Source organism: Nelumbo nucifera, chromosome 1 (genome assembly GCF_055504915.1).
Source record: "Nelumbo nucifera cultivar China Antique chromosome 1, China Antique-T2T, whole genome shotgun sequence".
Lineage (NCBI taxonomy): Eukaryota > Viridiplantae > Streptophyta > Magnoliopsida > Proteales > Nelumbonaceae > Nelumbo > Nelumbo nucifera.
Genome location: NC_142649.1, coordinates 42,304,069 through 42,376,157, shown reverse-complemented (window position 1 = coordinate 42,376,157; position 72,089 = coordinate 42,304,069). Strand labels below are relative to the sequence as shown.

Sequence of the window (72,089 nt, the reverse complement as noted above, 5' to 3'; positions counted from 1 at the left end):
TATTATTAATACTGAAGAAGAAGACAAGTAGCTGGACCGGGGGGGGGGGAGAGAGAGAGAAGGCTAATAAGGATAGGCCATAATTACAGATTGAACGGCAGCTACATGTAAAATCTTATATCCAGGGAACCCTGCAGCATTCAAAAGCTTCTTCCATTCTGCCTCACTCCTCTCTTTTCCTCCAGTGTAGACCATCATGTCCAAATCCAACCTTAATCTAGCCTTTGTTAAGGGATCCTTAGATTCCGGATCTAGTACTATGTCGACGATGATAACTTTTCCACCCTCTCTAGGCACTGATTCCTTGCATCGCTTTAGAATTTCAATACATTCACCATCATCCCAATCATGGAGGATCCACTGAACCACAGTACAAAATATATTAGTTACAAACAGTGAATGCCAAAAATTATAGAAACTTTATACTAGTAGGGCTGCAAGGCCAAACCCAACCCAATCTGACCAGAAAAGGGAAAGGAGGGTTTGGTTGGGATGAAGATTGTCTTAGGATTAGGGCTGAAAAATGCCAATTCAACAAAAAGTTGAGTTGGGTTAGGGTTGAAAATTTGACCAATTAAAGCAACCCAAACCAGATGTGATTACACTTTCGTGTACATCGTGTTTGATTGATTTATCCTGACCATAAAAGAAATTGCTTTCTCTTATAGTTTGTCTGCTTAAGGAATAAAGAAGTTGTGCTACATGGTGAAGAAAAGCTCAAATATCAAATTCTGAGTCAAGAATGATCTGAAGAGATTGAAACAAACTCAACTTTTTTACCTTCAATAAGATGGCATCGGCACTAGGAATGTGTTTGAACATGTCGCCTGCAATCCGGTCGACCTCAGGGTAATCAGGTGAGTCGGCAATGACATGAGGTAGATCATAAATTGTACATTTTAGGTGGGGAAAGGCCTTGGCAATGTCTCTCATGGCAGTTCCAGTGCCTCCACCAACATCCACCACCGACTTTATTCCTTGGAATACATCCTTACAGTCTTGAATCAAGACTGATGTGATGAAACTGGTATCACAAGCCATTACTTCATTGAAGAGTTTATTCTTCTCCGGATGATCAGCCACGTATGCCCATATGCTCTTGCCTAACGCCTTCTCAAAAGCTGTCCCCTCGCCGGCCAAGACATCCTTGAGACAGTGCCAGGGTGCAAAGAAATCCTCGTCAGTGATCGCTAATATGGCTGACGCCATGCTCTTGTCCCACCCTTTTACAAGGAACTTACCGTGTGGAGATAGCCCATATTGTTCTTCGCCACCTAGGGTTTCCTTGGTGAAGATCTTCATGTGCACCATGTAACGCATTAACCTGTGCAAGTGATCGGTGTTGACTGGTTGCACAGGAATTTGAGCCCCCAGTTCAAAGAGCGTCAAGGGTTCTCCCTGCTTATGGATTATGTCTGCAATACCGAACTCAATGGCACATCGGAGGACTAAAGTGTCGGCAAAGTCATATCCGAATTTCCAGATTTCAACCTCGTCAGCTTGAACTTCCTTCGGAATTTCCATTCTCCTCTCTAGGTCCCTCTTGAACTCAGAAGCCGGTAACCTGAACGAGATAAATTACGGAACTTAATTAGAGCTCTCTCTCTCTTTCTCTCACTCAGGGACAAGTGCAAATGCAAGTAGTCAAGACACAGCCTTCCATCTTAATGTTTACAGTTCTGTCTGATGGGAAGTCTCCGATGTAAACTATATCTATTTACATTCCTTCTGACCGCCCACGTGCTCATCATGTTTTGGATGCCGAAGAGCAAAATCCACGTGGGCACTCACCATATTTGCTCGTGAGTGGTTTCAGTTTCACAGTTAAATTGAATAAATTAGATGCACGTGCACTCTGAACTTGGTAAATCTATAATGTGAAAACTAAAAAGTGTTTGTACATGATTGTTCCAAAAGAAATGAAACAAAAGATAAATAAAGTTATAAAGTTATACCGTACATTATTTCTTGGAGCACCAAGAAATAAGGTTATCTCCGAGGAAATCACCAGTGGTTGATTTCCGATCCTCAGGGAACCTTGCCCAATCGGAGTCAGAGTATGCTTGTAGAAGATAAGTAGACGATGGCTTGATGATGAGCCCATAATCTATGGTGTGTTTCGTGTAACGGAGTACTTTCTTAACAGCAGACCAATCCGCCTCCGTTGGGAGATATATGTGTTGACACAGACGATTAACAACAAAGGTGATATTAGGTCGCGTGATGAGAAGATATTGCAATGCTCTTACTATGCTGCGGTATTCTGTAGCATCAGGAAGATAATGCTTAGATGCAGAGGTGGACATGCAAAATGGTGTGGAGATGGGCTTCGAGCCATTCATATGAGCGCGGCGAAGTAAGTCAGCAATGTATTTTCTTTGGCACAAATGAAGACCAGCATCACTATCATGGGCCTCCACACCTAAGAAATAATGGATTGAGCCAAGGTCCTTGAGTGCAAAATGGTGGGAAAGCTCCTCAATGAGAGTTGTGATAGCAGATGTATCATTCCCCATGACAAGAATGTCATTTACATAAACCAATACATACATGATAATGCCATTATAGTTGTAAATGAAGAGAGAGGTATCCATTTTAGAACCCAAAAAGCCCATAAGTGAGAAGCTGATTCTAGAGCCACTAAAACCAGGCCCATGGAGCCTCTTTAAGCCCATAAAGGGATTTGCAAATTAGACAAACATGAGTCGGTAGTTGGAGATTTACAAAGTCGAGAGGTTGTGTCATGTGCACAGCTTCTTCAAGGTGGCCATAAAGAAAGGCATTGGAGATGTCAAGTTGACGAACGGGCCAGCCATTTGACTTGGCAAGAGAAAAAACAACACGGATGGTTGTAGGTTTTACCATTGGACTGAAAATGTCCTTGTAATCAATACCAGCTCTTTGGTGAAATTCTTTGGCTACAAGACGAGTCTTGTATCGTTCAATGGACCCGTCCGGCTTCCTCTTGATTTTGTAAACCCACTTGCAATCAATCACATTTTGAGAAGGATGTTGTGGGACCAACTCCCATGTCCAATTTTTTATGAGGGCATTGTATTCCTCAGTCATGGCATGGCGTCACTCTTCATGTTTAGAAGCCTGAGAATAGGATGTAGGTTCAAGTAGGTTAGGGGAAGGAAGGGGATGTTTGGTAATAGTGTACAATTTGTGCTTCCAAATTCCAGCCTTTGACTGAGTAGTCATAGGGTGGACATTAGTGGATGGAATAACTAGTGAATTACAACTCTATTGTACCACAATTGGTGCATTAGTCTTTGTAACGTTAATGCTTTTTGATGGTTGGTCCATTACCACTTAGCGGGAGAATTGATGACTCCATCTTTGATGCACTACTAGTACTAGTACATTTGAGAATTCTTAATTGGCTAGTTGTAAATAGCCCCACGGCTATGGAACAAAGGATTATCCTGGATCTACACTGAGGTATTGACGGTGATTCCCAAATATCACAAAACAGAATGTGACATGATGAGATAAAATGCAGTAGAAACAAAGACATGGAACAAGTTACCTACATCTAACGGTCAAAGTAAACCCTTTCATTCTGAATTCTTTTAATTCAAAATGAATCAAATCTCCCCAAATAGGATTTGAACCTATGACCAGTCAATTAACAACCGATTGCTCTACCACTGAGCTACTGAGGAACAACAGGAGATTAGATCTCATATAGTTTAATTCCTATTATTAACCCATGACCAATATGAGCCCAAAGCTTCCTTCGTAACTCCTAGAACTTCTTCGTTGTGGCTCCGTACCATTTTCGGACTCTATTATGGAATTCTGACCACATTCTCCATAGGGCCCTCTTATCTCTTCCTTCTCCGAGCTTGGGTTATTGAAGAAGGAATCGAGAAGGAGGTATCAACAACAACTGGTTTTATTACGACAAAGCTCAAGATGTTCATTCTCTCTCTCTCTCTCCCCTACACGTTCTCAATATCCTAAATAATATCCTCTCCTAAAATTTCTCCTAAACTACTTCCCCCACTTTGCCCCACTTTCTCCTAAATTATCTATAATTTTTATTTATCTCCCGAATTATCTCTAATTCCTATTTTTCTCCTTTATTGTCTCTAATTTAATAGAGAATTTATCTCCTAAATAATTTCTAACTCCTATTTATCCTCTCCCACACATTTTATCTATATCTATCTAAAGAAAGTGTGAATTAAAAAAAATCAAAATTTATTTAAATATTCTAACAAAATTACATAATAACTTTAAAATATTTATTAAAAACACAAAAGTAATTATAATAGATTTAGTAATATTCATATTGATGATGTGCAATATGTTGCTCCCTCGTATCCTATGACTTCGCTCGAACAAGGTTCTGATCTGGCAGTACTGAGCTGCACAACCGAGCTGGTATCTGTGTGTTCGAGCTACAAAGAGTTGTAAAGAGAGAAAGGTGAGAGTGCCTGGGTGGTAGGTTTTACCTAGGAGAACACTCCAATGCTTAAGTTAGTATGGGAATCTTGTAGAAATGTGTGAGAGAGCTTAAGTGTTTCAGTGCACATACCTTTTTAGATGGATTTGGGGTCCTTTTATAGTTATCTGGGGTTTAGGTGCTTTGGGCAATGTCTCTGAGTCTTTGGCAGAGTTGTTTCTACAATACAAGTTGTGCTAATATGTCAGTTGCTAGATTCGCACGATGGTTACATGTCACCTGCTTAACTTGTGGCGTACGGTTCGGTGAGCTGTTTCCATGGTCGCAATATTAGCACCCTTGAGGGTGGGCATGCGTAATGGTCTAGCCGATCTCTTCTTACCGGCTCCTGAACGTTTGCCCCAGTTCAGTTGCCCCCTGGCTGAAGTGCCCTCGACTGACCTACCGAGCTGGTATGCTGACTTGGTGTTGCATATTCAATAACGTCTATGTGTCGCTTTTTTGTGTGGGAGGACCAAAATGCCCCTCATTAATTGCCCCCCACTCTCGAGCCGATGTTCAGTTGGCGAAGAGAGTAAGATCTTCTAGGGCATTTTGGTCTACTTGCTTCATCGTGGTTCAGGTCGCCCAGTTTGAGCTCGCGGTCTAAACTGCTCCTTTTGGAATCTTTTGGACTTTGGAGAGAGAGGTGTGATCTCGCCATGCGCGCATGATGCTTGTAGTGGGAGTTTTTGAATTTGAGCGCGCACTCAGATTCAAATTTCAGCGTAAGTACATTTGAAATTTAGAATTTGCACACCCAAGATTTGAACACGTGTGCTACTTTTCTGCTATTGCCAGGCTGTCCCCCACTTGCGCTGTTGGATCTTTACCCAGCGTGCTTCCACCAGCTGTGTCTGCCATCCAGGCTATTGATTTTTTCTCCCGTGAGCTATAAATACGGGGTCTCTTATGAGGTCCCCACTCACTGTTTTTGGATGTTTTTTGGAGAAGGAGGGAGGTCTGCGAGTTGGTGTCCAGAGCTGATCTATCGAGGCGAGCTCTATTTTCCCTTTGGCCCGAGTTCTGTTGTTACCATATCTAGTTTCTTCTCTATTTCTCTGGTGAGTAGTTCTAATTTTTCACCATGTCTTGTTGCTTTACTGAGAATAGGCCGTTTGGCGATAAGTCAAACAATGAATGGAGCTCCTCTAGGGAGGGGTCATACAGGGTCTATTTTGTAGGTGCCTTGGTGAGCAGGAGAGAGGAGGTTAAGGCTATGATGGGCATGTTTGAGCCGACCCAGCTGCCTGGGGCGGAAATAGTTGAGATATGCCAAAGGTATGAGATTCCTGACAAATATCGTTGGATTGAGCCCGCTACCAATCACTATCTTTGGGACCATGACCAAGAGGGGTTGTGCATCTATGAGGAGTCGTTGGCGACTGGTCTTTGTTTCCCTCTCCATCCGTTTATCGCCGCTGTTTTGAGGCGCTACAGAGTATCGTTGTGTCAGTTCGTCCCAAACGGGGTCAGAACATTAGTTGGACTAATTAGTTTATGCCACCACCGAGGCTTCCCCGTGAGTCTTGAGGCCTTCTCAGCTTTAGTTCAGATGAAAAGAATCTCTAGCCCATTCTATTTTTACCATCCCTTCTGCAATGGGAGGAAGATCTACGACTTCCCTAACAAGCTTAGGGGTCGGAAGAAGAGGTTCTTTTTTCTTGAAAAGGATGGAGGTGAAGGGATGAGAGATCCATCCTATGGACGCCCAAAGATTGCGGAATAAGGGACGAATTTCAAAAATTTTTCTCTCCCTTCAACTGGGAATCGTATTCCCCATTTAGAAAATCATATTTTCAAGGATCAATCTTGAACCATAAACTGAACCAGATCTGAACCAAAAGGAGTAGGAGAGAATTATACCTGATACGGAGAAGTAGAATCTCCCAACGAAGGTGTTCACGCCCAAGGAAGGATCCAAAGACTGCTCCCACTGAAGATGGCGCAGTGCAGGTGGAGCAGAATCAGCAGTGTTCTTCTCCAAGAACTCTATCCTTCGCAAGAATTAGCAAGATGGTATGTGAGCACAGCTTCCTTTCAATCCTTTCTCAAAGAACTGATGTCAAGATCCAATCTTGACTTCTCCCACAACTGGAGATCGAACTGGCAAACAGGGCAGCAAGAACAGGGAGGCGGCAAGAGAGTATTTGCAGGGAGCAGAATTCTCTTTTCTTTTTAGCACTAAAGAAAACCTGATAATCTGTGTATATTCACTAAAGGCTGCCGCCCCCTTCTTCTTTTATAATCTTAAAGGGATCAGCTCCTAATCAGATTTAGGAGATGCTAATCCAAATCACATTTGGGTTAGAAGTCCCTTTAAGTGATAAGTGATAAGTGATAAGGGATAATCACATTTGCTAATCTAAATCTTATTTAGATCTTGGACTCTCTAAGTGGATAGGGTTTAAGCCTAATCCTATTAGCTGATCCACTTTAGAATTCGCCCCTTTATTAACTAAATAAACAACCCAGTTCGAATTGGGCTTTAGGCCCATTAAGCTTATGTGCTCACTTAATCCTCTTAACTGCTGCCCAGTTGGGCTTCCTTGTATGGCATGGGACCCAAGCACTGATCTATACATCAGCCACATGGGTTCGGCCCAGCCTTTGTTACAAGGCCAGGCCGAATACACTATTAAAGACAGTGCACCCCCGAAACATATCAAATGGGCTCTACGGACCCAACACTTACCCTAAGAGGTCCCTGGGCCAAGCCACCTTGTAACACCCAGGGACTGTGGGCAGATGCAAGATTAGCCCATCAGGTATTATCCTCAATGGTCTTACACTTAACCTCTCAGCCCATAATGATCATACACTGCCCGACAAGAGAGGACCTCTCCCTCGGCTGCAAGGAACAGTGTTGCACTCTCCACTCATATGGATCCCGGGAATTAAAAGCTTCTTGCAAACATTTTAGAAACCATAAAATATATACTTTTATATCTTATATAAAATATATTTTGCAAAACAAATCTCAACGGTTGAAATCGGCGGCCGGCAGTCTTGGTTTCCATCAGTGAGAGTGCATCCCCGATCATTACCTTTGTCCGACAAAGGGGCTGATCCTGTCACTATGATCACCCACTCAGATGAATTCTCGGACTGTCCCAACATACCCAAGTTTTGACCCCCGCTAAGGATCTCACTGATTGGTACATCAAAGATAGCCCAATCCCACACCTAGTGTAGTATCATAATCGAGTCTAGGGGTTGGGTGCAACTTTCCAGTTTTGCTCATCAATCTCCAAGGTCCAGGGCAATACTGGAAATCTGGTCCAGTTCAAAGATTCAATTAATCCTACACTGTATGTGCCTAGGGTCTCAGCCTGGCAGCTAAGACAGGCCACCCCAACCGACTTGGTGGCACCATAGTGTCAGCCTTGTCAGGATAGGTCTCCCAGACCGACCCACTGGCTGTGAACATTCTAAACTAACACGAGTCTCATTAAGTGTCCAGTTTAAGGGTATTACATAGAAACATACCAAGGGAACATGAATCAAATATGTATCTTTATTCATTTACAATAAACTCATAAAGTACATCATTCTGATTGAAGCTAAGGGCATACAAAACTGTCTAACAGGAGGTTGGGATGTTGAGGCTGCCTAGTATAGTAGTTGCCAGAAGGTTATTGAGTGCAGGGACGCCGAGCTGTAGGTTGTGGTTCAGTAGCTCGTCCAAGAATGTGTTAGGATTAAAGAGTTTCTGGTCGAGCCGATGCTTGTTCAGGCAGGACTGAGCCGTATAGGTGGGTCAATTGTTAGGTCGCACATTGCATATTTTTTCTAGGTCGTATATCTACTTATTTCCTTTTCTTATTAGCTCGGTTGATGACTCTGTTCTTATCCGCAGGTATGGCGAGTTGTCTTCAATGATGTCAGCTGATGAGGAGTTGAGGTCTTCTCGTAAAAAGCACCGAGCTGAACATCGGTCTTCCAGGGGAAAGGTTTCTTCGTTTGGGACCCCTCCCATCGTCGATCTAGAGGGGGAGGAGGACCCGATGTGTACTAAACAACACCCGCCTGAGCCCTAGGTCGCCCAGGAGGAGCGAGAGGCTAGCCCTTTGTTAGACAGTTTTGTATGCCCTTAGCTTCAATCAGAATGATGTACTTTATGAGTTTATTGTAAATGAATAAAAGTGCATATTTGATTCATGTTCCCTTGGTATGTTTTTGTGTAATACCCTTAAACTGGACACTTAATGAGACTCGTGTTAGTTTAGAATGTTCACAGCCAGTGGGTCGGTCTGGGGAGACCTATCCTGACAAGACTAAAACTGTGGTGCCACCAAGTCGGTTGGGGTGGCCTGTCTCAGCTGCCAGGGTGAGACCCTAAGCACAAACAATGTAGGATTAATTGAATCTATGAACTGGACCAGATTTTCAGTATTGCCCTGGACCTTGGAGATTGATGGGCAAAACTGGAAAGTTACACACGACCCCTAGACTCGATTATGATACTGCACTAGGTGTCGGATAAGGCTATCTTTGATGTACCAATCAGTGAGATCCTTAGCGGGGGTCAAAACCTGGGTATGTTGGGAAAGTCTGAGAATTCATCTGAGTGGGTGATCATAGTGACAGGATCAGCCCTTTTGTCGGACAAAGGTAATGATCGGGGATGCACTCTCACTGATGTAAACCAAGACTGCCGGCAGCCGATTTCAACCGTTGAGATTTGTTTTGCAAAGTATATTTTTAATGAGATATAAAAGTATATATATATTATGGTTTCTCAAATGTTTGCAAAAGGGTTTTAATTCCCGGGATCCATATAAGTGGAGAGTGCAACACTATTCCTTGTAGCCGAGGGAGAGGTCCTCTCTTGTCGGGCAGTGTGCGATCATTATGGGCTGAGAGGTTGAGTGTAAGACCATTGAGGATAATACCTGATGGGCTAATCTTGCATCTGCCCACAGTCCCTGGGTGTTACAAGGTGGCTTGGCCCAGAGACCACTTAGGGTAAGTGTTGGAACCATAGAGCCCATTCGATGGGTTTCAGGGGGTGCACTGTTTTTAACAGTGTATTCGGCCAGGCCTTGTAACAAAGGCTGGGCCGAACCCATGTGGCTGATCTGTAGATCAATGCTTGGGTCCCACGCCATACAAGGAAGCCCAACTGGGCAGCAGTTAGGAAGGTTAAGTGAGCACATAAGCTTAATGGGCCTAAAGCCCATTTCGAACTGGGCTATTCATTTAGTTAATTAAAGGGGCGATTTCTTAGATGGATTAGCAGATAGGATGGGGTCTTGACCCTATCCACTCAGAGAGTCCAGATCTGAATGTGATTCAGATTTGGAAACCTCCTAATGAGATTAGGAGAAAGCTAATCTAATCTGCAGATAAGATAAGGGTTTATCCCTATCACCTAAAGAGAAGTCTTATCCAAATATGATTTGGATAAGCTGCTCCTAATTGGATTCGGAGCTGATCCTTTAGGTTAACAAAAAGAAGGGGGCGGCAGCCTAAGAGACGGATCATCAGATTTTCTTTAGTGCTGAAATCAAGAAGAGAGAATTCTGCACCCTGCGAATACTCTCTTGCCGCCTCCCTGTTCTTGCCGCCCTATTTGCCAATTCGATCTCCAGTTGTGGGAGAAGTCAAGATTGGATCTTGACATCAGTTCTTTAAGAAAGGATTGAAAGGAAGTTGTGCTCACTTACCATCCTGCTGATTCTTGCGAAGGATAGAGTTCTTGGAGAAGAACACTGCTGATTTTTCTCCATCCTGCACTCGCCATCTTCAATGGAAGCAGTTTTTGGATCCTTCCTTGGGCATGAACACCTTCGTTGGGAGATACTACTTCTCCGTATCAGGTATAATTCTCTCCTACTCCTTTTGCTTCAAATCTGATTCAGTTTAAGGTTCAAGAGTGATCCTTGTAATTAATGTATTTTCATTATCAATATATTTTCAATAGTTGTGTATTTTTACTATAAATTTTCAATAAGTATTGGAGATTAAAATGTTGTTATTTATTAGAGATTAGACTTTTAATTTAGCTGAAATTAGGAGTGTTCAGAGGTTGGTGTTAGACAGTGTATGCCCTTAGCTCCAATTAGATTGATGTACATTATGACATTTATTGTAAATGAATAAAGTACATATTTGATTCATGTTAGTTTAGAATGTTCACAGCCGTTGAATAAAGTACATTTATTGTGATGTGTTTATGTATAATACCCTTAAACTGGACACTTATGAGACTCATGTTAGTTTAGAATGTTCACAGCCGTTGAATAAGTCTGGGGAGATTTATCCTGCCAAGGCTGACACTGATGTGCCGCCAAGTGTTGGGATAGCCTGTCTGAGCTGCCAGGGTGACACCCGAGGTACATAAAGTGTAGGCTTATTTGAAACCCTGAATCGGACCAGATTTCTAGAATTTTCCTGAACCTTGGAGACTGATGGGCAAAACTGAAAAGTTACACCTGACCCCTAGACTCGATTATGATACTCCACTAGGTGTCGGATTGGGATGTCTTTGATATGTCAATCAGTGAGATCCTTAGAGGGGGTGAAAACCTAGGTATGTTGAGACAGTCTGAGAATTCATCTGAGTGGATGATCATAGTGACAGGATCAGCCCCTTTGTCGGACAAAGGTAATGGTCGGGGATGCACTCTCTCTGATGGAAACCAAGAATGCCAGCAGCCGATTTCAATTGTTGAAATTTATTTTGCGAAATATATTTATATACGGATATACATATATATATATATATGGTTTCGAAATGTTTGCAAAAGGTTTTAATTCCCGGGATCCATGTGAGTAGAGAGTGCAACACTGTTCCTTGCAACCGAGGGAGAGGTCCTCTCTTGTCGGGCAATGTTTGATCGTTATGGGCAGAGTGGTTAAGTGTAAGACCATTGAGGGTAATACCTAATGGGTTAATGTTGCATCTGCCCACAGTCCCTGGGTTTTTATAAGGTGGCTTGGCCTAGGGACCACTTAGTGTAACTGTTGGTCCCACTAAGAGCCCATGTGATGGACTCAAGGGGTTCACTGTCCATAACAGTGTATTCGGCTAGGCCTTGTAATAGAGGCTGTGCTAAACCCATGTGGCTGATGTGTAGATCAATGTTTGGATCCCACGCCATACAAAGAAGCCCAACTGAGTAGTAGTTTGGAAGGCCACTGAGCACATAAGACTTTTTGGGCCTAAAGCCCATTTCAAATTGGTTTAGTTAGACTAATTAAAGAGAGAGGCGGATCTGGGATTGGATCAGCAGATAGGATAGGGAATTATCCCTATCCACTTAGAGAGTCCATATCTGAATTTGGATATGGAAAACATCCTAATGAGTTTAGGAGAGAGCTGATCTATTATGCAGATAAGATAAGGATTTATCCTTATCACTTGAAGAGAGTCTAGATTCAAATAAGGATTTGAATCAGGAAACTTCTAATGGGATTAGGAGCTGATCTCTTTAAGTCTATAAAAGGAGGAGGGGGCAAACCATTCAGTTCACCCCAACATCATCCCAAAATCCCAGAGATCAGATCTCAAATCCCATAGAGAGAAGACAACAACAGTGTGACTCTGTCATCTTCTCCCTGCGTTCTCCTCCAGTTGCCGCCTACTGCCAGTTTGATCTCCAGTTTTGTAGGAGCGATCAATAATAGTTCTTGATATCAGTCTTTGGAGAAAGGCTGATCTGAAGTCGTACTCACAGCCTCCATTGAATTCTTGCTGAAGGATTCGGTTCTTGGGAAGAACATTGTTATTCTGTTCCACCCTACACTGTGTCTTCTTCAGCGAGAGCAGTCTTTGGAGACTTCTTTGGGCGTGAACACCTTCATTGGAGGATATTGTTTCTTCGTATCAGGTATATCCCTCTCTTACCTTTTGGTTTTAGATCTAGTTCGGTTCTTGGTTTAAGATTGATCCTTGAAAATGCAGATTTTCTAAAATAGGGAATGTGATTCCCAGGTGGGAGAGAGAGAAATTTTTGAAATTTCGCCCTACCTTCCTGCAGGGTTCGGCCATCCATATGATGGATCTCTCATCCCTTTAGTGGTATCAGAGCCAGGTTCAAATCTTGAACCGAAATAGACTAGATCTGAACCTGTGCAAATGGGCAGAAGGTGTTCTACCCGATTTCCGTAGATTAGGGTTTTTTCTGGTAAATTGGTTCCCAGTTACAGGGCGAATGATCTGAAATTAATTTTTATAAATATGGAATATATTTGGAATTTTTCTTTATTATTTTCTTGATTTATGGGTTGTTCGTACAAAAGAGATTGAAATCTTTATTGGCACAGAAAATTTGCGATTTTGCAGTTCTATTCATTTTGGTCTGTAATTAATTTTTTTTTTAATTTCTAAACTGAATGTATAGGAATTCAATCTGATGTAATATTAATAAAAAAACTAGGGTTTTCTATTTATTTTATTTTATGATCGAAGTTGGCGGCGCAAAGGAGGAGATTTCACAGATATGAAAATCGCTATCTGTGATTTGCAGTTTATGAAACTGCAAACTGTGTTCTGACAATTGTTTTACAGATTGGAGATGTGCGAACAACTCTGTTACTGATTCTTGTTTATTCTTTAATCAGTAAATTTAATTTCAGATCATTTCTTGAATTAATTCTTTAATTAAAAATCAAACCCTAGACCAATTCGAACCAAATTGGTTCAAACTGGTTGGACCAGGTGCAAGCCTGGAGTACCAAAGCCAGGCTTCTTCTTTCAATGTTGTCGGGAATGCTATACACATGCTTGCATCGTTGGCTCCATGGAGCAGCTTGAGAGCCTGGAAACTATTGGCGTGCTCTGTTGGGTCCGTCTTGCCATTGTAGGACTCCAAGGTTGGGGCCCAGAAGTTCTTTGGTCTTGGGGCTTTAAGGATCTCTGGGAACAATGGGGTTTCTCGAGTCAAGCAGGGTGATTCAGAGAGGGTAACCATCTTACTGGTAGCAAGACTGTTTTCTCCATGTTGGGCTTCGTTGTTTGCGCGAGCAAGCTGAACCTTTTTTCCGGCACGATGCGTGTGCTTTTTGTGCTTCTTCCTGGTACCTTCAGCCGAGTTGGCGGCATCAGTTCCAACAGGAACCTCAGCTCTGCTTTCTGTTGTAACTTGATCATTTTGGTCTGCACCGTTGGCATAGTCTCAGTCGTCACCTTTGTCAGGGACCTAAACTTGGATATGAATCCGTGGGCGATGTGGATCTTCACGATTGGTTTGGTTCAGGCCATTGTTTTGAGGAGGCATCTGCTGGCTATTTCAAGGTACTTCTTGGCTATTGCGTGGTACTTGTTGATCATTGGGTAGCACTTGCTGGTTGTTGAGTGGTTGCTACTGATTGTTTTGCGCTACCTGTGGACTGTTCCGTGGTACCTACTGACTGTTCCACGGCACCTGTTGGAGGGGTACTTGCAGAAATCGCTGCTACTGATGTTGTTGTTACTTCTGTTGTTGCTATTACTATCCGACCATGATGGCAAATTTGTTCTATTAGGACCTGAGTTGTTCAGTCATGGTCTGCCCACATCGTACCAGGTCATTGAACTACTATACGTCAACTGCCGTAGGGCTGTTGCAGGGTCGACAACTGGAGGAGGTACATCCATATTGTCTTGTACTTCAATTGGAGGTAAGGGAACATCAATCTGGCCTATGGTGACAGTGGGGATTTGGCCATTGACGTTGTTGTTAGCATAAGGGTTGTTTGAGGATGCCATGGATGGGTTTTCGAAAAAGAATGAAAGAAGTAAACTCTAGATTTTTGCTACATTTCCCATAAACAATGCCAATTGATGATGCCGGATCTGTTGCTCCCTCGTGTCCTGTGACTGGGCTCAAACAAGCTACATAGCCAAGTTGGTATCTGTGTGTCCGAACTGGAAAGAGTTGTAAAGAGAGAAAGATGAGAGTGCCCAGGTAGGTTTTACCCAGGAGAACACTCCGATGCTTAAGTCAGTATGGGAATCTCGTAGGAATGTGTGAGAGAGCTTAAGTGTTTCAGTGTGCATACCTTTTAAGTGTTTCAGTGCCCTTGAGGGTGGGTGCACGTAACGGTTTAGGCGATCTCATCTTGTCGGCTCCTGATCGTTCACCCCAGCTCAGTTGCCCCCCTGGCTGAGGTGCCCTAGGCTGACCTGCCGAGCTAGTCTGCTGACTTAGCATTGTGTTGTAGATAACATCTACGTGTCGCTATTTTGTGTGGGAGTACCAAAATGCCCCTCATCACATATTATTAATAATTTTATATTTTTACAAAATTCATCATGAAATTATGTACTAACAATATAAATTATGATTTTCCATATTATTCAATTTAAATTTTATTCAAATAATAAAAATTTAACATTAAAAAATAATAAATATTATTTAAATATTTCAATAACTAAATATCTTAAATAACAAAATATTAAAATAAATAAAATTAATAAAAGTAAATAAAATGAAATATTATTTAAATATTTCAATAACTAAATATCTTAATATTATGTACTAACATTAAAATAAATAAAATTCAAATAAAATTTTTTTAAAATATTTTTATATATTATTTCATTAACTAAATATTTTAAATAACAAAATATTTAGCATGACTAGATTTTAAATAGTTAAAGTAACGAACTTATGTAATAAATTTAAAAAATTTCTTGAAAGTAGAAAAATAATTAGGAAATAGTATTCAAATTAATAATAATTTAATGTTTTACAAACTTAATAACGAAATTATGTAATAATATGATAAATTATAATTTTATGGACTATTAAATTCAATAAATAATTTATATTTTAAAGTTTAAATAAAGATATTATATAAATAACTAATTAATATTGTAAATAACTAATTTCAATTATATCAAATGATGATAACTCTAGAAAATAACATTCAAGACAGTTAATATTTATAAATGATAATTTTATAATCTTAATCTATTTTTATTATATATTTATCTATACTAAAATTAATGTTTATTGTATTTTGATTACTTATTTATTATTATTTTGTGATAAATATATTTTCAATAATTATTGGAGATTATACTATTGTTATTTAATTTTTTAAATTTAATTTATTGTACTTATTGTTTTTATTTTATTATTGATTAATATTGATTAGAGATTAAACTATTATTTGAGATTAAACTATTTTTTGACTAATTTAATATTGTTTTAGTTTTTATTGCATTTTGTAATTATTGTATTTTCATTATCAATATACTTTCAATAGTTGTGTATTTTTACTATAAATTTTCAATAAGTATTGGAGATTAAAATGTTGTTATTTATTAGAGATTAGACTTTTAATTTAGCTGAAATTAGGAGTGTTCACAGGTTGGTGTTAGACAGTGTATGCCCTTAGCTCCAATTAGATTGATGTACATTATGGCATTTATTGTAAATGAATAAAGTACATATTTGATTCATGTTATTGTGATGTGTTTATGTATAATACCCTTAAACTGGACACTTATGAGACTCATGTTAGTTTAGAATGTTCACAGCCGTTGAATAAGTCTGGGGAGATTTATCCTGCCAAGGCTGACACTAATGTGCCGCCAAGTGTTGGGATAGCCTGTCTGAGCTACCATGGTGAGACCCGAGGTACATATAGTGTACGCTTATTTGAAACTCTGAACTGGACCAGATTTCCAGTATTGCTCTGAACCATGGAGATTGATGGGCAAAACTGGAAAGTTACACCTGACCCCTAGACTCGATTATGATACTGCACTAGGTGTCGGATTGGGATATCTTTGATATGCCAATCAGTGAGATCCTTAGAGGGGGTCAAAACCTGGGTATGTTGGGACAGTCTGAGAATTCATCTGAGTCGATGATCATAGTGACAGGATCAGCCCCTTTGTCAGACAAAGGTAATGGTCGGGGATGCACTCTCTCTGATGGAAACAAAGACTGCCGGCAGCCGATTTCAATCATTGAAATTCGTTTTACGAAATATATTTATATACGGATTTACATATATACATTATGGTTTCAAAATGTTTGCAAAATGTATTAGTTCCCGGGATCCATGTGAGTAGAGAGTGCAACACTGTTCCTTGCAGCCGAGGGAGAGGTCCTCTCTCTTCGGGCAGTGTTTGATATCCCCAAGAAAAGAATCCGTGATACAATTAATTCCACGTGCCTGGGCATTACCGACTTGACCATATCAGCATTGATCGTATCACAAGGTTGGTAAAGGATGGTCCTTTGGATTTTCTAACTGTAGAAGATCTTCCCACTTGTGAGCCTTGTCTTCAGGGTAAGCTGACGAAACAGCCATTTAACGGTAAGTTTGAAAGATGTACCGGCATGCTTGACCGTATACATATTGATGTGTGTGGTCCCCTGAGTGTTAGGACTCGTAACCAGCACATGTATTTCATTACATTCACCGGGGATTATTCTCGGTATGGTTACGTGTACCTAATGAGACATAAGTCCGAATCCTTCAAAAAGTTCAAGGAGTTCAGACAAGAGGTCTAGAAACAATTAGGGAGTATCTCTTTGATGAATTCAAGGACTACTAGAAGGTCAACGGGATAGTATCACAGTTAGCTCCGCCTGCTACACCACAGCTTAATGGTGTTTCAGAGAGGAGGAATAGGACCTTATTGGATATGGTCCGGTCACTTCTCGTACACTCAGAGTTGCCCACATCCTTTTGGGGTTACGTATTAGAGGCTACGATATACTACTGAATCGGGTTCCAACCAAATCGGTTCCAAGTACTCCATATGAACTTTGGACTAGAAAGAAACCAAGTGTTAGACACTTGAAGATTTGGGGTTGTCCAGTGCACATTAAAAGAACGAGTGCGGACAAATTGGAATCCAAGACCAGTCGTTGCCTATTCGTAGGCTACTCCAAGGGCTCTGTAGGTTACCTATTCTATGATCCGAGAGAACAGAAGGTGTTCTTTAGCCGAAATGCACATTTCTTGGAGGAAGACTATATCTTGAATAATCATCGTCAGGAAGTTGTTCTTGAAGAAGAGAGCTAAGGGTCAGTAGGAGATGTCCCACAAGTTCCAGATAATGACCAACCTAGAAGATCCACCTAGATATCTAGGCCTCCAGTCCATTTTGGCTATGATCAGGATAGTTACCTGGTGGAAGCTATGACTTGTGAGGAGGATCCCGTGACTTATATAGAAGTTATGTTAGACATAGATTCCTTGAAGTGGGTAGATGCCATGAGAGCTGAGATGGACTCAATGGAGACCAATGGAGTCTGGACTCTAGTATATCCGCCCCCCGGGGTAAAAGCAATTGGTTGCAAATGGATCTACAAGAGGAAGAAGGGCCCCGATGGTAAGGTTGAGACCTACAAGGCTTGTCTAGTGGGGAAAGGGTGTACTCAGAAAGAGGGCATCGATTATGAGGAAACCTTTTCGCCCATGGCCATGCTTAAATTCATCCGGATCCTGCTAGCTGTACCAGCATACCATGACTACAAGATTTGGCAAATGGATGTCAAAATTGCGTTCCTGAATGGAGATCTTAGTAAAGATATCTATATGTAGCAACCGCAAGGTTTCATAGTTGCAGGTCAAGAACACATGGTATGTAAATTAAATAGATCAATATATGGACTTAAGCAAGCTTCTAGGAGTTGGAACATCCGGTTTGACTCTACTATTAAAAAAGTTTGACTTTGAGCAGAATCCGGATGAGCCCTGTGTTTACAGGAAGTCCAGTGGGGACAAGATTACGTTCTTGGTTCTGTATGTAGACGACATTCTGCTCATTGGGAATGATGTAGGAATGTTGACCGGTGAAAATATGGCTTTCACAGCAATTCTCCATGAAAGATCTTGGAGAAGCCTCCTATATACTAGGTCTTCGACTCTATAGAGATAGATCAAAGCAGATAATAGGATTATCCCAATCTGCTTACATTGACAAAATAGTCAAGAGATACATCATGGAGAACTCCAAGAAGGGAAATGTTCCTTTCAGGCACGGAGTCACTCTCTCCAAGAAGATGTCTCCCAAGACTTCTGAGGAGATTGAGGGCATGAAGGACGTTCTCTATGCCTCAGCTGTAGGGAGCATCATGTATGCCATGTCGTGCACTCGTCTTGACATTGCTCAGGCAATGAGTGTGGTAAGCAGATTCCAGGCCAACCCATGGCAGGAGCACAGGACTACTGTGAAAAATATACTTAAGTACCTTTGAAGGACAAAAGAGTTTTGTCTGGTATTCGATGGTAGCTCACTACAGATCCAGGGGTATACTAATGTTGATTTCTAGTCGGATCCAAATGATAGAAAGTCTACATTTGGGTATGTTTTCACGATAGGATCGTGTGCTATTTGCTGGAAAAGCAGCAAATAAGGGTCCACGGCAGATTCCACAACTGAAGCCGAATACATTGCCGCAAGTGAAGCTGCCAAAGAAGCCGTGTGGATGAAAAAGTTCATTCATGAATTGGGAGTAGTTCCGTCCAGCACATCACCCATCCCGTTGTTGTATGACAACAATGGAGCTATCGCTCAGGCTAAGGAGCCACGAGCCCACTCGAAGTCGAAGCACATCGAGAGGAAGTACCACGTACTACGGGAGATTGTTGGTAGAGGGGACGTCCTAATTCAGAAGGTAGCATCAACGGAGAATGTAGCAAACCCATTGGCTAAGCCACCTACACAGAAAGTGTTTAAGAAACTCGTGGAAAGCATGGGACTCCGACTTATACCAGAATAGACCTAAGTGCAAGTGGGAGCTGTTAGACAGTGCATGTCCTTAACTCCATCAGATTGATGTACATTATGACATTTATTGTAAATGAATAAAGCACATATTTGATTCATGTTAGTGTGGTGTGTTTCTGTGTAATACCCTTAAACTAGACACTTATGAGACTCATGTTAGTTTAGAATGTTCACAGCCATTGGATAAGTCTGGGGAGATTTATCCTGCCAAGGCCGACACTGATGTGCCACCAAGTGTTGGGGTAGCCTATCTCAGCTACCAGGGTGAGACCCGAGGTACATGCAGTGTATGTTTACTTGAAACCCTGAACCGGACCAGATTTCCAGTATTGCCCTGGACCTTGGAGATTGATGGGCAAAACTGGAAAGTTACACCTAACCCCTAGACTCGATTATGATATTGCACTAGGTGTCGGATTGGGCTGTCTTTGATATGCCAATCAGTGAGATCCTTAGAGGGGGTCAAAACCTGGGTATGTTGGGACAGTTTGAGAATTCATCTGAGTGGGTGATCATAGTGACAAGATCAGCCCCTTTGTCGGACAAAGGTAATGATCGGGGATGCACTCTCTCTGATGGAAACCAAGACTGCTGGCAGCCGATTTCAATCGTTGAAATTTGTTTTGCGAAATATATTTATATACGGATATACATATATATATTATGGTTTCAAAATGTTTGCAAAAAGTTTTATTTCCTGGGATCCATGTGGGTAGAGAGTGCAACACTGTTCCTTGTAGCCGAGGGAGAGGTCCTCTCTTGTCAGGCAATGTTTGATCATTATGGGTTGAGAAGTTCAGTGTAAGACCATTGAGGGTAATACCTGATGGGCTAATCTTGCATATGCCCAGTCCCTGGGTTTTTATAAGGTGGCTTGGCCCAGGGACCACTTAGTGTAAGTGTTGGGCCCATTAAGAGCCCATGTGATGGACTCAAGGGGTTCACTGTCCATAACAGTGTATTCGGCCAAGCCTTGTAACAGAGGCTGGAATGAACCCATGTGGCTGATGTTTTGGTCAATGTTTGGGTCCCACACCATACAAAGAAGCCCAACTGGGCAGCAGTTTAGAAGGCCACTGAGCACATAAGACTTATTAAGCCTAAAGCCCATTTCGAACTGGTTTAGTTAGACTAATTAAAGAGGGGAGCGGATCTGGGATTGGATCAGCAGATAGGATAGGGAGTTATCCCTATCCACTCAGAGAGTCCAGATCTGAATTTGGATCTAGAAAACCTCCTAATGAGATTAGGAGAGAGCTGATCTAATCTATAGATAAGATAAGGATTTATCCTTATCACTTGAAGAGAGTCCATATTCAAATAAGGATTTGAATGAAGAAACTCCTAATAGGATTAGGATCTGATCTCTTTAAGTCTATAAAAGGAGGAGGGGCAAACCATTCAGTTCACCCCAACATCATCCCAAAATCCAGAGATCAGATCTCAAATCACACAGAGAGAAGACAGCAACAATGTGACTACGCCATCTTCTCCCTACGTTGTCCTCTAGCTTCTGCCTACTGCCAGTTTGATCTCCAGTTTTGTAGGAGCGATCAAGAATAGTTCTTGATATCAGTCTTTGGAGAAAGGCTGATCTGAAGTCATACTCTCAGCCTCCATCGAATTCTTGTTGAAGGATTTGGTTCTTGGGAAGAACACTACTGATTCTACTCCACCCTGCACTGTGTCATCTTCAGTGGGAACAGTCTTTGGAGACTTCTTTGGGCGTGAACACCTTCATTGGAGGATAATGTTTCTTCGTATCAGGTATATCCCTCTCCTACCTTTTGGTTTCAGATCTGGTTTGATTCTTGGTTCAAGGTTGATCCTTGAAAATGCAGATTTTCTAAAACAGGGAATGTGATTCCCAGGTGGGAGAGAGAAAAATTTTTGAAATTTCACCCTACCTTCCTGCAGGGTTCGGCCATCCATATGATGGATCTCTCATCCCTTCAATTGGTTCAGCTCGCTTATAGGTTGTTTGGCTGACCAATTTGACTTGGTCAGGTTAGGGAGTTGGTCACCCGAAACAGACTGACCAGTAGTAAAAACCGACCAATTCGGGTTGTATCAGTTTGGGTTAATTTTTAGTTTGGTCAATTGGTTCAAAATATTTAAACTTAAAAAATTAAAATTAAATTTAAAAAATTATAGTGACATTAGTAAAAAATAAATTTAATAATTAAATTTATGATATAAAATATTTTAAACTAAGAAATATTAGTATATATCTATGGTAAAGTCATTTGATTTTGGTTGATTTACAAATAGCCAAAGCGAAACTTATCCACCTTGGTTGGGTTAGGAAATTGTTGAAACAAAGCCGAGTAGAAATACTAGAATACTGACTAGATCAGGTCAAGTTGGTTGGTTTCATCAGTTTGATTCATAACCCAAGCTGAAATTAATTAATTATTTTTGTATTGTAAAAAATTATTAAAACTAGTATATAAAATATAAATAATTTTTAATTATTAGTTTAAAAAAGTTAAAATATAAAAAAATTATATACTCTTATGTGTTTCCATTGTTTAACTTTCACTTCACAAATCCCGTGCATCGCAGGGGTCCCTACTATTATCGATCTATTATCGCCTCTGCATTTAGCATTGGGTAGACCTCATACGATAATTGTTATATTTCAATCGTATTTTTTGTTTCATTTCTTTTGGAACAATCACAAACACTTTTTCGATTATGGATCTACTACCAAAAATTCAATGAGTAATCTCAGCATTCAATGTGTATTCTATTTCATTTTGGAATTCTAGAATAAAGAGGTAACTTTTGACCTTTATTAGCAATAAAAAGTAGTTGTTTTGTAAAATATCAAAGGCAAGGAATCTTTTACAAGGTAATATCACAAAGGGGCAGTAAAATATGAGGTGCATACATCGTATTGGATATGCCTTGAATGTATTTTTTATGACAAAACTGACCCTATTTATAACAATCTCTTTTTTCTCTCAAATGAATTGAAAACCCAAAGAAATCTTTCTGCCTTCTCTTGTTCATAATTGCCTCAAACTTTTGAAACCCCATCTTCTTAGAAAATCAACTAAAACCATATGAAACCTTGGTCATCTCCCTCCAAAATCGAAAATAAATGATGAGAGTAGAATTTATCATAATTTTATCCCCAATTATTCTGTCTTTTATACTGAATTAGCACTTAATTGGACTCATATTTCTGTTCAGGGCATGAAAGAAAGCATCAGGAGCAAAGAAAGACAAATCGGATAATTTTTCACAGTTTCGACATCGTTCCGTAATCGTGGCGTAACTCGCGTATCTGAACTCTGAATGGGCTGATTCAAGGTTCTCTGGAAAGATAAGAGAAAAATACACAACGTTCATGTTTTGGACTTTCGCAGATTCGGCCTAAATCGAAGTCAAATCCGGGCCCAAAATCGGGGCAAAATCGTAGGAAGGCCCAATCCGCAACTGAAGCTCAACTTGCAGAAAAGCCTGGCTGAAGCCTAATTCGCAGAGGAGGTCTAATACGAATCCAAGAACAAGAAATTGAGAAGAGTCCTTCCAGATCTAAATTCTTGATGTAATCTTAGAAAGATAAAGGGATTGAGTTCATTAGATAAAAAGATAATATTAGAATTAGGATAGGACTTTCTATTCTTGTAAAGATCAACTTCAAGAGGAAGTAGGAGACCACCCCCTCCCCTTTAAGCTATATAAAGGAGGGGGCGGACCAGCTTTAGGAATCACTCAATCTCTGGAGGGGATCACGAATTGCATTGAGCTATCTATCAAGAAAGGAGAAAACAAATCAAGAAACTTGGGGAAGGAGATCAAGAATTCAAGAAACCTCAAGAAGAAGGTGGCGGCAAGAAGAAGAGATCTCAGCACCATGGGCGAATTCAAGAATTCTTTCTTCCCCTTTGTTTGCTTTAATTCTTCCATCATGAACTGGTTTGTTTCTTGCTAGGGATATGGAAAGCCTAACCATGTTAATGAATATATTTTTATCTTTTTTATTTTTCCAAGATTGTGATTTCCATATAGTCTATGAATTATTGTGCTTAATGCAATTAAGAGCTTGGCCACCTCTTAATTGATTTGATTTATGTGAATGAATCGAGAGAGGAATTCACATAATTTGACTGAATAGTTCAAAGTGTGAATTGAATGGTATATAGAGATATATATACATGATTCATCTGAATCTCATGGTTTTCTTGGACTTAATGCACTCCCATCTTGAGAGTTTTAATTGAGAGATCGATAGGCTACCTGATGGGCGTAGGTTTAGTATATCTCGAGAGAAAATATTAAATAAAATTGGAAAGACCTCAGCTTATGGGAATGACAAATAATCTTGGTTAATCGTGAAAGAATGGTAGGATCCATCTAATGGACGCCATAAAGGTTGCGGAATGGGTGGACGAATTTCAAAAAATTTCCTACCTTCTCCCACTAGGAATCATATTCCCTAAATTTAGAATACAATATTAAAGGATCCTACTTGAACCATAAGAGAACCAGATCTGTACCAAAAGGTAAATGAGAGGAATATACCTGATCCGGAGAAGCAGTATCTCCCAAAGTTGGTGTTCACGCCCAAAGAATGCTCCAAGATCTGTTCCTGCTGAAGATGACACAGCTGTGGATGGAACAGAACCAGTAGGGTGCGTCCTACACACTGGATCCTTCACAAGAATCCTCTGGAAGAACTAAACACTGTAACCTTTTCAGTCTTTCTTGCAAGACTGATGTCAAGAACAGATTTCTTGACTTTCTTTTCTGCAAAGATCCAATCTTGCAATGGCAGATGGCGGCGGCAGGAGGAGAGAACCAAAACCGAAAAAGCTGAACTGCTTTTTCTCCTTTTCTGGAGAGTATGAAATCTGATCTCTATTCGCAGGAACCTTTCTTGCGATTTTCCTTGGTTTGAATTCTCTTGTTTTTCTCCTCCTTTCTTCTTGATTAAGAAACCTCCTAAATCAGGAATTATCCCAATCCAAATCAGTATTTGGAAAGGGGATAATCTTAATCCTTTGTACAGATAGAGTTAGCTTACTCCTGATCTTATCAGGAGGTTATCAGATTCAAATCTGACTTGAATTTGGTCTCTAAGAGTGGATAAGGCTAAAGGCCCAATCCTTTTACTAACTTCAATCTCAAATTCGCCCCATGGATGGGTGATCATATCAGCCCACCTCGAAATTGGCTTTTTGGCCCATTAAGTGTTCAGTGTCTAATTACATTCCAATCTGCTGCCCAGTTGGGCTTCTTTGTATGGCGTGGGACCCAAGCATTGATCTACAAACCAGCCACATGGGTTCGGCCCAGCCTTTAATACAAGGCCCAGCCAAATTCACTGAAAAACTCAATGAACCCCTTGAGTCCATCATATGGACCCTATGGGCCCAACACTTACATTAAGTGGTCCCTGGGCCAAGCCATCTTATAAAAACCCAGGGACTGTGGGCAGGTGCAAGATTAGCCCATCAGGTATTATCCTAAATGGTCTTACACTTAACCTCTCAGCCCTTAATGATCAAGCACTGCCCGACAAGAGATGACCTCTCCCTCGGCTGCAAGGAACAGTGTCGCACTCTCCTCTCACATGGATCCCGGGAATTAAAACCATTTGCGAACATTTTGAAACTGTACATATAATATAAGTATATTAATTTTGCAAAACAAAATTCCAACGATTGAAATCAACTGCTGGCAGTTTGGTTTCCATCAGAGAGAGTGCATTCCCGATCATTACCCTTTGTTCGACAAAGTGGCTGATTCTGTCAGTATGACCACCCACTCAGATGAATTCTGAAACTGCCCCAACATACCCAGGTTTTGATCCCCGCTAAGGATCTCACTGATTGGCATATCAAAGGCAGCCTGATCCAGCACCTAGTGAAGTGTCATAATCGAGTCTAAGGGTCAGGTGTAACTTTCCAGTTTTGCCCATCTATCTCCAAGGTCCAGGGCAAGACTAGAAATCTGGTCCGGTTCAAGGATTCAAGTAATCCCATACTGCATGTGCTTCAGGTCTTACCCTGACGGCTGAGACAGGCCATCCCAACACTTGGTGGCACACCAGCATTAGCCTTGGCAGGATAAATCTCCCCAGACTTATCCAACGGCTGTGAACATTTAAAACTAACAGGAATCTCTATAAATGTCCAGTTTTAGGGTTTTACACATAATTAAACCAAACAACATGAATCAAACATGCACTTTATTTATTTCCACTAAATAACAAAAGTACATCAAATCAGATTGAAGCTAAGGGCATACATAAACTGTCTAACAGCTCCCACTTGCACTTATGTCCAATCTGGTACAAGCCGGAGTCCCATACTTTCCACGTATTTCTCAAACACCTTCTGTGTCAGTGGCTTAGTCAATGGGTCTGCCACATTATCCGCTGATGCTACCTTCTGAATTAGGCTGTCCCCTCTACCAACGATCTCCCATAGTACATGGTACTTTCTCTCGATGTGCTTTGACTTCGAGTGAGCCCGAGGCTCTTGAGCCTGGGCGATCGCTCCATTGTTGTCACACAATAACGGGATGGGTGATGTGCTGGATGGAATCGCTCCCAATTCGTGTATGAACTTCTTCATCCACACGGCTTCCTTGGCAGCTTCACTTGCGGCAATGTACTCGGCCTCGGTTGTGGAGTCTGCAGTGGACCCCTGTTTGCTGCTTTTCCAGCAAACAGCACACGATCCTATCGTGAAAACATACCCAGATGTAGACTTTCTGTCATCCGGATCCGACTGGAAATCGGCATCAGTATACCCTAGAACTTGTAGTGAACTACCATCGAATACTAGACAAAACTCTTTTGTCCTTCGAAGTTATTTGAGTATGTTCTTCACAGCAGTCCAATGCTCCTGCCCTGGGTTTGCCTGGAATCTGCTTACGACACTCACCGCCTGAGCTATGTCCGGGCGAGTGCACAGCATGGCATACATGATGCTCCCTACGGCTGAGGCATAGGGAACGTTTCTCATGCTCTCAATCTCCTCAGAAGTCTTGGGAGACATCTTCTTGGAGAGAGTGACTCCGTGCCTGAAAGGAACGTTTCCTTTCTTGGAACTTTCCATGCTGTATCTTTTGACAATTTTGTCAATATAAGCAGCCTGGGATAATCCAATTATCCACTTCGATCTATCTCTATAGAGTCGAAGACCCAGTATATACGAAGCTTCTCCAAGATCTTTCATGGAGAACTGCTGTGAAAGCCATACCTTGACCGAATTCAACATTCCTACATCATTCCCAATGAGTAGGATATCGCCCACGTACAAGACCAAAACGGTGATCTTATCCCCACTGGATTTCCTGTAAACACAGGGCTCATCCGGATTCTGCTCAAAGTCAAACATTTTGACTGCAGAATCAAAACGGGTGTTCCAACTCCTAGAAGCCTACTTAAGTCCATATATGGATCTATTAAGTTTACATACCATGTGTTCCTGACCAGCAGCAATGAAGCCTTGCGGCTGCTACATGTAGATATCTTCACTAAGATCTCCATTCAGGAACGCTGTTTTGACATCCATTTGCCAAATCTCGTAGTCATGGTACGCTGCTACAGCTAGCAGGATCCTAATGGATTTAAGCATGGCCACGGGCGAAAAGGTTTCCTCATAGTCGATGCCTTCTTTCTGAGTATACCCTTTCGCCACCAATCGTGCTTTAAAGGTCTCAATCCTGCCATCGGGGCCCTTCTTCCTCTTGTAGATCCATTTGCAACCAATTGCTTTTACCCCGGGGGGCGGATCCACTAGAGTCCAGACTCCGTTGGTCTCCATTGAGTCCATCTCAGCTCTCATGGCCTCCACCCACTTCTGGGAGTCTATGTCTAACATAGCTTCCGCGTAAGTCACGGGATCCTATTCACTAGTCAAGGCTTCCACCAGGTAACTGTCCTGGTCATAGCCATATCGGACTGGTGGTCTGGATACCCAGGTGGTTCTTCTAGGTTGGTCATTACCTGGATTTTGTGGGACATCTCCCACTGCTCCTGAGCTCTCCTCATCAAGAACTATTTCCTGACGATGAGTGTCCAGGATGTAATCGGATTCTAAGAATCTGGCGTTTCGACTGCAGAACACTTTCTGCTCACTTGGGTCATAGAATAGATAACCCACCGAATCCTTTGGGTAGCCTATAAACAAGCAACGACTGGTTTTAGATTCCAACTTGTCCGCACTTGTTCTTTTAACGTGTGCAGGACAACCCCAAATCTTCACGTGTCTCACACTTGGCTTCCTTCCGGTCCAAAGTTCATATAGAGTTTTCGGAACTGATTTGGTTGGAACCCGGTTCAGCACGTAGATAGCAGTCTCTAATGCGTATCCCCAAAAGGATGTGGGTAATTGTGAGTGTACGAGAAGCGACCGGACCATGTCCAACAAGGTCCTATTCCTCCTCTCTGAAACACCGTTGAGTTGAGGTGTAGCTGGAGGAGCTAGTTGTGACACTATCCCACTGGCTTTTAAGTAGTCCCCGAATTCGTCAGAGAGATACTCGCCACCTCGATCTGATCGAAGGGCCTTAATTTCTCTCCCTAACTGTTTCTCGACTTCCTGTCTGAACTCTTTGAACTTTTCAAATGATTCAGACTTATGTCTCATTAGGTACACGTAACCATATCGTGAAAAATCATCTGTGAAAGTGATGAAGTACACGTGTTGATTCCGTGTCCTAACACTCAGGGGACCACATACATCAGTTTGTATCAGGTCAAGTGTGCCTTCAGATCTTTCAGGCTTACCGTCAAATGGCCGCTTAGACATTTTACCTTGAAGGCAAGGTTCACAAGTGGGAAGATTTTCTACGGTTAGAAAATCCAAAGGACCATCCTTTACCAGCCTTGTGATTCGGTCAATACCGATATGGCCAAGTCGGTAATGCCTGAGGCACGTGGGACTTACTGTATCACGATTCCTTTTCTTGGGATTTTCTACCGACGTAGTTTCGGTTAAGTTAGTTTCCAGAGAAGGATGTAGAACATAGAGTCCGTTCTCTAGTTCCCCGCATGCGATGAATTTATTATTCCGTTTAACAGTAATCATATTACTAAAATGAACAGTATATCCATTAGCACACAGTTTTGAAACAGAAATTAAATTTCTTCTCAAGTTCTGTACATAAAGACAATTTTTAAGCACAAGTATTCCTTCTTTAAAAACTAATTCTACGGTTCCTATTGCCGCAGCTGCAACACTTGCAGTCGTTCCCAAGAATAATGTCACTTCACCTTCACTCAACCTTCTGCTAACTTTGAACCCCTGCAGTGAGTTACACGCATGAGTTGAAGCCCCGGAGTCAACACACCAGGACACAGAAGTAACTAACATGTTAGTTTCTATGACGCAAGTTTCGATGTTACCTTTCTTAGATTCCAGGTAGGCAGGACAATTCCTCTTCCAGTGGCCGATCTGCTTGCAGAAGTGACAGACATCAGATGCCTTGTTCTTCTTCTGCTTCTTAGGTTTGGTAGTCTTCTTCTGGGGCTTCTTCGCCTTTCTCTTTCTCTTGGCCGATTTGTTAGCTTCAGCAAGCATAACTACAGGCACATCCTTCTTGAGTAAATCCTCAGCCCTCTGCAACATATTGCTGAGTTCCTGGACGCTGACATTCAGCTTATTCATATTGTAGTTCATAGTGAACGCATTGAAGGAAGAGGGCAAAGAATTTAGGATGGCATCCACTTGCGTGCTAAGATCTAGCCCGGATCCAAGAGCTTCAAGTTTGTTAATGTATCCCATCATCCGAAGACAATGGTCATGAACTTTTTGCCCTTTGGTCATCTGCGCGGTCATGAACAATTTTAGGACCTTCTGTCGAGTAGAACGGTTCTGCTCTTCATACATTGTCCTTAGACTATCCAATATGTCCTTGGCTAGTTCGATCTGATCGAACTGCCTCTGTATTGAGTTGTCTATGAGGCAATGACAAAGCAGCGGGCTAGGGAGTTCTTATCCTCCCAATCTTGGTAGTCCCTCCTACGGGCCTCAGAAGCCCTATCACCCGGACGTTCCGGGGCAGGATTTTTCACCACCTTGTCTAACTTTTCGAAAGTTAGGACCAGCATAAGATTTTTGTACCAGTCGGCATAGTTTGGGTCCTTAAGCTTGTTATCGTCTAGAAGCTTTGCAAATTGACTGTTTGCCATTTTCTGATAAAACAACAAAAACATTAGTCCACAACCTTAGTTTGATTCATGTTACCTACATAGATATGGCTTTTAATCTATGTTCCATTCCCATTTGTTCATCTCTGAGATTTCCCTCCTTTCTCAGCGACGAAGACGACGAAATGTCTCTGGAAATGTGGGAAATCACATGGGGTGCGTGAAGCCAACTGTTTCAGCTGCATAACCCCACCACCTTTCTGTGACGGATCATATCCACTCATCAAATGAGTTTCCCTTTGGCCTCTGTCAGACAAGGTTCAGAGCCGTTTTCAGGTAAACCTTTCTGTCCAGTGAGTGCACACCCATCATATTCAGGTTACGCCAAGGTACCGTGAGAGAGTTCCCATTTTCTGGTGAAGCCTCTCCCACATCGGTCTATGACGCCCCTATCATCTTATGAAACACTCTAACAGATCCAACAGCAAATGGATAGCCCAATTTTATGGTGCGTTTCCTCATTACTGAAGGACCTATCATTGTGCTAATGACGGAAGGCCTTTAGAGAGTCCATCAAATGGATCTCCCTATCACATGCATTCATATTTGCCGGAGGGAACAAAATTACGCTCTAGTTTTAATTTAGGTCAAACCAGAGTGGCTCCAACTAACTTTCATAAAGTCAGATTTCTGGTGGGCCTTAATCGGCTAGGGGTTCCGTACGCATCCCTTTCCAGGGTTGTGGGGCCCACCAAGCAAGGAGGGGTCATCCAATGACCTTGAGGGACACCATGGCAATGATGTGCATTCAGCCATGGTGTGCGCAAGAGCCACTAATGAGTCTTCATGGGCCAAGCACTTATGGCCCATGGTCGCAGCACATCATACATCCAAACATCAAATGTAAAGGAGGAATTGATCCAATCAATTAACTGCTGTAAAGCCCATTGAACAGCCCATTTAAAATCCAAGTCATCAACAATTAATGTCTACTAGGTGTATGGGCTGAATTGCAGATAGCAGTTCGGCCCATACAGCTCATCTCACAATAATGGGCTTTTGCAGTTTTAACCCTTTAAAACTGGGCTTTACAGGTGAGCCGAATTAATCCCTGTTATTGAACATCAGATTTGGAACAATAAATGTGAGAAATATGGACTGAAAAACAGTCCCTATCGAACCCCAGATTCGGTCCAAACAGTTTTGGTCCAATCTAGTCTGAAATGGTCCAAAATTGATTTTCAATTCAAGAATTAATTATTGAAAGATCTGAAATTAATAGTTTTGATTTCAAACAAATACAAAACAATCTATGGACTGTTCGCACCACCTGCAAAACAGAGGTTAATCACAAGGGTTGCAGTTTCACAAACTGCAAATCGCAGAAAGCGATTTCTCCAACTGCAAATCTCCAACGCCGCCATCTTCTTCCTTCTTCTTTAATCAAGAAAAAAAAAAAACAGAAATCCTATTTCTATTAATTTATTACATTCTTGATCAAATCCTATACATTCAGTCTAAAAATAAAAAAAAATTATTTACAGACCGAATTAAATGAAATAAATAGAAAAGAAAAAAAGGGTGCGCAGACCATCTGCGCCAAATCTGCACTGCGATCTCCAGGTTCGAACAGTCCATTAAATCAAAATAAATAAAGAACAATTGTAAATAAATTTTGGATTTAATAAAATTAATTTCAGATCAATCGCCCTTAACAAGAAACAGTTTCTTGAAATAAAGAAAACAGTCTGCGCAAATCTTGAAAGAACACCTATCCATCTGCGCAGGGTCAGATCTGATTTTCTTTTTGGTTCAAGATTCGAACCTATGGCTCTGATACAACTGAAAGAATGGTAGGATCCATCTAATGGACGCCATAAAGGTTGCGGAATGGGTGGGCGAATTTCAAAAAATTTCCTACCTTCTCCCACTAGGAATCATATTCCCTAAATTTAGAATACAATATTCAAGGATCCTACTTGAATCATAAGAGAACCAGATCTGTACCAAAAGGTAAATGGGAGGAATATACCTGATCCGGAGAAGCAGTATCTCCCAAAGTTGGTGTTCACACCCAAAGAATGCTCCAAGATCTGTTCCTGCTGAAGATGACACAGCTGTGGATGGAACAGAACCAGCAGGGTGCGTCCTACACACTAGATCCTTCACAAGAATCCTCTGGAAGAACTAAACACTGTAACCTTTTCAGTCTTTCTTGCAAGACTGATGTCAAGAACAGATTTCTTGACTTTCTTTTCTGCAAAGATCCAATCTTGCAATGGCAGATGGCGGCGGCAGGAGGAGAGAACCAAAACCGAAAAAGCTGAACTGCTTTTTCTCCTTTTCTGGAGAGTATGAAATCTGATCTCTATTCGCAGGAACCTTTCTTGCGATTTTCCTTGGTTCGAATTCTCTTGTTTTTCTCCTCATTTCTTCTTGATTAAGAAACCTCCTAAATCAGGAGTTATCCCAATCCAAATCAGTATTTGGATAGGGGATAATCTTAATCCTTTGTGCAGATAGAGTTAGCTTACTCCTGATCTTATCAGGAGGTTACCAGATTCAAATCTGACTTGAATTTGGTCTCTAAGAGTGGATAAGGCTAAAGGCCCAATCCTTTTACTAACTTCAATCTCAAATTCGCCCCATGGATGGGTGATCATATCAGCCCACCTCGAAATGGGCTTTTTGGCCCATTAAGTGTTCAGTGTCTAATTACATTCCAATCTGCTGCCCAGTTGGGCTTCTTTATATGGCGTGGGACCCAAGCATTGATCTACACACCAGCCACATGGGTTCGGCCCAGCCTTTAATACAAGGCCCAGCCGAATTCACTGAAAAACTCAATGAACCCCTTGAGTCCATCATATGGACTCTATGGGCCCAACACTTACATTAAGTGGTCCCTGGGCCAAGCCATCTTATAAAAACCCAGGGACTATGGGCAGGTGCAAGATTAGCCCATCAGGTATTATCCTAAATGGTCTTACACTTAACCTCTCAGCCCTTAATGATCAAGCACTGCCCGACAAGAGAGGACCTCTCCCTCGGCTACAAGGAACAGCGCCGCACCTCCCTCTCACATGGATCCCGGGAATTAAAACCATTTGCAAACATTTTTGAAACCGTACATATAATATAAGTATATTAATTTTGCAAAACAAAATTCCAACGATTGAAATCAACTGCCGGCAGTTTGGTTTCCATCAGAGAGAGTGCATTCCCGATCATTACCCTTTGTCCGACAAAGTGGCTGATTCTGTCACTATGACCACCCACTCAGATGAATTCTGAAACTGCCCCAACATACCCAGGTTTTGATCCCCGCTAAGGACTCACTGATTGGCATATCAAAGGCAGCCTGATCCAGCACGTAGTGAAGTGTCATAATCGAGTCTAGGGGTCAGGTGTAACTTTCCAGTTTTGCCCATCTATCTCCAAGGTCCAGGGCAAGACTGGAAATCTGGTCCGGTTCAAGGATTCAAGTAATCCCATACTGCATGTGCTTCGGGTCTTACCCTGATGGCTGAGACAGGCCATCCCAACACTTGGTGGCACACCAGCATCAACCTTGGCAGGATAAATCTCCCCAGACTTATCCAATGGCTGTGAACATTTAAAACTAACCGGAATCTCTATAAATGTCCAGTTTTAGGGTTTTACACAGAATTAAACCAAACAACATGAATCAAACATGCACTTTATTTATTTCCACTAAATAACAAAAGTACATCAAATCAGATTGAAGCTAAGGGCATACATAAACTGTCTAACAAATCGAACCCATTAATATTCATTGCATTGGTTAGGTTGACCTAAAGCCCTAGCGATACCATCCATTGCAGATTCGATTAGTGATCACCTTTGTTTCTATTTTCTTTTTCTAGTTTTTAATTTCAGTAGTTCTTGCTCAAATCTGAATTTTGATTGTCCAGATAATTAGGGGAGACTGTGGTTCTAATACTTATTTTGTTAAATCCCCGTGGGAACGATATTTTATACTACTTGATAACTAGTGCACTTGCTAGTGTTATATATTTATAGCTATCAATAAACCCTATTCTTGACTTCGTTCTTTCATTTGAAACCAAGTTCATCTTTCTGTCTTCTCTTCCACAGAATCTCTTGAAACCTTTATTCATATTCTTTCCTAAGAAATCTACCAAAACCCTGAGAAACCCTAGTCATCTCCCTCCAAACTCAAAAACAAACCCTACTGTAGTCTTCGTTCTTCATACAGAACCCTATTAAAACCCTAAGCGAAATATAAAGTGTTGATTGGGGTGTTTACTGGTTCCCAATCATTTATATCTCCTCTCTCACTCTTGCTAACTACAACAATTGGTTCGGCTTCTCCTTTGTTGTTATCATTGTCTCAACCCTCAATGCAGACATTTTTTTTACTAAAAAGGTAAGTACATAACTTCTCTTCGTTAACCATTAACTGGTTATTTATAGAAGATTTCAGGCAATCATCAATAAACAATTTGGTAGAAGATTTTACATACAGTGAAGTCATTTCATGAAAATTTGAAAATAAAATTCAGAATTTTAATTTGTTTGCTTGTCTTTGATTATGCCTTCAAGTTAAAAATAATGGCATGTGAATTGTTTCTTTTATATGATATTACTTTGCAACAAAAATATCTTACGTTTTTCATTTAATTCTGCACAATATATAATGCAACCCTATAAGAAGCATTGAAACTAGGCATGCTAAATGCCAAACCATATGTAAAGCAAAGATAATTTCAAAAACCTAACAGTTACCAAAAATGGGTTCATTGGAGATTGTAAAGTGTGATTACAAATCCAATCTTGAACAAATAACATAGGAAACTAATAATCTAGTGACTTTTAGAGCTATTGAATTACATGAGTTAATTTCTCTAGCTAATAAACATGCCTTTTTTTAGATAAAGGTAATGCATTAAAATAAGGCATAAACAAAATATATAAGGCCCTGCTCAAAAGGAATTTGAAATAGGAGAATAACCTGAGAATTAAGTTAATTACGCTACAGATCTAGATACAAAAAGATTCATGGAATAAAAAAAAATTAAAGTTAAAAGGTAACCCTTTAGTTGTCTGTGAATTACAAGCCATGAATAGGTTCAACACCATAAGCCTTTTAAAATCGTATCTATTGTATTGTGATTATTTTTAAAAATTCTCCTATTTCTCTCCATCCATAGAGACTACATCATATCCGTCGGAATTACTTCCCACAAGACTTTCCTACACAAGCTAGCTATATACGACGCTTGGCTCCACCACTACCAGTCCCCTTTTTACAAGCAAATTTGTTGTCTGGCATTTTACAAGAGTGGTTGTCCTAACCCCTACCTTAAGAAGCAAAACTATTTTCCAAACTCTCTAATTTGGGAATCTCTTTTCACCCTTACTGCTTAGGATTTTATAAAAGGAATTAATAGAGAAAACCCCCCGAGCTTTCTCCCAACTACTTTCTTCTATGTGACCTAGAGAGGTCTGTCTGATGGGACTGAGTGCTTGCATCAAATCCATCCATTGAGCTATTTCCTAGTGGTTCAGGTTTCTTCTGAAAGTGGGTCACTTACAGACCTATCATAAAAATTAAACCTCTGCCACCAAGCAATCTTTATTTTGAGTCATCTCAAATAGTAGGGGTGTTTACGAGTCGGGTTGGGTCGATTTGAGTCATCTTCTTCAACCGATTCAACTTAGTCAGTTTACTTATTGACTAAACTGGCACCGACCAACCCTGAAGCAAAACCGACCCAAACATGAAGGGTTGGTTTATCGGTTTAGTCGGTTTTTATATATATATATTTTAAACTAAAACATCTATTTATATTTAAGTTTATTTCTTTTTAGTTTTTATGCAAAATCAAAATATATATTTAAATCAATTAGTTTTTTATGCAAAATTGATTTTTTTTTGTCAATATATATTTAAATTTATACAAAACTGAATTAAATTTTATACCATTGTATTATATTTGTATTGGTTTTACGTTTTTAGTTTTTATCATAAATAACCAATTTTTTTTCAAAGTTCAAACAAACACAAATAAAATATATCAACCTTTAACATATAGGGTAGGGACTAATTAATAATTATTTAAACAGTTAAACATATAGGATTGGTTCGGTTTGGTTTGGTTTTGATTTTCATGTATGAAAACCAAAACCGAACTGAATTATCGGTTTATTTTTTCATACAAACTGAAACCGACCAATGGTTTTAAAAAACCGACCAACTTGGATTGGGTAGGGCCAGTTTGGTCAGTTTGACATTTAATGTGAACACCCCTATCAAATAGAACTAGAAATCTCTCCTTTAAAGAATTCTCTCTAGACCACCAATCCCTCCAAAATTCTTCTTCGTTGTGGTTGTCCTGATTTCAAGCCCCAATTGAAAACAAGGGTTTTCTTTATTACAAAGATAACATACAAAACACATTCTCTTTATTAACTTTGGTATGTTACAAAGATAACATACGATGGATCTAGTTGTCCCAGAGCTCACATCCTTCTTTATTGTATGATCTGATGAAAGATTGTTAGCCCACTTATTTTCTAATAGCCTAAAAGGAGCCATTTTTTATTGGTATACCTAGCTTAACCTAGACACTCGGAAGACATGGATCAAGTTGGTGAACATTTTATCAAGAGTTTGGATGATCTAGAACACCTTAGGAAGACATAGGACAAGCTGTCCAAGACTTTCATCAATTGCAAAAGGCTAGTGCACACATCGAATGGGGAGTTAAGGACGAGAAAACCTACCTAGCACCCATGAATCCATTAGTTGAGATCAAAGAACCTACTACAGTTGCTACTGTACATCAACCTTCCTCTTCAACACAAAAACGTGAAACTTTAACTGATCCCTTCAAAAGAAGAGTAAAGACACGATTTGCTTCCCTCCCTCCGCAGTCTTAATTACTTCCTCAATTGATCGAGAATGGATATCTCACACCTTTGTCACCTAAACCAATTCTCAACCCCCTACCAAAGAGTTTCAAGATGGGAGAATATTGCTCTTATCACCACGGACTAGGGTACTCTACAAATATTTGCACTGTTCTGAAAGTCAACAAGATCTCATCAATGTTGGACAATATCCCTTAAAACATAACTAAAATATAGAACTACGACTGGTCTGATCCCCCACGAAGAGTACGCAGGTAGCCTGGGAAATGGTGCTTGGGTGCGACCCAAATAATCAAATAAAAATAAAACCTTAGGATTCTTAAATAAAATCCTTTTAGCATCTTCTCCTAAAAACCCTAAACTTTCTACCCAGACACCCTCTAGGTACTAACCCTTATGGTCTAGGCATTGCTTGCATCATCTCTGTATTACATGCACACATATTATGCACAACTTCACTAACATTCATTCCATGCATGTGCATTCCATCTAAAGTCCAATGCTTCCAGTAGGAAAGATGACCTCACCTACCAAAGAACAATTCAAAATCCAATAAGAGATCAAGGAACTTTGAAAAGAAGTGAACCTGTTAACCTTCAAAGTTGATTGGCTAATCTCTCACACAAGTTTAACACCACTAGTTTTTGTTTCGAATCCTACACCACCACCGTAACCATCCAAGAAAGAAGTGAAGAAGTTTAGTCCGTTACCTTGCCAACCTTCCCATCTTTTGCCAATCAAGGTCAAGATACCTTCATTTATTGCCTTAGAAGCCTCTTACAGGTCCAAAGAATTTCATCCAGAAAGCTTATTGTGCCTACCATCAAGGACCAGGACATGAGACTAATCAATGCTAGCAATTGAAGTATGCTATCCAATGCCTCATTGATGATGGCCAGTACAACTCTGAGTTCAAGCTTATGGACATGCTACCACCTATAGAACACTTATATTAAACTTTGTTTTTCTCTATGCCTTAAAAGCTCAATGTACTCATTTTTTAATTAATAAAATCTTTCTTTGTGTCTTTTATCAATCTATGTTTGTGTCCCAATGTTTACTCCTGAAAAAAAAAACAACAAATTTAACTGGGCCCAATTTATTGAAAGAATGGTAGGATCCATCCAATGGACGCCATAAACGTTGCGGAATGGGTGGGTGAATTTCAAAAATTTCCTACCTTCTCCCAACTGGGAATCATATTCCCTAAATTTAGAATATATTATTCAAGGATCCTACTTGAACCATAAGCAAACCAGATCTGTACCAAAAGGTAAATGGGAGGAATATACCTGATCCGGAGAAGCACTATCTCCCAAAGTTGCTATCCAAATTTTAAATTAAGGTTTAGGGTGAACCGCACGTGAAAGGGTGGTGGTTTTTGGGCCAAGGAAAGGTGATGAAATCCCCACCTTATCTTACTTAAATTGGATTGCCCTTAAATGGATTAACGGAAAAACACAATAAACAAAATAAATGCAACTAATTATAATGCATGAAAAGTTATCTCTAATATGAAATTCAGCAATAAAATAATAAAACAAATTATTTCAATAAAGAGTGCAATTAAAAAAATGAAAAACCCTAACACATTAACAACTAACAAGATGATTTCAGCAATTAAATAATCCTATATGATGCATGCTCTAGAACATATCAAACCCAAAATGTTGGAATACAAATGCAAAAAATTTTAAAATATTAACTCTTTTTTTTTGAAATTCAAAATTTGAAATTTAAATTCAAATTCAAATTCAAATTCAAATTCAAATTTTGAAATTTAAACTCAAATTCAAAATTTTGAATAATTTCCTAATTAATAATTAATTACTCAATTAAATAACTAATTAGATCTAAAGACGAAACAAAAGAAAAAAAATAATCCTAAAAAAAATATAGTCGAATCCATTAAGAAGTAAAAATAAAAATAAATAAACAAAGATTTGAAAACACTAAGCTACCAAGATAAATTCGAAAATAAAAAGAAAAATCAGAAATAAGTAGGGATGACTGCACCTGAATCGCTACCCAATATTTTTCATTTTTTTTTTGTGCGCAGTTCAGCAGTGTTCCGACACCCTGCCTTCGGTTGCTACGTCCTGCAAAAACAAAGAAGAATTATGATTGTTTTATTTCCAAAGACCAGAAAACTAACGAAATAAAAAATAATGTAAACGGATCTGAAACAATGAAATAAAAATTTTCAATCCGTTGCTTCTCCGGCAATGGTGCCAAAAATGTGGTATGCCAGAGATGCGTCATCAAACACCCAGAACACCAGTTTAATAATTTATATTTTTCCAATCCTCAAAACTAAATAAAGAACGTAGTTTAGTGGTGAGGAAGGGGTCAAATCCTTAGGGAAGTAAGGTTAAAAATTATTATTTTGTTCCGAACAAATAAGAAAAAGAAAACAGATTTGGGATTTGCAGAAAATACGAAAATAAAATTTATTAAAGCTGAAATTAAATATTCAGAATTGAAAAAGACAAGAAATAAAATTCAGAAATTAACAAGAAAATAAATAAATAAAAGTATGCTGAAATCCAGATCCAATGGCGGTAGCTTTCCGGGAAGACAAACTGCAAGCCGTTCCTCCATCGTTCAGCCCTCAAACCCCTTAAGACACCTTAGCCTTGAGCCGGGCGAATTCAGATCTGCAAAAGACAAAGAAAAACAGAAATTAAATCAAACCAAAATAAAAAATTACAGAAATTAAATTGCTAGAAAAACTGAATAACAAAAATAAAGAAAATAAAACAAAATAAAAATGGTGGATCAACTCCAGTGGCGGCAGTTGTAGGTTGGATGAACTGCTTGCAGGAACCCCGCCTGATAAGAATTGGGCGTCCTCCTTCCTATAACCCTTTAACCCCTCAAGAAGCCTTGCCCTTGTGAACTGGGCTAACCAACCCCTTCTCCAGGGCCCTTGGGGTCCTTTTTATAGAGAAGGGTGGACAAAACTGGGATTAGAGAGAAAGAGTGGGGTGGCTAGTAGGTTTATGCAGAAAATGGGCACCCCTAGGGTTTAGGAATGGAGGGTTAGGATTAAACTAGAGGGATCCTACGGCTAGAGTGAAAAGGAGAGGGCATCTATAAGTATGGAGGGCTGGGATTTATGCTCCTATGATTGAATGGTGGAGATTTGGGCGCCTAGGGCTGAAAGGTGGAGATTAAAAGGAGTGGGTGGTGCCTTAGCGTGAGTGGCTGAGATAGAGAGATAAATAGAGGGCTGAGATCTAGTGGCTAAAGGCTGAATGGTGGGGATTAGGAGTTAGGTGGCACCCTAGAATGGAGGGTGGAGAATGCAAGGTAAATATCTAAGGGTATGAGAGGTTGCTAAGGCTTGGATGGTTGAGATTAGAAGTTAGGGAGGAGTAGAAGGTGAAGATTTAGCAGTTAGGGGCGGATAGGGTTTGTTAAAGGTGAAAAGAATGAGTGGGGAGGCACCCTAGGGTTTGCTAAGGAGAGGGGAGTATGCTAATAAAGTAGGAGGGGCGCCTTTTTGGGTTTAGTAGATAGGAGGCACCCTCTTCTGCTCATTTTATCACAGAAACACCCCCTCACTCTGTTGGAATTGTCATCAGCTTCTCAAAATCTACATAACACTCTATCAATTTCCCAGATTTTACCCAAAATTTGCGCAGGGACCCTCAGAGGTCACAACATTGAATTTAACCAGAAAAGGGTACAAATTAGTTAGTTTAAGGTCTAAATTACCCCTAAAATGATACCCTTAAGGAATCAAAATAGAAAGTTATCACACCCTCAACTTAACCATTGCTAGTCCCTTAGCAATGCAACCTTAAAATTACACTGAGTAAAGAGATCATTTCCATTGCAAGATCATCGCTGAGAAAATTAGCCAAGTATCCTAATTCTAGAATTCTCAAACTTTGTATAGATCAGTATTGGGTTTAAGGGGTAAAACCGCCTTGCTTTGAACATTACAAAAACTTGGCTTAAAAATCTTATATACCCTTCCATTTGCAGACTGTCTCGATAAGCTGAGATTGACTTTTAAAATCAGGCGGGTATTCTTCTTATCATTTCTGATAATGGATTTCTACCCCTGAACTTGATATGCACACACATTTTTATTACTACCTTCCACCATTTGACGTGAATCTTGTCACTTGACTTAAGTGAAGAGACCCGGTTACTAAGTGTTAGGTAAGTGCCTTTCGCATTCCATTTCCCATTTGAAATGAATCTCGACACTTAACTTAGGTGAAGAGACCCGTTTACTATGTCTAGGGTGTCCATTGACCTTTTATTCTCTCTCTTTTTTTTTGTTGTTTGTAAAATTCAGCACTGTTTGGGGTAGTCCATTATCTCTATTAATTTGAAGTTTTTTGTCTGATTTCTCACTCTTTCTCTTCTTATCTTTACAGGGGCAAACTTTGGGGTATTTTCAATTTCTAAACGGTTTCGACAACATTGAAACAAGACTAATTTAACTCCTGTCACTTGCTACCAATCTCTACAAAATTCAATATTCTTTTATTAGTTTCCTTAACTTTTTTTGTTCGGGAATCTCTTTTAATTGAAAAAAAAAATTAAATTTTTAGTGAAATTTTAATTATACATATTTAAAGGCTTAGCTTCTCAATTTTTTTAATTTTTTTCTCTCAATTTTTCAAAATTTTCTCTCTTTCGTCACCTCCCAACTTATGTGTCGTTGTCTTGAATGGCATGACTAGAATGATGCAAAAGGGACTTGGGCCAAAGGGAACAATCAAGAGGTAAGGATTCAACAGGGGTTCTGGATTTGCCAACTGAATTCTAAAACTTATTCAATAGAAAAGACATACTCTAACAAGACAACTAAAATAAAACTTCATTGGGTTGCCTCCCAACCAGCGCTATCTTTAACGTTTTCAACCAGATGCATTCACTCACTTCTCACATCTACACTTCTAGACTCGCTTTCTTCTTTACACAGATAGGGCTTAGATTGGGCTAACTAAAGGGTAGTCAGGGCATCTACAAGGTCATCCACTACATCTACCTTGAACTTATCTTCCCCTAAGTTTGGATACTTAGTGGCACTAAATACATTTAATTGAACTTTTTGTTCCCCAAATGAAATGTCCATTTCTCCCAATTTATAGTTGATGTTTGCATTGACAGTTGCTAGAAACGGATGCCCTAAGATTAACAGGTTATGGTTCTGTTCCTATGTTGGGGTCATGTCTAAGACAATAAAATCCACTGGAAAGTAACAACCCTCTACTTTGACAATAACGTCCTCAATAAGACCTCGAGGAGTCTTGGTCCCAAGATCCAATAGGGCCCGATCAAAAGTGATTCCAGAGATGACTTAAGTTATTAGAGGAGCACCAGGGTCTTTCATTTTCTGGGGGAGTTGGTTTAGGAGAACCACACTAACATCTGTCGAGAGCATCACTTTTTGTTGGGCCGATCGTGTCTCCCTCTTTTGAGTACACAGCTCTTTCAAGAATTTGGCGTAGGCTGGGACATGTTGTATCACATTGAGGAGAGGGATGTTAATATGGACTTGCTTGAATAACTCCCTGATCTCCTTGTTGCGAGTCTCTTTCATCTTTCACAACAACCCGACTATGAGTGTGGTTGGAAAGGGAACTACAGGTGGGTTCACTATAGGTTCTTCTAAATTTTCCTTTTCTTTTTCGTCCCCCCCCCCCAACTTACTGTCTTTTTGCTCCTTTTCTTCTTCACTAATCTTTTCAAATTTCTTTTTCTCATATGGGTCCTCTAAAATCCTCTCACTCCTCAGTTTACACATTTAGCATTCTGCAGTTTTCTCCCTCAGCTCTTGCCACCCCTACCCAGTTTGATCTCCACTCTTGGATCTAATCAAGAATAGTTCTTGATATTGTTTCTTGCTAGAAGAAAAAATTTGAAGTTGTGCTCACACACACCCTATGTGATTCTTGCTGAAGAATTTGTTGAAGAACCTCTTTGCTGATCCAACCTCAACATAAGCTGTGTCTTCTTCAGTGGAGGCGGGTTTTGGTGACCTCTTTGGGCGTGAACACCTACGTTGGGAGTTACTAATATTCTGTATCAGGTATATTCCTCTCCCTTTTTTGGTTTCAGATTTGGTCTAGTTTGTTTCAAGAATGAACCTTGAAAATGCGGTTTCTAAATTAGGGAGTATGATTCCCGGATGGGAGAAAGAAATTTTTGAAATTTCACTTAGCCACCCTGCATGGTTCAGCCATCCATATGATGGATCTCCCATCCCTTCACAAGAGTCCATCTTGAGCACGGTCTTGACCTGTCAGTTGGGGGACCCGTGAAGTGTCCGGCCTGCGCCCGGCGCGGGAGTCCATCCCCCATACGACTCACAACCTGCTAGCAGCCAGATCTGTCTTACGCACAACCAGAACACAATCACCTATGACCAAGTATTGTCCTCAGCAAGCATCGGCCGAGGCCGACGCCTCGCACAGGTTCATCACGACCAAAACAGTGTATAGGGTAGGGGAAAGTACACCTCGGACCCACATCCAACATAGGCTTGAACTCGTAGAAGTTGAGTGCGAGGCCTCCGCACAACAGAGCCTTCATAGCATTCCTTGGAAGAAAGAGCGAAGACCAAGTCAATGCCACCGCAATTAAACACTAAGTGCATCCTCAGCGTCGGAGCCGAGGCCAAGGCCCTCACCAAAGAAGGCCCATTAGCATGTCCCAGAGAAGGCAATGCACTCTCTTCGGCTGAAGTAGAGACCTCCACCACGGCCTCGAGAGTGGGGGGCAAATGATGTAGGTGCTTACAGCTCGAGCCAACGATGCAGGCACACATAGCAGAGCACGACACGCAGAGAGGACCTAATGGGGGCATGCACGCAGAGCAGAGGCCAGTGCGCAATGCGGGGCCAATAGCGCAGCCACACGCGGAGGCCTTGCGACGGTTGTGCCCTCGAGATTGGGTCGCATCCTGTCTATCTGCATCCACCTACCTCCAAGCGGTCCCGAGTATAAATAGGGGGTGATCCCCCAAGGTGAGCATCTAAACTCTTCATAGTTGAGAACTACCTTGCTTCCTTTGTGGCCTCGTCTGAGCGTATCAACCTCAGACCTTGTCCACTTTTGATCTCACCCATACTAACTTGACCATCAGAGTCTCTGCCTTGGGTTAGCACCTGGGGCCTTTGACATTCTCTCTTCCTTAGGTCCGACCTACCAGCCCTCGGCCACAGTAGACCTTAGACTCATCGATCAGCCCTCGACTCAAAAGTAAATTTACCTTGTTGCCCCCGGCCCATTCTAGGCAGCAACAATAGACAACTGGGAGTAGTGCCCCTTTTCGCTATTATTTTTAAAAAGCTGTCCATCCTAATTAATTCTCCTCTATTGATGCTCTAAATGGATATTATCCCCCAAAAGTTTCCCTCGCCAGAAACCCTTTCATTTTTCCAAGTTGAACGTTACCAAGTTCGGAGTGCACGTGCATCCTATTGATTCAATTTAACTGTGAAACTAAACATACGAGCAAATATGGTGAGTGCCCACGTGGTTCTTGCTCTTCAGCATTGAAAACAAGATGAGCGCGTGGGCGGTCAAAAGGAATTTAAATAGATATTTAGACGGAAGGCTGTGTCGTGACTCGTGACTACTTGCCCTAGCATTTGTACCTGAGTGAGAGACAGAGAGAGATAGAGCTCTAATTAAGTTGAGTAATTTATCTTATTCAGGGCACCGGCTTTTGAGTTAAGGAGGGGCATAGAGAGGATAATGGAAATTCAGAAGGAAGTTCAAGCAGCCGACGTTGAAATCAGGAAATTCGGTTATGGCTTTGCCGACATTTTAGTCATCCGATGTGCCATTCAGCTCGGAATTGCAGACATAATCCATAAGCAGGGGGAACCCTTGACGCTCTCTGAACTGGAGGCTCAAATTCCTGTGAAACCGGTCAACACCGATCACTTGCACAGGTTAATGCGTTACATGGTGCACATGAAGATCTTCACCAAGGAAACCCCTGATGGCGAAGAACGATATGGGCTGGCTCCACTGGGTAAGTTCCTTGTAAATGGGTGGGACAGGAACATGGTGTCAGCCATATTAGCGGTCACTGACAAGGATTTCATGGTACCCTGGTACCGTCTCAAGGATAGCTTGGTCGGCGAGGGGACAGCTTTTGAGAAGGCGTTAGGGAAGACCATATGCGAATGCATGGCTGATCATCCGGAGAAGAAAAAGCCCTTCAATGAAGCAATGGCTTGTGATACGACCAGGCTCCTCACATCAGCCTTGATTCAAGACTGCAAGGATTTATTCCAAGGAATAATGTCGTTGGTGGATGTTGGTGGAGGCACTGGAACTGCCATGAGAGACATTGCCAAGACCTTTCCCCACCTAAAATGTACAATTTATGATCTACCTCATGTCATTGCCGACTCCCCGGATTACCCTGAGGTCGACCGGATTGCAGGCAACATGTTCAAACACATTCCTAGTGCCGATGGCATCTTGTTGAAGGTAAATAAGTTGAGTTTGTTTCAATCTTTTCAGATCGTTCTTGACTGATCAGAATTTGATATTTTGAGCTTTTCTTCACCATACATGTAGCACAACTTCTTAGTTCCTTAAGAAGACAAACTATAAGAGTAAGCAATTTCTTCTTTTATAGTCAGCATAAATCAATCAAACATGATGCACACGAAAGTGTAATACATCAGGTTTGGGTTGCTATAATTGGTCAAGTTTTCAACCCTAACCCAACTCAACTTTATGTTGAATTGGCATTTTTCAACCCTAATCCTAATCCAATCTTCATCCCAACCAAACCCTCCTTCCCCTTTTCTATAATTTTCAGCATTCACTATTTTGTAATTTATATTTTTTTGTATTGTGGTTCAGTGCATCCTCCATGACTTGGGTGACCGTCAATGCATTGAAATTCTACAGCGATGCAAAGAATCAGTGCCTAGAGAGGGTGGAAAAGTTATCATCGTCGACATAGTACTAGATCCGGAATCTACGGATCCCTTAACAAAGGCCAGATTAAGGTTGGATTTGGACATGATGGTCTACACTGGAGGAAAAGAGAGGAGTGAGGCAGAATGGAAGAAGCTTTTGAATGCTGCAGGGTTCCCTCGATATAAGATTTTACATATAGCTGCCGTTCAATCTGTAATTGAGGCCTATCCTTATTAGCCGTTTCTCTCTCTCTCCCCCCCACCCCCTGGTCCAGTACTTGTCTTCTTCTTATACTAATAATATTTAGTTTTTGTTCGGTCGCATTATATATTAGTGTCATTGAATGGGTTCTGATGATGTACAATCTAGACGTTCCCTCGTGTACTATGACTTAGACTCTGACTGTGTGTCAATCTGCCTGGTCCGAGCTGATGCCTGGTCGTTGGAGCTAAAGTGAGATGCAGGAAAAGAAGGGTGAGAGTGTCTGGGTAGGTTTTACCCGAGGGGAACACTCTGATGCTTAAGTTAGAAAGACGGTTTGGAAATCTCTTGAGAGTGTGAGAGAGCTTGAGCGTATCAATGCGCATACCTCCCCAGGTGAATTCTTACTCCTTTTATAGTTTTTAGGGGTTCAAGCGAGCTCTGGTAACGTTCTTGAGCTCCCAGCGGTGTTGTTTCTGGAATATGAGGCATGTAGGGTATCAGTTATGAGATTTCCGCGATGGTTGGGGCTCGCTTAAATGGATTGTGGCATACGGTTTGTCGATCTGCTCCAATGGCCACGACATTGGCGCCCGTGGGGGCGGGGCACGCGAACAGTTAGGCAAGCTTGCCTCGCTGGTTGCCCAAGCTAACCTCAACTCGGCTATCTCCCTGGTTAGGTCGGCCGTGGCTTTAGTAGACTACCAGCTTGCCTTGTCGAGGTCGAGGTCGGTCTGTGCGAGGTGCTCTTAGTTGACTTGTCGAGCTGGTCCAATGACTTCGCATTGTGTTGTCGATAACGTCCACGTGTCGCTATTTGTGTGGGAGGACCAAAATGCCCTTCATCAATTGCCCCCCCACTCTCGAGCTGATGTCCATCTAGTGAAGAGAGCAGGTTCTTCTAGTGGGCGGTCTAGCTCACCCGTGTTTGGCTCGCAGCCTGAACCATACCTTTTGAATCTTTTGCATTTTTGGGAAAGGGCGGGAAAATTTTCACACATGCTTGGAGAAACCTCTTGGCGGGCATTTTAATTTTGAACGCGCACTCAAATTCAAATTTGAGTGCGCACGTGCTCAAATGTTGAGCCCGCGCACTCTCTTCTAGCTATCGCCAAGCTGTCTTGCATCTGTGCCGTCGGATCTCTAGCTTGTGTGCCCCAACCAGCTGTAGCCTTCATCTGTGCCGTCGATTTTGTCTTCTGCGATCTATAAGTATGGGGCCCCTGCCAAGGTGCCCACTCATTCATGAAAGAATGGTAGGATCCATCTAATGGACGCCATGAAGGTTGAGGAATGGGTGGGCGAATTTAAAAAATTTTCCTACCTTCTTCCAACTGGGAATCATATTCCCTAATTTAAGAATACAATATTCAAGGATCCTACTTGAATCATAATCGAACCAGATCTGAACCAAAAGGGATGGGAGGAATTATACCTGATCCAGAGATGCAGTATCTCCCAAAGTTGGTGTTCACGCCCAAAGAGGATACCAAGATCTGCTCCTGTTGAAGATGACACAGCTGTATGTGGAACAGAACCAACAGGGTGCATCCTATATACTGAATCCTTCCCAAGAATCCATAGGAAATTCTAAGCACCAAATCTTTTCAGTCTTTTCTGCAAAACTGATGTCAAGAAACAATTTCTTCATTTCTTTCTTCTTCAAAAAACGAATCTTGTAAGAAAGAATGGCGGCGGCTGGAGGAACTCCTGGGACGAAGATGGCTGAATTGCTTCTTTTCTCTCTGGAATGTGTATGAGATCTGATCTCAATATGCAGGATGAATGGGTGATCATATCAGCCCAGCTCGAAATGGGCTTTTGGCCCATTAAGTGTTTAGTGCTTAACTAGTTTCCAATCTGCTGCCCAATTGGGCTTCTTTGTATGGCGTGGGACCCAAGCATTGATCTACACACCAGACACATGGGTTCGGCCCAGCCTTTATTATAAGGCCCAACCGAATTCACTAAAAAGCTCAGTAAACCCCTAAGCCCATCACATGGACCCTATGGGCCCAACACTTACATTAAGTGGTCCTTGGGCCAAGCCATCTTATAAAAACCCAGGGACTATGGGCAGGTGCAAGATTAGCCCATCAGGTACTATCCTAAATGGTCTTACACTTAACCTCTCAACCCTTAATGATCAAGCTCTGCTCGACAAGAGAAGACCTCTCCCTCGGCTGCAAGGAACAGTGCCGCACTCTCCACTCACATGGATCCCGGGAATTAAAACCATTTGCAAACAATTCGAAACCGTACATATATATATATAAATATATTAATTTTGCAAAATAAAATTCCAACGATTGAAATCAACTGCCAGCAGTTTGGTTTCCATCAGGGAGAGTGCATTCCCGATCATTACCCTTTGTCCGACAAAGGGGCTGATCCTATCACTAGGATCACCCACTCAGATGAATTCTCAGACTGTCCCAACATACCTTGGTTTTGATCCCCATCTAAGGATCTCACTGATTGGCATATCAAAGACAGCCCGATCCGACACCTAGTGAAATGTCATAATCGAGTCTAGGGGTCAGGTGTAACTTTCCAATTTTGCCCATCTGTCTCCAAGGTCCAGGGCAATACTAGAAATCTGGTCTGGTTCAAAGATTCAAGTAATCCCATACTGCATGTGCCTTGGGTCTTACCCTGGTGGCCGAGACAGACCATCCCAACACTTGGTAGCACACCAGTATCAGCCTTGGCAGGATAAATCTCCCTAGACTTATCCAATGGATGTGAACATTTAAAACTAACACGAGCCTCAATAAGTGTCCAGTTTTAGGGTCTTACACAGAATTATACCAAACATCATGAATCAAACATGCACTTTATTTATTTACAATAAATGTCAAAAGTACATCAAATCGGATTGAAGCTAAGGGCATTCAAAACTGTCTAACAGCTCCCACTTGCACTTAGGTCCAATTTGGTAGAAGCTGGAGTTCCATACTTTCCACGTGTTTCTCAAACACCTTCTGTGTCAGTGGCTTAGTCAATGGGTCTACCACATTATTCACTGACGCTACCTTCTGAATTAGGACGTCCTTTCTAGCAACGATCTCCCGTAGTACGTGGTACTTCCTCTCGATGTGCTTTGACTTTGAGTGGGCCCGAGGCTCTTTAGCCTGGGCGATTGTTGTCACAAAACAACGGGATGGGTGATGTGCTGGAAGGAATCACTCCCAATTTGTGTATGAATTTCTTCATCCACACGGCTTCCTTGGCAGCTTCACTTGCGGCAATGTACTCGGCCTCGGTTGTGGAATCTGCAGTGGACCACTGTTTGCTTCTTTTCCAGCAAACTGCACACGATCCTATCGTGAAAACATATCCAGATGTAGACTTTCTATCATCTGGATCCGACTGGAAATCGGCATTAGTATACCCTAGAACTTGTAGTGAACCACCCTCGAATACCAAACAAAAGTCTTTTGTCCTTTGAAGGTATTTGAGTATGTTCTTGACAACAGTCCAATGCTCCTGCCCTGGGTTTGCCTGGAATCTGCTTACCACACTCAGCGCCTGAGCAATGTTCAGGCGAGTGCACAATATGGCATACATGATGCTCCCTACGACTGATGCATAGGGAACGTCTCTCATGCCCTCAATCTCCTCAGAAGTCTTGGGAGACATCTTCTTGGAGAGAGTGACTCCATGCTTGAAAGGAACGTTTCCTTTATTGGAGTTCTCCATGCTGTATCGTTTGACAATTTTGTCAATGTAAGCAGCCTGGGATAATCCAATTATCTACTTCGATCTATCTCTTTAGAGTCGAAGACCCAGTATATATGAAGCTTCTCCAAGATCTTTCATGGAGAACTGCTGTGATAGCGATACCTTGACTGGAGTCAACATTCCTACATCATTCCCAATGAGTAGGATATCGTCCACGTACAACACCAAGAAGGTGATCTTATCCCCACTGGACTTCCAGTAAACACAGGGCTCATCCGGATTCTGCTCAAAGTCAAATGTTTTGACGGTAGAATCAAAACGGATGTTCCAACTCCTAGAAGCCAGCTTAAGTCCATATATGGATCTATTAAGCTTACATACCATGTGTTCCTGACTAGAAGCAATGAAGCCTTGCGGTTGCTGCATGTAGATGTCTTCACTAAGATCACCATTCAGGAACGCGGTTTTGACATCCATTTGCCAAATCTCGTAGTCATGCTATGCTGCTACAGCTAGCAGGATCCTAATGGATTTAAGCATGGCCACAGGCGAAAAGGTTTCCTCATAATCAATGCCTTCTTTCTGAGTATACCCTTTCGCCACCAAACGAGCTTTGTAGGTCTCAATCCTGCCATCAGGGCCCTTCTTCCTCTTGTAGATCCATTTGCAACCAATTGCTTTTACTTCGGAGGGTAGATCTACTAGAGTCCAGACCCCATTGGTCTCCATCGAGTCCATCTCAGCTCAAATGGCCTCCACCCACTTCTGGGAATCTATGTCTAACATAGCTTCCGCGTAAGTTACGGGATCCTCCTCACAACTCAAGGCTTCCACCAGGTAACTATCCTGGTCATAACCACATCGGACTGGTGGTCTGGATACTCGAGTGGATCTTCTAGATTGGTCACTACCTGGAACTTGTAGGACATCTCCCGCTGCTCCTGAGCTCTCCTCATCAAGAACTATTTCCTGATGATGGGTGCCCAGGATGTATTCGGTTTCTAAGAATTGGACGTTTCGACTACAAAACACTTTATGCTCACTTGGGTCATAGAATAGATAACCCACCGAATCTTTTGGGTTGCTTATAGATAGGCAACGGCTGGTTTTAGACTCCAACTTGTCCGCACTTGTTCTTTTAACGTGTGTAGGACAACCCCAAATCTTTAAGTTTCTCACACTTGGCTTCCTTCCGGTCCATAGATCATATGGAGTTTTCGGAACCGGTTTGGTTGGAACCCGATTCAGCACGTAGACAGCAGTCTCTAATGCATATCCCCAAAAGGATGTGGGTAATTCTGAGCGTACGAGAAGTGACCGGACCATGTCCAACAAGGTCCTATTCCTCCTCTCTGAAACACCATTGAGTTGAGGTGTAGCAGGAGGAGCTAGTTGTGACACTATCCCGTTGACCTTTAAGTAGTCCTTGAATTCGTCAGAGAGATACTCGCCACCTCGATCCGATTGAAGGGCCTTAGTTTCTCTCCCTAACTGTTTCTCGACTTCTTGTCTAAACTCTTTGAACTTTTCAAAGGATTCAGACTTGTGTCTCATTAGGTATACGTAACCATATCGTGAAAAATCATTTGTAAAGGTGATGAAATACACGTGTTGATTCTGTGTCCTAACACTCAGGGTACCACATACATCAGTATGTATCAGGTCAAGTGTGCCTGTAGATCTTTTAGGCTTACCATCAAATGGCTGCTTAGTCATTACCTTGGAGGCACGACTCACAAGTGGGAAGATTTTCTACGGTTAGAAAATCCAAAGGACCATCCTTTACCAGCCTCGTGATTCGGTCAATACCGATATGGCCAAGTCGGTAATGCCAGAGGCATGTGGGATTTACTGTATCATGAGTCCTTTTCTTGGGATTTTCGACCGACGTAGTTTCGGTTAAGTTAGTTTCCAGAGAAGGATGTAGAACATAGAGGCCATTCTCCAGTTCCCCGCATGTGATGAATTTGTTATTCCGTTTAACAGTAATCATATTACTAAAATGAACAGTATATCCATCAGCATACAGTTTAGAAACAGAAATTAAATTTCTTCTCAAGTTCTGTACATAAAGACAATCTTTAAGTACAAGCACTCCTTCTCTAAATACTAATTCTACAGTTCCTATTGTCGCAGCTGCAACACTTGCAGTCGTTCCCAAGAATAGTATCACTTCACCTTCACTCAATCTTCTGCTAACTTTGAACCCCTGTAGTGAGTTACACGCATGAGTTGAAGCCCCGGAGTCAACACACCATGACACAGAAGTAACTAACATATTAGTTTCTATGACACAAGTTTCGACGTTACCTTTCTGGTAGTGTATGATCATTATGGGCTGAGAGGTTAAGTGTAAGACCATTGAGGATAATACCTGATGGGCTAATCTTGCATCTGCCCACAGTCCCTGGGTGTTACAAGGTGGCTTGGCCCAGGGACCACTTAGGGTAAGTGTTGGGCCCATGGAGCCCATTTGATGGGTTTCAGGGGGTGCACTGTCTTTAACAATGTATTCGGCCAGGCCTTGTAACAAAGGCTGGGCCGAACCCATGTGGCTAATGTGTAGATCAATGCTTGGGTCCCACGCCATACAAGGAAGCCCAACTGGGCAGCAGATAGGAAGGTTAAGTGAGCACATAAGCTTAATGGGCCTAAAGCCCATTTCGAACTGGGCTATTTATTAAGTTAATTAAAGGGGCGAATTCTGAGATGGATTAGCAGATAGGATAGGGTCTTGACCCTATCCACTCAGAGAGCCCAGATCTGAATGTGATTCAGATCTAGAAACCTCCTAATGAGATTAGGAGAAAGCTAATCTAATCTGCAGATAAGATATGGGTTTATCCTTATCACCTGAAGAGAAGGCTGATCCAAATATGATTTGGATAAGCAGCTCCTAATGGGATTAGGAGCTGATCCTTTTAGATAAACAAAAGAAGGTGGGGGCGGCAGCCTTGAGAAGACATCCAATCAGATTTTCTTCTATGTTGAAATCACAAGAAGAGAGAATTCTGCACCGTGCGAATACTCTCTTGCCGCCTCCCTGTTCTTGCCGCCCTGTTTGCCAGTTCAATCTCCAGTTGTGGGAGAAGTCAAGATTGGATCTTGATATCAGTTCTTAGAGGAAAGGATTAAAAGAAAGCTGCGCTCACGTACCATCCTGCTATTTCTTGCGAAGGACAGAGTTCTTGGAGAAGAACACTGTTGATTCTGCTCCATCCTACACTGCGCCATCTTCAGTGGGAGCAGTCTTTGGATCCTTCCTTGGGTGTGAACACCTTCGTTGGGGGATATTATTTCTCCGTATCAAGTATAATCCTCCCCTACTCCTTTTGGTTCAGATCTGGTTTAGTTTAAGGTTCAAGAATGATCCTTGAAAATATGATTTTCTAAATAGGGAATGCGATTCCCAGTTGAAGGGAGAGAAATTTTTGAAATTCACCCCCTAATTCCGCAATCTTCGGGCGTCCATACGATGGATCTCTCATCCTTTCAGAGGTATCAGAGCCATGGTTCAAATCTTGAACCATTTTGTTTCAGATCTGAACCTGCGCAAATGGGCAGAAGGTGTTCTACCCGATTTGCGCAGATATGGGTTTTGGGAAATTTATTCCCAAAATTAATGGGCGAATAATCTGAAATTATTTTTACATAAATCTGATTATTGTTTAGAATTGTTCTTTATGATTTTCTTGATTTATGGGTTCTTCGTACAAGAGGAGATGGCAGCGCGGAAAAGGAGATTTCGCAGAGAAGGAGATTTCGCAGATGGGAGAACTGCAATCTGCGATTTGCAGTTTGTGAAATTGCAAACTGTGATCTAACCTCTGTTTTGCAGGGTGGATTGTGCGAACAGCCTTGATTGACTGATTCTTGATTTTATTTTATCAGTATTTAATTTCAGATCATTTTCTTGAATTAAAGTTTTAATTAACGATCATACCCTAGACCCATTCGAACCAAGCTTAGTTCAAATTGTTTGGACCAAATCTAGGGTTTAATCAAGGCTGAAAGTCAGCCCTAATTTTCCCACTAATGGGCCTAAGGATTGATGTTTAATTAAATGGTTAATTCGGCCCAACCTATAAAGGCTCAGTTTTAAAAGGTTAAAACTGCTAAAAGCCCAAATAACATTTACAGCTATATGGGCTGAACCATTCGGCCCATGTACCTAGATAATATTAATGGTTAATATTAGGGATTTAAAATGGGCTTCAAATGGGCCTTACAGATGATTAATTGATTGGATCAATTTATCCCTGCATGTGATGTATGGATGTGTGATGTGCTACGTACATGGGCCATAAGTACTTGGCCCATGCTCCATCGACAGTGGCTCTTGCACACACCATGGCTGAATGCACATCATTGCCATGGTGTCCCTTTTGATCATTGAATGACCTCCCATAGTGGTGGGCCCCACACCTCATCGAGAGGTTACGTGCGGAACCCTAGCCGATTTAGGTCCACCGAAATCTGTCTTTATGAAAGTCAGTGGGAGCCACTTTGGTTTGACCTAAAATAAGAACTAGGGCGTAATTAACTGTTCCCTCCATCTAATATGAGTGCATGTGATAGGGAGATTCATATGATGAACTCTCTAAAGGCCTTCCATCATTAGCATGAGGATGGGTCCTTCAGTAATGAGGAAACACACCAGAAAATGGGCTATCCATTTGCTGTTGGGCTTGTCTGAGTGTTTCATAAGATGATAGGGGCGTCATAGACCGATGTGGGAGGGGCTTCACCAGAAAATGGGAACTCTCTCACGGTACCTTGGCGTTCACGAACATGATGGGTAAGCACTCACTGGACAGAATGGTTTACCTGAAAACGGCTCTGAACCTTGTCTGACAGAGGCCAAAGGGAAAGCTCATGTGATGAGTGGATATGATCCTTCACAAAGAGGTGGTGGGGTTATGCAGCTGAAACAGTTGGCTCCATGCACCCTATGTGATTTCCCACATTTCTAGAGACAACCCATAGTCTCCGTCACTGAGAAAAGCAGGGAAATCTTAGAGACGAATAAATGGAAATGGAACGTAGATTAAAATCCATATCTATGAAATGAACATGAATCAAACTAGGTTGTGGACTGATGTTTGCTCTTTTATCAAAAAATGGCAAACAGATCCTTTGCAAAACTGCTTGATGACAACAAGTTGAAGGGCCCAAGCTATGCCGACTGGAACAGGAACCTTATGCTAGTCCTTGCTTCTGAAAAGCTAGATAAAGTGGTAAAGAATCCTGCCCCGGAGCGTCCGGGTGATAGGGCTTCTGAGGCCCGAAGGAGAGACTATCAAGAATGGGAGAAGAAAAACTCCCTTGCCCGGTGTTACATCATTGCCTCCTTGGACAACCCGATACAGAGGCAGTTCGATCAGATCGAACTTGCCAAAGACATGTTGGATAGTCTCAGGACAATGTATGAAGAGCAGAATCGTTCTACTCGACAAAAGGTCTTGAAACAGTTCATGACTGCACAAATGTCCAAGGGTCAACAAGTTCATGACCATTGTCTTCGGATGATGGGATACATCAACGAACTAGAGGCTCTTGGATCCGGGCTGGACCTTGCAACCCAGATAGATGCTATCCTTAATTCTTTGCCTCCTTCCTTTAATCCGTTCATCATGAACTATAACATGAACAAGCTGAATGTCAGCTTGCAAGAGCTCAGCAATATGTTGCAAAGAGCTGAAGAACTGATTAGAAAGGATGAGCCTGTAGCCATGCTTGTTGAAGCTAGCAAGACAGGCAAGAGAAAGAGGAAGGCAAAGAAGCCTCAGAAGAAAGCCACTAAGGGCAAAAGCAGAAGAAAGACAAAGCATTGGATGCCTGTCACTTCTGCAAAAACACCGGCCACTGGAAAAGGAATTGTCCTGCCTACCTGGAATCCAAGAAAGGTAACTTCGAAACTTGTGTTATAGAAACCAATTTATTGGTAGCTTCTGTGTCCTAATGTATTGACTCCGGGGCTTCAACTCATGCGTGTAACTCACTGTAGGGGTTCAAGGTAAGCAGAAGGCTGAGTGAAGGAGAAGTCACACTCTACTTGGGGACTAATGCAACTGTTACAACCGCAGCCATAGGAACCGTGAAGTTATTTTTTAGAGAAGGAACAATTGTACTGAAAGATTGCCTTTATGTGCAAAATTTAAGGAGAAATTTGATTTCTGTTTCAAAACTGTGTGCAGATGGTTATTCTGTCTTTTTTAGTAATACGATTACTATTAAAAGAAACAACAGATTCATCGCACATGGGGAACTAGAGAACGGTCTCTATGTACTACATCCTTCTCTAGACACTAACATAACCGAAACTACGTCGGCTGAAATCCCCAAGAAGAGAGCCCGTGATACAGTAAATCCAACGTGTCTGTGGCATTACCGACTTGGCCATGTCAGTGTTGACCGAATCACAAGGTTGGTAAAGGATGGTCCTTTGGATTTTCTAACTGTAGAAGATCTTCCCACCTGTGAGCCTTGCCTACAAGGCAAGATGACGAAACGGCCATTTAACGGTAACCCTGAAAGATGTATAGGCACACTTGACCTAATACATACTGATGTATGTGGTCACCTGAGTGTTAGGACACGGAATCAACACATCTATTTCGTCACCTTCACAGATGATTTTTCACGATATGATTACGTGTACCTAATGAGACACAAGTCTGAATCCTTTGAAAAGTTCAAAGAGTTTAGACAAGAGGTCGAGAAACAATTAGAGAGAGAAATCAAAGCCCTTCGATCAGATCGTGGTGGCGAGTATCTCTCTGACGAATTCAGGGACTACTTAAAGGACAATGGGATAGTATCACAGTTAGCTCCTCCTGCTACACAACTTAACAGTGTTTTAGAGAGGAGGAATAAGACCTTATTGGATATGGTCCGGTCGCTTCTCATACACTCAGAGTTACCCACATCCTTTTGGGGTTACGCATTAGAGACTGCGATTTACGTGCTGAATCAGGTTCGAACCAAATCGGTTCCGAATACTCAATATGAATTTTGGACCGGAAAGAAACCAAGTGTCAGACACTTGAAGATTTGGGGTTGTCCAACACACATTAAAAGAACGAGTGCAGACTAGTTGGAATCCAAGACCAGCTGATGCCTATTTGTAGGCTACCCAAAAGGCTCTGTAGGTTACCTATTCTATGACCCAAGTGAGTAGAAAGTGTTGTGCAGTCGAAATGCACAATTCTTGGAAACCGATTACATCCTGGACACCCATCGTTAGGAAATTCTTCTTGATGAGGAGAGCTCAGGAGTAGTGGGAGATGTCCCACAAGTTCTAGGTAGTGACCAACCTAGAAGATCCACTCGGGTATCCAGGCCACCAGTCCGTTATGGTTATGACCAGGATAGTTACCTGGTGGAAACCTTGACTAGTGAGGAGGATCCCATGACTTACGCGGAAGCTATGTTGGACATAAATTTCCAGAAGTGGGTGGAGGCCTTGAGAGCAGAGATGGACTCAATGGAGACCAATGGAGTCTGGACTCTAGTAGATCCGCCCTCTGGGGTAAAAGAAATCAGTTGCAAATGGATTTACAAGAGGAAGAAGGGCCCCGATGGTAAGGTTGAGACCTTCAAAGCTCGTCTAGTGCCGAAAGGGTACACTCATAAAGAGGGCATCGATTATGAGGAAACCTTTTCGCCTGTGGCCATGATTAAATCCATTAGGATCCTGTTAGCTGTACCAGCATACCATGATTATGAGATTTGGCAAATGGATGTCAAAACTGCATTCCTGAATGGAGATCTTTCTGAAGATATCTATATGCAGCAACCGCAAGGCTTCATTGCTGCAGGACAAGAAAACATGGTATGTAAACTTAACAGATCCATTTATGGACTTAAGCAAGCTTCTAGAATTTAGAACATCCATTTTAACTCTACTGTCAAATCGTTTGACTTTGAGCAGAATCCGGATGAACCTTGTGTCTATGGGAAGTACAGTGGAGATAAGGTTACCTTCTTGGTTCTGTATGTAGACGACATTCTACTCATTGGGAATGATGTAGGAATGTTAACTACGGTGAAAGTATGGCTATCACAGCAATTCTCCATGAAAGACCTTGGAGAAGCCACATATATACTGGATCTACGACTCTATAGAGATAGATCGAAGCGGATAATAGGATTATCCCAATCTACTTACATTGACAAAATAGTCAAAAGATACAACATGGAAAACTCCAAGAAAGGAAATGTTCCTTTCAAGCACGGAGTCACTCTCTCCAAGAAGATGTCTCCCAAGACTTCTGAGGTGATTGATGGAATGAAAGACGTTCCCTATGCCTCAGCCGTAGGGAGCATCATGTATGCCATGCTGTGCACTCGTCCTGACATAGCTCAGGCAGTGAGTGTAGTAAGCAGATTTCAGGCCAACCCAGGGTAGGAGCATTGGATTGCTGTGAAAAACATACTTAAGTACCTTTGAAGGACAAAAGAGTTTTGTCTAGTGTTCGACGGTAGCTCACTGCAGATCCAAGGGTATATAGATGCCAATTTCAAGTCGGACCCAGATGATAGAAAGTCTACATCTGGATATGTTTTCACGATAGGATCGTGTGCTGTTTGCTGGAAAAGCAGCAAACAGGGGTCCACTGCTAACTCCACGACCGAGGCCGAGTACATTGCTGCAAGTGAGGCTACCAAAGAAGTCGTGTGGATGAAAAGTTCGTTCACGAGTTGGGAGTAGTTCCGTCCAGCACATCACCCATCCCATTGTTGTGTGACAACAATGGAGCAATTGCTCAGGCTAAGGAGCTACGAGCCCTCTCGAAGTCGAAGCACATCGAGAGGAAGTACCACGTACTACGGGAGATTGTTGGTAGAGGGGACGTCCTGATTCAGAAGATAGCGTCAGCGGAAAATGTAGCAGACCCATTGACAAAGCCACTATCACAGAAAGTGTTTGAGAAACACGTGGAAAGCATGCGACTCCTGCTAGTACCAGATTGGACCTAAGTGCAAGTGGGAGCTGTTAGACAGATTTGTATGCCCTTAGCTTCAATCAGAATCATGTATTTTATGAGTTTATTATAAATGAATAAAAGTGCATATTTGATTCATGTTCCCTTGGTATGTTTCTGTGTAATACCCTTGAACTGGACACTTAATGAGACTCGTGTTAGTTTAGAATGTTCACAGCCAGTGGGTCGGTCTGGAGAGATCTATCCTGACAAGGCTGACACTGTGATGCCACCAAGTCGGTTGGGGTGGTCTGTCTCAGCTACCTGGGTGAGACCCTAGGCACATACAATGTAGGATTAATTGAATCTTTGAACTGGACCAGATTTTTAGTATTGCCCTGGACCTTGGAGATTGATGGGCAAAACTGGAAAGTTACACCCAACCCCTAGACTCGATTATGATACTGCACTAGGTGTCGGATTGGGCTGTCTTTGATATACCAATCAGTGAGATCCTTAGCGGGGGTCAAAACCTGGGTATGTTGGGACTGTCTGAGAATTCATCTGAGTGGGTGATCATAGTGATAGGATCAGCCCCTTTGTCGGACAAAGGTAATGATCGGGGATGCACTCTCACTGATGGAAACCAAGACTGCCGGCAGCCGATTTCAATCATTGAGATTTGTTTTTGAAAAATATATTTTATACGAGATATAAATGTATATATACTATGGTTTCTAAAATGTTTGCAAAAAGGTTTTAATTCCCAGGATCCATATAAGTAGAGAGTGCAACACTATTCCTTGCAGCCGAGGGAGAGGTCCTCTCTTGTCGGGCAGTGTATGATCATTATGGGCTGAGAGGTTAAGTGAAGGACCATTGAGGATAATACCTGATGGGCTAATCTTGCATCTGCCCACAGTCCCTGGGTGTTACAAGGTGGTTTGGCCCAGGGACCACTTAGTGTAAGTGTTGAGCCCATAGAGCCCATTTGATGGGTTTCGGGGGGTGCATTGTCTTTAACAGTGTATTCGGCCAGGCCTTGTAACAAAAGCTTGGCCGAACCCATGTGGCTGATGTGTAGATCAATGCTTGGGTCCCACGCCATACAAGGAAGCCCAACTGGGCAGTAGTTAGGAAGGTTAAGTGAGCACATAAGTTTAATGGGCCTAAAGCCCATTTCGAACTAGGCTATTTATTCAGTTAATTAAAGGGGTGAGATCTGAGATGGATTAGCAGATAGGATAGGGTCTTGACCCTATCCACTCAGAGAGTCCAGATCTGAATCACATTCAGATCTAGAAACCTCCTAATGAGATTAGGAGAAAGCTAATCTAATCTGCAGATAAGATAAGGGTTTATCCTTATCACCTGAAGAGAAGGCTGATCCAAATATGATTTTGATAAGCAACTCCTAATGGGATTAGGAGCTGATCCTTTTAGATAAAAAAAAGAAGGAGGGGGCGGCAGCCTTGAGAAGACATCCAATCAGATTTTCTTCTGTGCTGAAATCACAAGAAGAGAGAATTCTGCACCCTGCGAATACTCTCTTGCCGCCTCCCTGTTCTTGCCGCCCTGTTTGCCAGTTCGATCTCCAGTTGTGGGAGAAGTCAAGATTGGATCTTGATATCAGTTCTTAGAGGAAAGGATTAAAAGAAATCTGTGCTCACGTACCATCCTGCTGTTTCTTGCAAAGGACAGAGTTCTTGGAGAAGAACACTGCTGATTCTGCTCCATCCTGCACTGCGCCATCTTCATTGGGAGCAGTCTTTGGATCCTTCCTTGGCATGAACACCTTCGTTGGGGGATATTATTTCTCTATATCAGGTATAATCCTCCCCTACTCCTTTTGGTTCTGATTTGGTTCAGTTTAAGGTTCAAGAATGATCATTGAAAATATGATTTTCTAAATAGGGAATGCGATTCCCAGTTGAAGGGAGAGAAAAATTATTGAAATTCGCCCCTTAATTCCGCAATCTTCGGGCGTCCTTACAATGGATCTCTCATCCTTTCATCTGGAGCATATTGCTGAGTTTCTGGACGCTGACATTCAGCTTGTTCATGTTGTAGTTCATTGTGAATGCATTGAAGGAAGTGGGCAAAGAATTTAGGATGGCATCCACTTGTGTACCAAGATCTAGCCCAGATCCAAGAGCTTCAAGTTCGTTAATGTAGCCCATCATCCGAAGACAATGGTCATGAACTTTCTCCCCTTTGGACATCTGCACAGTCATGAACAGTTTCCGGACTTTCTATCGAGTAGAACGGTTCTGCTCTTCATACATTGTCTTTAGACTGTCCAATATGTCCTTGGCTAGTTCGATCTGATTGAACTTCCTCTGTATTGAGTTTTCTAGTGAGGCAATGACAAAGTAGCGGGCTAGGGAGTTCTTATCCTCCCAATCTTGGTAGTCGCTCCTACGGGCCTTAGCAGCCCTATCATCCGGACGCTCCAAGGCAGGATTTTTCACCCCCTTATCTAAGTTTCCAGAAGTTAGGACCAGCATTAGATTTCTATACCAGTCAGCATAGTTTGAGCCCTTAAGCTTGTTATCGTCTAGAAACTTTGCGAATTGATCGTTTGCCATTTTCTGATAAAACAACAAAGACGTTAGTCCACAACCTTAGTTTGATTCATGTTACCTACATAGATATGGTTTTTAATCTATGTTCCATACCCATTTGTTCATCTCTGAGATTTCCCTTGAATCTCAGTGACGGAGACGACGAAATGTCTCTGAAAATGTGGGAAATCACATAGGGTGCGTGAGGCCAACTGTTTCAGCTGCATAACCCCACCACCTTTCTGTGACGGATCATATCCACTCATCCTATGAGTTTCCCTTTGGCCTCTGTCAAACAAGGTTCAGAGCCGTTTTCAGGTAAACTTTTCTATCCAATGAGTGCTCACTCATCATATTCAGGTTCCGCCAAGGTACCATGAGAGAGTTCCCATTTTCTGGTGAAGCCTCTCCCACATCGGTCTATGACGCCCCTATCATCTTATGAAACACTCTGACAGACCCAACAGCAAATGAATAGCCCAATTTTATGGTTTGTTTCCTCATTACTGAAGGACCCATCATTGTGCTAATGACAGAAGGCCTTTAGAGAGTCCATCATATGGATCTCCCTATCACATGCACTCATATTTGCTGAAGGGAACAAAATTACGCCCTAGTTCTAATTTAGGTCAAACCAAAGTGGCTCCCTCTGACCATGTAAAGAGGGGTCATCCAATGACCTTAAGGGACACCATGGCAATGATGTGCATTCATCCATGGTGTGCGCAAGAGCCACTAACGAATCATCATGGGCCAAGTGCTTATGGCCCATGGTCATAATACGTCAAACATCCAAACATCACATGTAAAGGAAGAATTGATCCAATCAATTAACTGTTGTAAAGCGCATTAAACAGCCCATTTAAAAACATAACATTAACAATTAATGTCTACTAAGTGTATGGGCTGAATCGCAGATAGCAATTCGGCCCATACAGTTTTTCTCACAAGAGTGGGCTTTTGCAGTTTTAACCTTTTAAAATTGGGCTTTACAGGTGGGCCGAATTAATCCCGGTAATTGAACATCAGATTTGGAACTTCTAGAGGGAGAAAAATGGACTGAAAATAGTACTTTTCGAACCCTAGATTCGGTCCAAACAGTTTTGGTCCAATCTAGTCTGAAATTGTCCGAAACTGATTTTCAATCAATAGTTAATTCATGAAAGATCTGAAATTAATAATTTCGATTTTAAACAATCACAAATCAAATATGGACTGTTCGCACCACCTGCAAAATAGAGGTTAATCACTAGGGTAGCAGTTTCACAAACTACAAATCGCAAAAAGCGATTTCTCCATCTGCAAATCTCCAGCGCCGCCTTCTTCTTCCTTCTTCATTAATCAAGAAAATAAAAAATTACAGAAATCCTATTTCTATTAATTAATCACATTCTTGATCAAATCCTATACATTCAGTCTAGAAAATAAAAAAAAAATATTTACAGACCGAATTGAATAAAATAAATGAATAAAAAGGAAAAAGGGTGCGCAGACCATGTGCGCCAAATTTGCATTGCAATCTCCAGGTTCGAACATTCCATTAAATCAAAATAAATAAAGAACAATTCTAAATAAATTTTGGATTTAACAAAATTAATTTCAGATCAATCACCCTTAACAAGAAACAGTTTCTTGAAATAAAGAAAACAATCTGCACAAATCTTGGGAGAACATCTTTTGTCCATCTGCACAGGTTCAGATCTGATTTTCTTTTGGTTCAACATTCGAACCTGTGGCTCTGATACCACTGAAAGAAATGGTAGGATCCATCTAATGGATTCCATGAAGGTTGCGGAATAGGTGGGCGAATTTCAAAAATTTTCCTACCTTCTTCCAACTGGGAATCATATTCCCTAATTTAAGAATACAATATTCAAAGATCCTACTTGAACCATAATCGAACCAGATCTGAACGAAAAGGGATGGGAGAAATTATACCTGATCCAAAGATGCAATATCTCCCAAAGTTGGTGTTCACACCCAAAGAGGATACCAAGATCCGCTCCTGCTGAAGATGACACAGCTATATGTGGAACGGAACCAACAGGGTGCATCCTACACACTGAATCCTTCGCAAGAATCCACTGGAAACTCTAAGCACCAAATCTTTTCAGTCTTTTCTGCAAAACTGATGTCAAGAAACAATTTCTTCATTTCTTTCTTCTTCAAAAAATGAATCTTGTAAGAAAGAATGGTGGCGGCTAGAGGAGAACTCCTGGGACAAAGATGGCTGAATTGCTTCTCTTCTCTTTGGAATGTGTATGAGATCTGATCTCAATATGCAGGATGATTTCTTGCACACAATCCCTAGGTTCAAAATCTGGTTGTTTCCTCTGTTAAAGTTTCTCCTCTTTTCTTCTTGATTAAGAAACCCCTTAATTAGGAGTTATCCCAATTCAAATCAGTATTTCGATAGGGGATGATCTTAATCCTATCTGCAGATTAGGTTAGCTTACTCCTGATCTTATCAGGAGGTTACCAGATTCAAATCTAATTTGAATTTGGTCTCCCAGAGTGGATAAGGTTAAAGGCCTAATCCCTTTGCTAACTTCAATCCCAGATTCGCCCCATAAATGGGTGATCATATCGGCCTAGCTCGAAATGGGCTTTTGGCCCATTAAGTGTTTAGTGCTTAACTAGTTTCCAATCTGCTGTCCAGTTGGGCTTTTTTGTATGGTGTGGGACCCGAGCATTGATCTACACACCAGACACATGGGTTCGGCCCAGCCTTTATTACAAGGCCCAACTGAGTTCACTGAAAAGCTCAGTAAACCCCTAAGCCCATCACATGGACCCTATGGGCCCAACACTTACATTAAGTGGTCCTTGGGCCAAGCCATCTTATAAAAACCCAGGGACTATGGGTAGGTGCAAGATTAGCCCATCAGGTACTATCCTAAATGGTCTTACACTTATCCTCTCAGCCCTTAATGATCAAGCACTGCCTGACAAGAGAAGACCTCTCCCTCGGTTGCAAGGAATAGTGCTGCACTCTCTACTCACATGGATCCCGGGAATTAAAACCATTTGCAAACATTTTTGAAACCATACAATATATATATTAATTTTGCAAAACAAAATTCCAACGATTGAAATCAACTGCCGGCAGTTTGGTTTCCATCAGAGATAGTGCATTCCCGATCATTACCTTTGTCCGACAAAGGGGCTGATCCTATCACTATGATCACCCACTCAGATGAATTCTCAGACTGTCCCAACATACCCAGGTTTTGATCCCCGCTAAGGAACTCACTGATTGGCATATCAAAGACAGCCCGATCCGGCACCTAGTGAAGTGTCATAATCGAGTCTAGGGGTTAGGTGTAACTTTCCTGTTTTTCCCATCTTTCTCCAAGGTCTAGGGCAATACTGGAAATCTAGTCCGGTTCAAGGATTCAAGTAATCCCATACTGCATGTGCCTTGGGTCTTACCCTGGTGGCCGAGACAGACCATCCCAACACTTGGTAGCACACCAGTACCAGCCTTGGTAGGATAAATCTCCCCAGACTTATCCAATGGCTGTGAACATTTAAAACTAACACGAGCCTCAATAAGTGTCCAATTTTAGGGTCTTACACAGAATTATACCAAACATCATGAATCAAACATGCACTTTATTTATTTACACTAAATGTCAAAAGTACATCAAATCGGATTGAAGTTAAGGGCATACAAAACTGTCTAACAATTCACTCTTGCTTCTTGGATTTTTTTGAAAAGGTTGGTAGCCTGCGAGTTGGTGATCAGAGTCAATCTGCCAAAGCGAGCTCCATTCTTCCACTGATCTGAGTTGTGTTGTGTCATCCTTGATCTCTCTTCGTCTTCTCGGTGAGTATTTCCAATTTTCGTCATGTCTCATTACTCTCCTGAAGATAGGCTGTCTAGTGATAGGTCGGACAGTGAGTCGAGCTCCTTGGGGAAGGGCTCATACGGGGTTTATTACGATGGTGATTTGGTGGGAACGAGGGAAGAGGTTGAGACGGTAATAAACATGTTTGGGCCGACCCAATTGTTTGGGGAGGAAATAATCGGTGCATGTCAAATATACGAAATTTCCAATGAATACCGCTGGATCGTGCCTGCCACCAATCACTACCCTTGGGACCATGGCCGAGATGGGTTGAGTGTCTACAAGAAATCACTGGCAGCTGGTCTTCGCTTCCCTCTCCATCCATTTATGGTTGTTGTCTTAAGGCACTACCGGGTGTCACTGGGTCAGCTTGCCCCACACGGAGTCCGAACTATGGTCGGGCTGATTAGTTTGTGTCATCACCGAGGCTTCCCATTGAGACTTGAGGCCTTCTCAACTTTAGTCCAGATGAAAAGGATTTCAGGCTCGTTTTGCTTTTACCTTCCCTTCTGTAGCAGGAGGAAGATATTCGATTTTCCCAACAAGGTTAAGGGGTGGAAGAAGAGATTCTTCTTTCTTGCTAAGATCGAAGGTTGGGATGTTGATACCGCCTAGTATAGTACTTGCCAAAATGTTGTTGAGAGCAGAGATGCCGAGCTACAGGCTACAATTCAGCAGCTCATTCAGGAACGGATTAAGATAAAGGAGTTTCTGGCAGAGCCCATGCTTGTTCAGGCGGGATTGTGTCACATTGGTGGGTCAGTTTTTAGGTCATGCATCTGCATATTTTCTTTTCTTATCAGCTCAGCTAATGGTTCTGTTCTTATCCGCAGGTATGGCGATCTTAACTTCGATGATGTCAGCCAAAGGAAATAAGATCTTCTTGGAAAAAGCACCAAGCTGAGCGTCAACCTTCCATGGGGAGGACTTCATCCGGCACCCGCCCCCCCCGTCGTTAACCAAGAAGGGGAAGAGGATCCGATGTGTACTGCGCAGCACCCTCCTGAGTCTTAGGTCGGCTAGGATCGGCTAGGAGGAATGAGAGGTTGGCCCCTATGTCTTGGACATCCCTCCTTTCATCCCTAGTGTACCTAATGTGTTAGTGATCGACCGGTCAAACAACGCACGTATGGCTCTCCGGTTGGCCAGGGGAATACTTCTTCTCGAGGATATGCGGCAGTTCGGCGAGCTAGATCTCATTGAGATAGAAGCTCAGTTGACCCAGATTCTGTTGGCCAGGGGAATACTTATTCTCTTTAAATTTCTTGATCCCTTTCTACAAGACATCTCATTCTGGTTTTGATTCTTGCAGGCAAACACCTATAGCCAGATTTTGTTGGACCACGCTCACTTAGGGCAGAAGGAGAGGGCCATCATGCAAATGAACATCGGTTTGCTTCATGCTGAGATGCAAAAACTTTGGGTTGAAGTGTGCTCAGAATCTACAGTGTGAAATGATCCAGTCACAACATGAGCTGATCGAGGCGCGTCGTGATCTAGAGGAGAGGCAGTCAAAGTGTGCTTAGGACATACATCGAGCTAGGGAAGAGGTCATCACTCTTTATCTACAGTCCCCTGAGTACGAGAAGCAAAGGGCAGTGGACAGCATCCCTTCAATGAAGAAGGGTTTCAAATTATGTCATTGTTATCTAAAGTCCTTATATCCTGACCTCGATGTCGGCTACGTCTCTAGACACAGGGTCCCGAGCAAGCTTATCATGCAGGTAGATGAAGAGCCCTTGACACCAGAAGACGAGGAGGCCCAGGATGGTGACAGTGATGAGTAGCTCAGTCCTATAGCTCGGCTGGTCTAATGGTAGAGGTGGTATCCCTATTTTTTTGGGGGCTTGTATGTTCTTGTAAGCTTTCTGGGGTCTGGATGCCCTGTTATGTCAGAACCATTGAACCCTTTTTCTCTGTATTTTGTCTTGTTTTTTTTCTTGTGCGGCCACTTGGCCTGCTCTCTATACGACCATTTAGCCTTAAAATCTCTAAGAGATGTTGTTTCTTGTCTCATCTTTTGTTCACTTGGATGCTTTCATGTCGATTAGCTCGGCTTAGTTGTAGTGTTTTTGATAGAACGTATCTCTGTACTCTTTAACTTTGTTGATTTGCTTTCCATAACTTTTAGTCAAGCTATTGGTTACCCTCTGGCGAGCTCACAGATGTAGCTCGAAACACTTCATTTTCAAGGGTAGTGCCTATGCAGGTTGTCTACATTCCAGGCTCGAGGCACTGCCTTCCCCTCAAGTGTTTCAAGCTCATATGCATTCCCACTTATGATCTTAGAAACCTTGGTAGGGGCCTTCCCAATTAGTGTTGAGCTTTCCTACACCGGACTCAGGTACCATAACCTTCCTATGTACCAGCTCGCCAACACTGAAGTGATGTTTCTTCCACCAGGTCGAGGTTTGCTTGCAAGTCTTCTTCATTTGGCTCTTCAGCGAACGCTTTAGATCGCAATGTTAGTATTTCCATTACAACTGGTATCACTGCTTCGGTCTCGTAGGTTAAGTTGAAAGGCATCTTGCCTGTTGCATTTTGATGGTGGTTCTATAGGCCCACAATACACTAAGTAGCTCGTCCACCCACAAACCCTTAGCATGGGCGAGCTGAGCTTTGAGGCCGCGTAGAATGGCCCTATTGGTAACTTCAGCTTGTCCGTTAGCTTTGGGGTGTGCTACCGAGTTAAAATTCTGCTTTATTCCCATCTGTGCGTATCATTCCAGAACTTAATATCCTCAAACTACATCCCATTATCTGAAATCAGTACTCTAGGTAGACCAAACCTACAAGCAATGCTTCGCCAAAAGAAATTTTGGACGTTGCGAGATGTTATGGTGACCAGAGGCTTGGCTTCTACCCACTGGGTGAAATAGTCCACTGCCATTACCAAGAACTTTTTCTATCCTATTGCTGGTGGGAAGGGGGCCAACAAGTCTATGCCCCATTGCGCGAATGGGGGCTGGTTAAGTATCTCTAATCAGCAACTGGTTGGTGTAAGATGTTGGCATGTCGATGGCATTTGTCCCATCACTAGACCAACTCGGTTGCATTTGCTTTCATGGTGGGCTATTAGTACCCTTGCAACAAAGCCTTCTAAGCGAGAGCCCTACCCCCCATGTGTCCTCTACAATGGCCTTTGTAAATCTCGTGCAAGATTTGTTCTGCTTATGCTCGCCATAGGCACCATAGGTATGGTAGCGTGAAGGATCTTTTGTAGAGTAGCTCGTCCACTATCACGTAGCGAGATGACTGTCGTTCTACTCGCTGAGCTATGTTCCTTTTTGCCGATAATGTTTCATGTTTCAGGTAGCTAAAGATTGTATCTATCTAGCTCAACTCTGTGTTAATTATGTGGGCAACCTCTTATGCCCCTTTTCATATTGACGGGTGAGGTAGCACAATAATGGTATTGTTAGACAATTTTGTATGCCCTTAGCTTCAATCCAATTTGATGTACTTTTGTTATTTAGTGGAAATAAATAAAGTGCATGTTTGATTCATGTTGTTTGGTTTAATTCTGTGTATGACCCTAAAACTGGACACTTATACAGACTCGTGTTAGTTTTAAATAATCACAGCCGTTGGATAAGTCTAGGGAGGTTTATCCTACCAAGGCTGATACTGGTGTGCCACCAAGTACTGGGATGGCCTGTCTCAGCCACTAGGGTAAGACCCAAGGCACATATAGTATGGGATTACTTGACTCCTTGAACCGGACCAGATTTCCAGTATTGCTCTAGACCTTGGAGACAGATGGGCAAAATTGGAAAGTTACACCTGACCCCTAGACTCGATTATGACATTTCACTAGGTGTCGGATCGGGCTGTCTTTGATATGCCAATCAGTGAGATCCTTAGATGGGGATCAAAACCTGGGTATGTTGGGACAGTCTGAGAATTCATCTGAGTGGGTGATCATAGTGACAGGATCAGCCCCTTTGTCGGACAAAGGGTAATGAGCGGGAATGCACTCTCCCTGATGGAAACCAAACTGCCGGTAGTTGATTTCAATCGTTGGAATTTTGTTTTGCAAAATTAATATATTTATATATATATGTACGGTTTCGAATTGTTTGCAAATGGTTTTAATTCCCAGGATCCATGTGAGTGGAGAGTGCGGCACTGTTCCTTGCAGCCGAGGGAGAGGTCCTCTCTTGTCGGGCAGTGCTTAATCATTAAGGGCTGAGAGGTTAAGTGTAAGACTATTTAGGGTAGTACCTGATGGGCTAATCTTGCACTTGCCCACAGTCCCTGGGTTTTTATAAGATGGCTTGGCTTAGGGACCACCTAATGTAAGTGTTGGGCCCATAGGGTCCATATGATAGGCTCAGGGGTTTACTGAGTCATTCAGTGAATTCGGCTGGGCCTTGTGTTAAAGGTTGGGCCGAACCCATGTGGCTGGTGTGTAGATCATTGCTTGGGTCCCACACCATACAAAGAATCCCAACTGGGCAGCAGATTGGAAACTAGTTAAACAGTGAGCATCTAATGGGCCAAAAGCCCATTTTGAGCTGGGCTGATATGATCACCCATCTATGGGGCGAATCTGAGATTAATGTTAGTAAAAGGATTGGGCCTTTATCCTTATCCACTCCAGGAGACCAAATTCAAATTAGATTTGAATCTGGTAACCTCCTGAAAAGATCAGGAGTAAACTAACTTAATCTGCAGATAGGATTAAGATAATCCCCTATCCAAATACAGATTTGGATTGGGATAACTCCTAATTAGGAGGTTTCTTAATCAAGAAGAAAGGAGGAGAAAAACAAGAGAAAATACATCAGAATTCAAACTCGGGTTTTGGTGAAAAGAAAACTCCCTGCGAATTGAGATTAGCTCTCATTCATACTCCAGAGAGAAGAAAAGCAGTTCAGCCATCTTCGTCCCTGGAGTTCTCCTCCTGCCACCGCCATTCACTATTGCAAGACTCGATCTTTGCTACAATAGGAAGTCAAAAAATCAGTTCTTGACATCAGTCTTGCAAGAAAGACAGAAGAAGATTCGGTGTTCAGAGTTTCCAGAGGATTCTTGCGATGGGTCCAGTGTGTAGGATTTACCCTGCTGGTTCTGTTCCATCCACAGTTGTGTCATCTTCAGTAGGAATGGATCTTGGTGCATTCTTTGGGCGTGAACACCAACTTTGGGAGATACTGCTTCTCCGGATCAGGTATATTCCTCCCTTTTATCTTTTGGTTCAGATTTGGTTTGATTATGGTTCAAGTAGGATCCTTGAATATTGTATTCTAAATTTAGGGAATATGATTCCCAGTTGGGTGAAGGTAGGAAAATTTTTAAAATTCGCCCACCCATTCCGCAACTTTTATGGTGTCCATTAGATGGATCCTACCATTCTTTCAGTGGTATCAGAGCCAGGTTGCGATCCTGGGACCTGTGGGTTGAAGGGATGAGAGATCCATCCTATGGACGCCCAAAGATTGCGGAATAAGGGGCGAATTTCAAAAATTTTATCTCTCCCTTCAACTGGGAATCGTATTCCCTATTTAGAAAATCATATTTTCAAGGATCAATCTTGAACCATAAACTGAACCAGATCTGAACCAAAAGGAGTGGGAGAGGATTATACCTGATACGGAGAAATACTATCTCCCAATGGAGGTGTTCACGCCCAAGGAAGGATCCAAAATCTGCTCCCACTGAAGATGGCACAGTGAAGGATGGAACAGAATCAGCAATGTTCTTCAAAAGAACTTGACCCTTTGCAAAAATCAACTGGACGGCTTGTGAGTACAGCTCCAATCAATCTTTTCCCAAAAGATTGAAATCAAGATCCAATCTTGATTGCTCCCAAGAACTGGAGATCGAACTGAAGGAATGGCAATGGCAGGAGGGTGGCGGCAGAAGAGAATTCGCAGTATGCAGGAAATCTCTTAATCTCTCTTTCATAAAGAGAAGAATGCTATTGATGTTATTGTGTTCTTCATGGCTGCCGCCCCCTTCCCCTTTTATAATTTTAAAGGGATCAGCTCCTAATCAGATTAGGAGTTGCTAATCCAAATCATATTTGGGTTAGAAGTCCCTTAGTGATAAGGGATAATCCTTATCTTATCTGCAGATCAGATCAACTGTCTCCTAATCTAATTTTCAGAATTCGCCCCCTTTAGATGACTGATCAAATCAGCTGAAGGGATGAGAGATCCATCCTATGGACGCCCAAAGATTGCGGAATATAGGGCGAATTTCAAAAATTTTATCTCTCCCTTCAACTGGGAATCGTATTCCCTATTTAGAAAATCATATTTTCAAGGATCAATCTTGAACCATAAACTGAACCAGATCTGAACCAAAAGGAGTGGGAGAGGATAATACCTGATACGGAGAAATACTATCTCCCAATGGAGGTGTTCACGCCCAAGGAAGGATCCAAAATCTGCTTCCACTGAAGATGGCGCAGTGCAGGGTGGAGCAGAATCAGCAACGTTCTTCAAAAGAACTTGATCCTTCGTAAGGATCAACTGGACGACTTGAGTACAGCTTCAACCAATCTTTTCACAAAAGATTGAAATCAAGATCCAATCTTGATTGCTCCCAAGAACTGGAGATCGAACTGAAGGAATGGCAATGGCAGGAAGGTGGCGGCAGAAGAGAATTCGCAGTATGCAGGAAATCTCTCAATCTCTCTTTCTTTAAGAGAAGAATGCTGTTGATCATGTAAAAGGCTGCCGCCCCCTTCCCCTTTTATAATCTCAAAGGGATCAGCTCCTAATCAGATTAGGAGTTGCTAATCCAAATCATATTTGGGTTAGAAGTCCCTTAGTGATAAGGGATAATCCTTATCTTATCTGCAAATCAGATCAGCTGTCTCCTAATCTAATTAGGAGGTTTCCAGATCTAAATCTTATTTAGATCTTGGACTCTCTGAGTGGATAGGGTCTAAGCCCAATCCTTTTAGCTGACCCACTTCAAAATTCGCCCCCTTTAAATGACTGATCAAATCAGCCCAGTTCGAAATGGGCTTAAGGCCCATTAAGGTTATGTACTCAAAAAACCTTCCAAATTGCTGCCCAGTTGGGCTTCCTTGTATGGCGTAGGACCCAAGCATTGATCTACACATCAGCCACATGGGTTCAGCCCAGCCTTTGTCACAAGGCCTGGCCGAATGCACTGCTGAAGACAGTGTACCCCCTGAAACCCATCAAATGAGCTCTATGGGCCCAACACTTACACTAAGTGGTCCCTGGGCCAAGCCACCTTGTAACACCCAGGGACTGTGGGCAGATGCAAGATTAGCCCATCAGGTGTTATCCTCAATGGTCTTACACTTAACCTCTCAGCCCATAATGATCATACACTGCCCGACAAGAGAGGACCTCTCCCTCGGCTGCAAGGAACAGTGTTGCACTCTCCACTTATATGGATCCCGGGAATTAAAACCTTCTTGCAAACAATTTAGAAACCATACATATATACTTTTATATCTTATATAAAATATATTTTGCAAAACAAATCTCAACGGTTGAAATCGGCTGCCGGCAGTCTTGGTTTCCATCAGTGAGAGTGCATCTCCGATCATTACCTTTGTCCGACAAAGGGGCTGATCCTGTCACTATGATCACCCACTCAGATGAATTCTCGGACTGTCCCAACATACCCAGGTTTTGACCCCCGCTAAGGATCTCACTGATTGGCACATCAAAGACAGCCCAATCCGACACCTAGTGTAGTATCATAATCGAGTCTAGGGGTCGGGTGTAACTTTCCAGTTTTGCCCATCAATCTCCAAGGTCCAGGGCAACACTGGAAATCTGGTCCAG

At 41.9% G+C, this 72,089-nt stretch overlaps 2 protein-coding genes, 1 long non-coding RNA gene and 1 other non-coding gene across 4 annotated transcripts in view; 2 read left to right on the top strand and 2 right to left on the bottom strand.

The window, feature by feature from the left end:
• Window positions 1-1,685, bottom strand: part of LOC104590844 ((RS)-norcoclaurine 6-O-methyltransferase-like) — a 1,708-nt gene extending 23 nt beyond the window's left edge. Inside the window, exons 1-2 of the mRNA XM_010249599.3 lie at window positions 781-1,685; window positions 1-360 (exon numbers count right to left, since the gene is read on the bottom strand). The exon at window positions 1-360 is cut by the window's left edge and continues 23 nt beyond it. Coding sequence (XP_010247901.2) covers window positions 64-360; window positions 781-1,524 — 1,041 coding nt within the window. The 5' untranslated portion in view covers window positions 1,525-1,685 and the 3' untranslated portion in view covers window positions 1-63. The remainder of the gene's footprint in view (window positions 361-780) is intronic.
• A 1,911-nt stretch (window positions 1,686-3,596) lies between these two features.
• Window positions 3,597-3,668, bottom strand: TRNAN-GUU (transfer RNA asparagine (anticodon GUU)). The gene has a single exon. It is a non-coding gene; the product is annotated as a tRNA-Asn (tRNA).
• A 40,090-nt stretch (window positions 3,669-43,758) lies between these two features.
• Window positions 43,759-45,410, top strand: LOC104590845 ((RS)-norcoclaurine 6-O-methyltransferase-like). The gene is made up of 2 exons (XM_010249600.3): window positions 43,759-44,643; window positions 45,025-45,410. The coding sequence occupies exons 1-2, from the start codon at window positions 43,897-43,899 to the stop codon at window positions 45,319-45,321; spliced, it is 1,044 nt and encodes a 347-aa protein (XP_010247902.1). The 5' UTR covers window positions 43,759-43,896; the 3' UTR covers window positions 45,322-45,410.
• Window positions 45,411-58,427: 13,017 nt separating this feature from the next.
• LOC148803181 (uncharacterized) lies at window positions 58,428-66,325 on the top strand. The gene is made up of 3 exons (XR_016076011.1): window positions 58,428-65,065; window positions 65,145-65,356; window positions 65,624-66,325. It is a non-coding gene; the product is annotated as an uncharacterized LOC148803181 (long non-coding RNA).
• Window positions 66,326-72,089: the final 5,764 nt, after the last annotated feature.

Bases quoted from the DNA above. Each gene is read 5' to 3' on its own strand.
- LOC104590845 (XM_010249600.3), top strand. From the start codon at position 43,897: ATGGAAATTCAGAAGGAAGTTCAAGCAGCCGACGTTGAAATCAGGAAA. The intron at 44,644-45,024 runs GTAAATAAGTTG...ATTGTGGTTCAG, and splicing joins CCGATGGCATCTTGTTGAAG to TGCATCCTCCATGACTTGGG.